Here is a 72,089-nt window from a genome sequence, read left to right as displayed (position 1 = left end):
ACCTAAATTAAGCCAGCGAGATATGGACTTAAATATCTCCTAGTCTTTGTAGATACATTTTCAGGATGGATTGAAGCCTTTCCCACAAAAAAAAAAAAAAAAAAAAAAAAAAAAAAAAAAAAAAAAAAAAAAAAAACCCGGCACAAATCGTGGTCAAGAAGATCCTGAAAGATATTTTTCAAAGACAGGGCCTGCCTAATGTAATGTGGTCTGATAATTGAACGGCGTTCATGGGCCAGGTAAAACAGGGGTTAGCCAGGACCCTGGGGATTAATTGGAAGTTACATTGTGCTTATAGACCCCAAAGCTCAGGACACATGAAAAAATATATAGAAACATTAGAAAGACCTTAAATAAATTAAGCTTAGAGACCGTCATAAAAGGGTAGACTATGCTCCTGCCTTATGCACTGTTTCATGAAAGAAATACTCCCTTTGTTTCTTTGTGTAACATCACCCCCTATGAAATTCTCTATGGGGCCCCTCCTCTGGTAAGGGACCTAACCCCAACTCTAAGAACTAAGTATCCCTTCCACACACCCTTGCTTGACAGACTTAAATCTCTTGAAAGAACTCAGCTATACCTGTGGAAACAGCTGGCCATTGCCTTCCAACCTGGGGACGAGGGGACTCCACATCGATATCAAGTAAGAGAATTCCTCTACATAAGAGGACATCAGGTGTCATCCCTGGAACCCCGCTGGAAAGGACCATACCAGGTGCTACTTATAACACCTACAGCGGTAAAAGTAGACGGAATCACTTCCTGGATCCATGCCTCTCATCTCAAGCCTGCAACCTGTCCAGACTCTGGCTGGAAACTGGAAAAGACTGGTAACCCGTTCAAATTGTGTATTTGCCACGTAGATAAGGCTATAGACTTTCCCCTTGGCCACCAGTAGACCTAACACTCATTAGCCCGTTCAGCAGCAATGGCTGATCACAAATCCTACAAGACAAGAAGTATGGTCTATCTTGCATACAGCCCCCTTTGGAACCTGGTGGCCATCTCTCCACCAAGACATTTGTCAGCTGGATATAGGTCTTTCCTATTAGGATATCCTTGATGAAGAGGATCCCACTAAAATTCCATTAAATCATTTCCGTACCATAGATAATGGAAACAAACATTATGCTTGTATAGACAGGCAAGCCAGATGCAGGTTGGCTAGCCTATATTAGTATGTTTGCCCCGCAGACTATCAAAGCCACAAACCGCCATGGCTAAGTGTGGGAAAAGATGACTTCCTCTGTAAGTCATGGGGATTTGAGCATACAGGGGCTGCCTGGTGGAATGTAAAATCCTCATCAAATTCAGTACACAGCATTGGCCATATTACTACTTAGACATCTAAAACAGATGGCGCCAAGAGGAGTCTCTAGATCCTCAAATTCTGTGTGACCTTTTTACCTTCTGCAAGTGCTCAAAAGGGTGAAAGGAAATTCCCCTATGTGGAGGCCTTTTCCCTGTTTCCCTCACATCCTGAACTATGCTTCTCCAATAGTTCCTCACCCTCAGCTTTCTGCTCCAGACTCTCTGCTGTCAGTCCTACCTCAGCAACCTTATTTCTCCCCTCCAATTACTAGATCCAAAACCCAAACCTCCGCTGGTTCTCAGAGCATTGCCCCCTTGCTGAGTTAGCAGGTACTGAGGTACCCATCCACCCACTCACTCCTCTCTTCCTCTGTCAGTACCCGCACCGGGTCGCACCAGGTCCTCTTACCAGCTAACCTAAAGCTCAAACCAGCTTAGGAGATCCCTCAGACCCCTATTGAAGATGTAATGAAAATGACCTTTAAAGTTGCTTTGTGATCACTGAAAACAGGTTACTAAGAATTTAAAGTGCCTCACAGGCTTTTCGGGATAGTCACTTCCGTCTTCCCCTCTGCTCTACCGGTTATACTGCTCAAGTTTTTGTTTCTAGGAAAATCCCAAACCCCTTTCCCATTATTCTTTTATATCTCTCCTTCCTAATTCTCAGATCCACGGAGCAGCTCTCACCCTCCGCCTTCCCTGTCTTCCCCCTCTGTACCAGGCCCACAGAAAAATCTTAACTGAACTTCTCCAGAAGTCTTCACCATGACTTTAGGATTTTCAGCAAAAGAGTCCCTATAAAAGAGTTCAGTGTAGATAAACTTCCTGTTTTTCTGTTGCCCTGCTCTACTTGGCTACTGGCTGCAAAAATCAGCACTCCTAAGCTTGACACCCCTTTAATAGTTTTTCACACAATATGTGAACAAGGCCTCTGGCCTTGAGCTGGGGCTTCATAGAGATGGCTATATTTTTAAGATATAAAATTACCAACTGGGCTCCATGGTAACAGCTGCAGGGGGATAAAAGAAAAGGAAGAAAAAGCTCTCCCCCTCCCAGGTGTCCTTGAAAGTTTAACTTGCCCACCAAAGAGGAAAAAACAGAAAAAAAAACTTCTTTTTGGTGAAGTTCTGCAGACTGTGAACTTCTTAGTCCCTTCCCTTTCATGTTGGGTACAAAATTCTGAAACTACCTAAACTTGGGGTTCAGGGAATTAATTGATTACAACAGAAGCAATGCCCGCTGAATCCGGTTGCAACCAAATAGGACTGTTTCCCTGTCTTCTGTGCTATCTTAGGTGCCTTGCCTTGACTGCAACTACAACAGTATAATTCTATATACTTAAACATTGTTTATGTTTTAATGAAATGGTCAACAGATGTGATTAATTGTGAAATGGTGAAGATGTTTCCCAGATTGCTCTATAATGACCCAGGTTCATTTGAAGTTCAAACAGGGGGGCATACAACCCAGTTCCACTGGGAACATATATCTCTTACTTTACCTATCATATTAGGAAGTGGAGTTGCTGCAGGGGTAGTCACAGGAACCACTGCCCTGGTCCATGGTACACAACAAATGACCCAAATAGAAGCAGCAATAGACCAAAACTTAAAGATATTAGAAACCTCCATCACAGTTTTCAGGAATCTTTAACCTCTCTCTCTGAAGTTGTTTTACACAACAGTCGAGGGTTTGACCTCCTCTTCATGAGAGAAGGGGGCCTTTGTGCTGCATTGATGTAAGAATGCTGTTTTTATGCCGACCATAATGAAGTTGTAAAAAAACCTATGAGTAAAATAAAAGGATGCCTTGAAGAGTGTCAATGAGAGACAGACGCCCCAAAAGGGTGGTTTGAGTCTTGGTTATCACAGTCCCCCTGTTTATCTACGCTTTTATCACCCCTGGCCTGTCCAATAATAATCTCCATATTATAGCTAACTATAAAACCCTGTTTGCTCAACCGTGTAATTTCTTTTTTCCAAGCTCAAATTGGACAAGTTAAACTTATGGTAATACCCCACTAGCAGACATAGAATGTGACACCCCCCAATAATCACTATTATGATTAAAATTAGCCAGAAGAAGAAGTGGGGAATGAAAGGTTAATAAAAAAGGAACTTGGAACTTCCTGTTTTTTTGTATGCTTAACAAAACACTGTTGAAATATTGAGAACTGTTTGCTAACCTTGTTCCCAGATTGTGCTGTCCCCAACTTCGAAATTGCAGAATGTATTCCCTCATCTGGTTACACGCAAACCGCCCACTCGCTCTGACCCATCAATAAATTTCCGTCCCTACCCTTTTCAAGGAAAGTATATAAGCTCTGCTTAAGCTGTTCTCAGGGCTCTCTGCTCTATTCTTGTGAGCTCTGAGCCACAGCATGCTGGACCCCCAATAAACATCTTGCTGTGGCATGAGACACTCTCCTGGTGGTCTCTTCCTCCGATGCTTGCACGAACATTACTTGGATGATTGAATGTAGAAGAGAAAATCCAGTCAAAAAGGGATAGTCGGTAGGATTAAGAAGATAGTCGGTAGGTTTAGGAAGAAGAGTGAGTATAGGATTTGGAACAAAATCTCTTTAGCAATAGGGGTTCGGTTAGAGAGTGAATGTAAATGTCAGCACATGTGAACAGTCACAATAATGAAATGGGAAAAGAACGTAGGAAAGCAGATATCAATAAAGACATTACGAAATCAGGCAAACTATAAAGTGTGTGATACGATTAGACATTTTCAACAGGGTTGAGTTAGAATATATAATCTTAGGAAGAAACAAATATGTAGTCACCAATAGGATTGACATTTGAGAGCATTAGGCAACCTTGACATGGATGTTTTTTGTAATCCATGCTCACTTTCCATTTAGGTTTTGGTACAATCATAAGTGTGACGTTTGCATTTGTGTCCAGAATATTACTGTGATAATATGTATATGTAGATCTGGTGACATGAGTGTTTATTCCACCATTTCTGGGAGCAATTTTTTGAAGACATATAAATGGTTATAGGGGGTACAAAGAGGTATACACTGTGTCAATGAATATAGAGATAATGCATGAATAGACCATAAGTGAATAAATAATATAACTGGTTCCACATTAAATAACGGATTGAATTGATATCTGAAAATATATAAGAAATCTTATATTGATATACAATCATTCATTCCAACCATTTATACATCTAATATCAATATTAGGGTTATGGTTTATGATGAAGATATGTTATTTTTGCTACAAAAGTGATTATGGAAATCGAAAATAATGTGTTTGGAAAGAGTCAGTCACAATGCTGGCAATATGTGAACAAGGCCTCTGGCCTTGAGCTGGGGCTTGACAGAGATGGCTACAGTTCTAAGTTAAAGAAGTTACCAACTGGGATCCATGGTAAAAGCTGGCAGGGAGAAAAAAAAGAGAAGAAAAAAGCTCTGCCCCTCCCAGGTGTCCTTGAAATGTTAACTTGCACAGAACAGAAAAAAAAAAAAAAACAGAATCAAAAACTGCTTTTAATGAACTTCTGCAGACTGTGAACTTCTGAGTGCCTCCCTTACATGTTGGGTACAAAATTCTGAAACAATCTAAACTTGGAGTTCAGGGGATTAAATGATTACAATAGAAGCAATGCCCTCTAAATCCGGTTGCAACCAAATAGGACTGTTTCGGTGTGTTCGGTGCTATGTTAGTTGCCTTACCTTGCATTGTCCATCCCTTTTCTCATGAAAAGACCAGTCAAGAAACATGGAGGAATGCATGTGCTCTGAAGAAGGAAGTGATTGATAGTGAATCAAATGCCTATAAATTTCCTAACTTGTGGATGAAATACATATCCTATGATGTGCATAAATTAAAGAAATAGTAATCTACCAGTGTTGAATAAAAATGAACGTCAAAATACACATCATGTCCAATTGGAATCTACTTGCATTGATGTTAAACTGGGTCAGGTACTGTAGAAATATTAGGATTTATGTGCACCATTCACTGAAGTTCCTTTTCGGTACTAGGAAAGAAATATGTTTTTCAGGTAAATGAATATTTCTAAGAATAATCTTGTGAAAAGTTGATTATAAATTCACATATATGAATATGAATGAATTTGGTGAGTGTAAAATAAAACACATATTTCATATTTTGAAAAATCTGGAGAGTCTATCTATCTATCTATCTATCTATCTATATATGTGTGTGTGTGTGTGTGTGTGTGTACACACACACACACACAGACATTAAAAATAGCAATATATATGCCAATCAAAATTCAAAATGAAATATGTATCATTGACAGATCCAAAAATATTTATTTAACTGAACATGGATTTATGAATAATATTGATCAAGTAGGAAGCTCACCCATAATTTGAATTTTCAGTTCCAACATCATTTAGGAGGAGTGATTCCTTACAATTTGTATCTGTCAAGTCAGCCACCTCACATGAATGGACGTGTGGTCCCAGGTAGGATTCTATGTTTGCATATAAAAATACAGGTGGTGAATAGGCTACAGAGAGGGGAGACAGGAATTCACATATTGGTTAACTTTAAAAAAAAACATGGAGAACGACTTCAACAAAAAGTTGACTAGATTTATAACTCCCACAATATATAATGCAAAAGGCAAGTCCAACTAAAAACCATGCCTCCTCTGAAATGCTTGTATTTTTATTCTGTTTGAGTTATTTTTCTCCATCTTATTAGTATTAGTAGTCAGAGTGTAGTAGGGTAGGGGTTAGTGTCGGGGATTCAGTATTTCGAAAAAAAAATTGGAAAATGAATCCAATGTGTATGTAAATGTGTGCTCCACAAATATCCTCCCACTCTCATACAGAAAAATGCCTTGACAGTACCTTCGCTCCAACTAAAACACCATTAGAGGAGAAGAATTAGAAAATCAGTGAATACATATCTGGAATGGAATATGCTCACAGTTTTGAAAAATTGGAGGTGGTAGATGATTTTCGAAAAGAAAGGGACAGGATAAACACTCCACAAACATGGAGTTCTGCTGGCCTAAAGACTTCTTGAGAAACTGCCTCTGAGGTTGGGCCCTTGAACTATATGTGGTTGTCAGGAGCTTTAGCTTCCTTTGTACTGAGACCATCAATGCTGGGTCTGCATCTATGTGACATGGAGGAAATTGTTTCTTATTTTCCAATGAAAATGAGGCAGCAGTGCTGAATTCTCTCTTTGTAGGTAACCTGTGGCCACTGGGGGCTAAGTGTATCCCCGTGTGGACTGTGAAGCCATTTGGACATCCTCCAATTTTTGTGGTGTTTCTCGCTGCTGCACTGGGAGTTTGGTATTTGCTTCACAAAATACATGGAGTTCAACTGGGACACAGTGCTGGAGGGATTTCTGTCGGGAGTGGTGGGTCAGGGTCTGCAGGATAATGCACCAACCAGGCTTCTATCCCACATTGCTTTCCCCCTTGACATAGCAACCTGATTCTGAACATTGCCCTGAAACCTCTCAATATAACAAGATGCCTTTACAAAGAAGGGTCTGCTGGCTGCACCATGTCAGTAACAACCATTTGGAAGCCAAGGGCAGATCCACATTGCCCCACTACATGTTTTATCACAAACCTTCCCACCACTGTTCTAGGCCCACTAATCAGCAGGCTCCAAATTACTGGCATCTCTGTTCTACACCACTTTCATGAAACCCAGTCAATCAAGGCACTGTCTGGCACACTCAAGATCAGCAACAGCACATCCAAATGTTCTCCAGTGCCACCAGTTCATGGGAATTTTAAAAATTTCACGGTATTTTTCTAGCCATTTTTCTAGGATGATGTTGCAAGCACTATGGGTTTCAATATATTCAGGAACCGTTAAATGGTGAAGAAGCACATTTCAATGAAAGCTCTGGAGAACTCTCAAAGGCAAGGCTTCCAAAATAGTGGCCAAAAGGTCACTTGAATCTAGTCCTATTGAGGTCTACAATATGAGGTCCATGTGTTTTTTGACACTGAACTATGGCTGCCATGTCTTTCAGAATACAATCAAGTGATATCCTGGCTGAGATTCCCAGTGCTTTGTGGAAAGCCACCCTGGGCCTAGATCTCAGTTTCCAAGGGAGACTTTCATTGCGTGGCTTCCTAAAATCCCAAAACAATTCATGGCAATACTTCTCTGAGGTAAGTTCTAGAACTCAGTCTCTAAGGGGAATCACACCAGAGTTCAAGCACAGGTAGACACAGTCATTTCTTCCAACCACCACACAAATGACCACAATTAAAACCAAAACACTCCACACGGCCCTAATCTTCTTCCATATAGACACTCATCATATCCTTTGGCTGGAGTTTTCCATAAGGGGTGCAGCCCAAGACAGTGTCCAAAATAAGCTCCCTTAACCCTCATTTGCCTAAAGTCAGGGTGGCCTGGACACCCTTACCGTAAACCAGGAGTGATCAAATAGGTCTGCCATTAATACTTTTCCACTTCTTCAATTTTAGGCCTTTTAACTGTGGCATTTAGATTATTTATGTGAACTGTAGTCAAGAGAAAACCGAAGCACCTATGGGCTAGCCTCTCCATGACTTTGAAGAATTCATTTGACCCAAAGGATCCTTATTCTCACTTGATGGAGGTCAGAAACCTTACAGAGAAAGGCGAGAGACTTCATCTACAATGACTGTAATTTTTGCCATTTTGATTTTGTATGCACACATGGGATTTTTCTTTACATCCATCAGGTGTAGGGAATCTAAGCCATAGACTCACACAGGGCCAAGAGACTGATTCAGACAAATCCCTTTCCAAAGCAGTTAAGTAAAGAGCCACAGGTAATGCCCATTTATATCCATTTGAAAACTGGTTACTTCAGGTTTCACAAAGGGGTGGCCTGAGGCAAAGTCCTTCCTGACATTCAGGGCAAAAGAACAATAGGCAAGCAAAAGCCCCAAAGCAGAGTTTCTCCACTGAGACTTTACTGGTCACACTGATATCTGAGTTTTCTGAGATGCTCGCCATTCCCTTCAGCTATCCAGTACATGCCCATATCACAGAGCTTGGAGGTGGTAAATATCTTGGACAGAAAACCATGAGCCTATTCTGGAGTGTAGCCAGAATTCAGGAAGGTAACAAGAACTTAGGAAGTTTGAAGGTGTTGCCCTTCGATAAGGCAAGCCACAGTCCATTTATATATTGGGCAAGATTGATGCTGGGAAGCTTTCTACTAGACAGGACACATCCATTGATGCATTCTCTTTTCTAATGTCTACAACCACAGACACACTGGGTAACACAGACATAGAAACACTTGCCTTGTCAAACGCCTTACTAGAAACAGTTCACTCCAAACCAAACAAACCGCCTTTCCTACATTTTCTCAGAACATGAGACAAAACCACAAACACACAACTAAAACCACAAATGCATCTCCTTTCCCCAAGTAGGTCTGTGACTATTCAGAGTCTACTCTCACTGGTGAGCCTTACTATGTTCCTCTGAAATGGCATGTCCTGTCTCAGATATGGTCTCCTTGGCCAACTCTGAAAATGTCAGGAGCCCACAGTGAGCCACTACTTGCTTTCTCTGGAAAGGCCAGTCTTCAAAGCTTTCCTGGCATTTGGCCATCCTCACATCAGTATATACCAAAAAAGACTGTCTCTGTCATTGGAATATCCAAACAAGTGAGCCCACTGGGACTGGGACTGGGACTGGCTCTGAGTGCCTGGCTTCCTATATCGCAAGTTCAGAGAGTTCCATCACCAAGGAATAGAGATGAGGTCACTTCCTTCAGGAACTGAATAAGTTCACTGCCTTTGCAACCACTTTGTCCTAACAGTTGCTTCCAATGGTCCCATGAGATGGATGCTGCCCCTATTTCCCGTGACACTTTCACAAGTTAGAATGGTATATCACCCATAGGCACCCGTGAACAGCTCTCCACACAGGGCTGGATTTGTCCATCTTCTGTACATTAGGAACAGAGAGGCTGATTCAGACACAACCCCTCATTCAGACAAGGCTGTTTTCCATGGAAGAAGACTTTTGCACTCTCTGGTCCTTCATAGCTGCCTACATCTTCTCCAGGGATTATTTCTGCATGGAACTTTGAGGTTTTCAGCAGGTGTTATATCCCCTACATTCCTTATTGTAAGACAAACACTGTCCCTGCTCTTCTATAAAGTTAGAATGTGGGAACAGTATATGGTTTTGGTTAATAACATGTTCGATTTGGGTTAGGAATCATTTTGCTGGATGAATAATTGTATTGAAAACCTGCGATATTTATAAGAATATAGAGGTCAAATATATGTATGAAAACAGAAATCTAAGTAAGATTTGAAGCCCAGAAAGGGATTGGGCCCTTGATTGGGAGACTTAGCTTTGAATTATGTCCTGCACCGTTGTCTCAGATGAATCAATACACAATGGCATCGGACCTTGTACCTTGGATGATTGAATGTTGAAGAGAACATCCATTCTAAAAAGGATATTCAGTAGGATTTGGGAGATAGTCGGTAGATTCAGAAAGAAGAGAGAGTATAGTATTTGGACCAAAAGTTGTTTAGCAATTGGGTTTCAGGTAGAGAGTGAATGTAAATGTCAGCACAAATGCACAGTCAAAATGATGAACTGGGAAATTATGAAGGAAAAGAGATATCAATAGAGACATTAGGATATCAGGCAAAGTTTAAAGTGAGTGATAGGATTAGACATTTTCAACAGGGTTGAGTTTGAATATATAATCTTAGAAAGAAACAAATATGTAGTCAACAATTACATTGACATTTGAGAGCATTAGGCAACTTGGTCATGGATGTTTTCAGAAATCCATGCTCACTTTAAATTTAGGCTTTGGTACAATTATAAGTGTGACCTTTGCTTTATTTTCCAGAATATTACTGTGATAAAATGTATATGTAGGTCAGGTGACATGAGTATTTCTTCCACCATTTCTGGGAGCAATATTTTGGAAACATATAAATGAGTATTGGGAGTACAAAGAGGTGTACCATCTCTCTATGAATATAGAGATAATGCAAGAATAGACCATACTGAGAGTAAATAATATAATTGGTAAACGTTAAATAACGGATTGAATTGATATCTGAAAATATACAGGAAATCTTATATTGATATACAATCATTCATTCCAACCAGTTATACTTCTAATGGTAATATTTGGGTTATATATTATCATGACGAGTGTGTGAGTTTTGCTTCAAAAGTGATTATGGAAATCAAAAATAATGTGTTTAGAAAGAAGTCTCATGAAAAGTCTTATCAAGTAACATGGAGGAATACATGTGTTCTGAAGAAGGAAGTTATTGAAAGTGAAACAAATGCCTATAAATTTGGTAACTTGTGTATGAAATATATATCTTATAATGGGCATAAACTGAAGAAATAGTAATGTACCAGTGTTGACTAAAAATGAACATCAAAATACATATCATGTTCCATAATAATCTACTTGCATTGATGTGACATTGGGTCAGTTACTGTAGAAATATTAGGATTCGTTTGCACCATTCACTGAAGTTAGTTTTCAGTTCTAGGAAACAAATATGTATTTCAGGTGGATGAATATTTCTGAGAATAATCTTTTGAAAATTTGATTATAAATCCACATACATGAATACGAATGAATTTAGGGAGTGTACAATAAGACACATATATTTCATATTTTGAAAAATTTGGAGAGTATATATATATATATATATATATATATATATATATACACACACACACACACACACACATACACACACATTAAAAAGTAGCAACATATATGCCAATCGAAATTCTTCATGAAATGTATATCATCCACTGGTCCAAAAATATTCATTACACTGAATATGATTTTATTTATCATGTTGTTCATCTAAGAAGCTCACCCATAGGTTGAATTTTCAGTTCTAACTGTGTTTAGGAGGAGTGATCTCTTCTCCCAATTTGTATCTGCCAAGTCAGCCACCTCACAAGAATGTACATGTGATAACAGGTAGGATTCTATATGTGCATATGAAATTACATGTGCTGAATTGGCTACAGAGAAAGGCAGAGAGGAATTCACCTATTTGTTACCTTTAAAAACACATGGATCTTCTTCTATTTCTCTCTTATGGTTCTGTAGTTTTCATTGTATAAGTCTTTCACCTCTTTTGTTAGGTTGATTCCCAAGTATTTTATTTTTTTTTGAAAATATTGTGAATGGAGTGTTTTTCCTCATTTCCGATTCAGAAGTTTTGTTACTGATATACAAAAATGCCTTTGATTTGTGCGTGTTGATCTTTTATCCTTCCACTTTGCTGAATTCATTTATTAGTTCTAGTAGTTTTTTTGTAGACCCTTTTGGGTCTTCTAGGTATAGAATCATGTCATCCGCAAACAGTGATAATTTAAGTTCTTCTTTTCCTATTTTTATGCCTTTAATTTCTTTCATCTTTCTAATTGCTCTGGCCAGTGTTTTGAGAACTATATTGAATAGAAGTGGTGATAGAGGGCATCCCTGTCTTGTTACTGATTTTAGAGGGAATGCCTTCAATTTTTCTCCACTCAGAATGATGCTAGCCTGAGGCTTAGCATAGATAGCTTTCACAATTTCGAGGAAAGTTCCTGTTATCCCTAGTTTTTCTAATGTTTTGAATATAAAGGAATGCTGTACTTTGTCGAATGCTTTTTCTGCATCTATTGAGATGATCATATGGTTCCTATTTTAAGTCTATTTATGTGGTGAATAACATTTATTGATTTCCGTATATTGAACCATCCTTGCATCCCAGGGATTAATCCTACTTGATCATGGTGCACAATTTTTTTGATGTGCCTTTTTGTCCGATTCGCCAGAATTTTATTGAGGATTTTTGCATGTAGTTTTATCAGAGATATTGGTCTGTAGTTTTCTTTCTTTGAGGTGTCATTGTCTGGTTTCGGAATCAGGGTGATGTTGGCCTCATAGAATGACTTTGGCAAAGCTCCCTCTTTTTCCACTTCCTGAAATAAATTGAAAAGTATTGGTATTAATTCTTCTTTAAAGGTTTTGTAAAACTCCGCTGTATACCCATCTGGTCCTGGGCTTTTCTTGGTTGGTAGTCTTTTGATTGCTTCTTCAATCTGATCCATTGATACTGGTCTGTTCAAATTGTGTGTATCCTCCAGACTCAGTCTGGGCAAATCATAGGATTTAAAAAATTTATCGATGTCTTCACTCTCTTCTATTTTATTGGAATATAGGTTTTCAAAATAATTTTAAAAATGTGGCATTTATACACCATGGAGTATTACGCAGCACTAAAAAATGACAAAATCATGGGATTTGCAGGGAAATGGATGGTATTAGAGTAGATTATGCTTAGTGAAGCTAGACAATCCCTAAAAAAACAAATTCCAAATGTCTTCTTTGATATAATGAGAGCAACTAAGAACAGAGCAGGAAGGAATAGCAGGAAGAAAAGGTCAACATTAATAAGAGACATGAGGTGGGAGGGAAAGGGAGAGAAAAGGGAAATTGCATGGAAATGGAGGGAGACCCTCAATGTTTTACAAAATTATATATAAGAAGTTGTGAGTGGAAGGGGAAAATAAACAAGTAGGAAAATGAATTACAGAAGATGGAGTAGAGAGAGAATATGGGAGGGGAGGGGAGGGGAGGGGGGATAGTAGAGGCTAGGAAAGGTAGCAGAATACAACAGATACTAATAGGGCATTATGTAAAAATGTGGATGTGTAACCGATGTGATTCTGCAATCTGTATTTGGAGTAAAAATGTGAGTTCATAATCCACTTGAATCTAATATATGTAATACAAGATGTCAAGAGTTTTTTAATATTTTGAATAACCAATAAAAAAAAAACACATGGAGAACTATTTCAACAAAAAATTGACTAGATTTATAACTCCTACCCTGTATAATGCAAAAGGCAAGTCCAACTATACACTATGCCTTGTCTGAACTGCTTGTATTTCTATTCTTTTTGGGTTATTTTTCTCCATCATATTAGAATTATTAGTCAGAGTCTAGTACGGTATGGGTTAGTTTCAGGGATTCAGTATTTTGAATGGAAAATAGGAAAATAAATCCAATGTGTATGTAAATATGTGCTACACAAAAATCTTCCCACTCTCATCCAGACTAATGCCTTGACATTACCTTCGCCCCAAGTAAAACACAATTAGAGGAGAAGAGTTAGAAAAACTGTGAATACATACCTGGAATGAAATATGCTCAAGAGTTCACAACCTTGAAGGTGGTAGAGGAGTTTCCAAAAGTTAGGAACAGGTAAATATTCGACAAAATTGGAGCTCTGCTGGACTAAAGACTTCTTGAGAAACTGCCTCTGAGTTTGGGCACTTGAAATATTTGTTGTTGTCAGGAGCTTTAGCTTCCTTTGTAGAGAGACCATCAAAGCTGGGTATGTATCTAAGTGACCTGGAGGACATGGTTTCTTATTTTCTAATGAATATGAGGCAGCAGTGCTGAATTCTCTCTTTGTAGGTAAACTGTGGGGACTGGGGGCTAACTCTTTCTGTGTGGACTCTAAAGCCATTCGGTCATCCTCCACTTGTCGTGGTGTTTCTTGCTGCTGCAATGCGAGCTTGGTATTTGCTTCACACAGTACAAGGAATTCAACTGGGACACAGTGCTAAAGGGAGTTCTGTCACGTGCGGTGTTTCAGGGTCTGCAGGATAATGTACCACCCAGGCTTCAATCCCACATAGCTTGCATCCTTGACCATAGCAATTTGATTCTGAACATTGCCCTGAAAACTCTGCATATTAAAAGATGCCTTTACATAGAAGGGTATGCTGGCTGCACCATGTCAGTTACAAGCCATTTGGAAGCCAATGGCAGATCCACATGGCCCCACCACAGATATTTTCTCACACACCTGCACACAACTTCTCTAGGCCCACTTCTCATCAAGCCCCAACTTACTGGCATCTCTGTTCTTACACCATTTTCATGGTCATGGGAATTTCAAAAATTTCATGGTATTTATCTAGCCATTTTTCAAGATTGATGTTGGAGGCATTGTGGTTTAAATTCATTCAGGAATCATTCAATGGTGAGGAAGCTCATTTGAATGAAAGCTCTGGTGAAATCTCTGAGGCAAGGCTTCCCAAAGAGTGGCCAAAAGGTCACATGAACCCAGGCCTATTGCTGTCTACAATGTGAGGTCCATGTGTGTTTTGACTCTCATCTATGGCTGCCATGTCTTTCAGAATAAAACCATGTGATATCCTGGCTGAGATTCCCAGTGCTCTGTGGAAAGCAAACCTGGGCCTAGATCTTTTTCCAAGGGTGACTCTCATGCGTGGCCAACTAAAATCCCAACACATTTCATGATAATACTTCTCTAAGGTCAGTTCCAGAACCCAGTCTCTAAGGGGAATCACACCAGATTTCAGCCCAGGTGTACCCAGTCATATCTTCCAACTACCACACAAATGATGACAATTAAAATCAAAACACTCCCACATGGCCCTCATCTTCTTCCATATATTCACTCTCATTCTAAGCTCTGTCTGGAGGTTTCCATGAGCGGCGAAGTCCAAGAGAGTGTCCAAAATAAGCTCCCTTGCCCCTCATTGCCTAAAGTCATGGTGGCCTGGACACCCTTCCTGTGAACCAGGTGTGATCAAATAGGCCTGCCCTTAATACGCCTAGGCTTCTCCAATTTGAGGCCTACTGACTGTCAGGTATAGATATTTTTATGTGAACTGGAGTCATGAGAAAACCCAAGAACCTATGTGCTAGACTCTCCAGGGCTTTGAAGAACTCATTTGACACAAAAAATCCTATTCTCACTTGATGGAGGTCAGGAGCCTTACAGAGGAAGGTGAGAGACTTCATGCAAAGGGACTGCTCTTTTGGCCATTTTGGTTATGGATTCACACACGGAATGATCCATCAGGTGATGAGAATGTAAGCCACAGCCTCACACAGATCAAAGAGGCTGAATCAGACACATCCCTTTCCAAAGCAATTTAGCAAATACCCACTGGTGATGCCCATTCATTTCCATTTGAAAACTGTGTGCTTTAGGCTTCACAAAGGTGTGCCGTGAGACAAAGACCTTCCTGACATTCTGGGCAAATTAACAATAGGTAAGCAAATGGGCCAAAGTAGAGTATCTCTAATGAGACTTTACAAGACACACTGATGTCTGATTTTTCTAAAATGCTCCAATTCCCATATATTAAATTATGTAGAGACATTAATGAACAAGAGCAAGTCATGGCAGCTGCAGTAAAACAGGCTTTAGAACAAGGGCAAGTCGTGGCAGCTGCAGTAAAATAGGCTTTAGATGCCAGGACAAGAACATGCTACAATTGTGAACAAACAGGACATTTTAAAAGGAATTGCCCCATAAGAGGAGGGTTTAACAAAACTAGGTATCAAAGGAGTAGAATACAGGGTATTTGCCCAGGATGCCATAGAGGGAGACATTGGACTAATGAATGCCATTCTCAAACCACCATAGAGGGTAGTATATTATCAAAAAACAAACAGGGACCAGGTGTTTATCCATGATATCATGGAGAAAGGCATCAGGTTACGTTGCCAGAAAATGGACAGGGGGACCCAATGCTCTGGGGCCCCAAACCACAAATATACGGAGCACTGGAGGAACCCAGCAACCCCATCAGGGTAGTGCCAAAGACACATTGTCCATCAGAGCCCTCAACAGACAAACCAGAGGGAGTGCAGGGTTGGACATCTGCACCTCTGTCAGAGCAGTACTAACTCCAGAGATGGGAGTTCAAATCATTCTCTCAGGGGTAAAAAACCTCTTCTCCAAAGAGCAGTAGGCTTATTATTGGGACGCAGCTCTTCTACTCTAAAAGAACTTATGATAAGTCCTGGGGTAATTGACCCTAATTATGAAGGTGAAATAAAAATTATAGCCAGTTCTCCAAAGGGTATATCAGTAATTTCACCAAGAGACAGAATAGCACAGTTACTAATAATACCACGCTTACATGATAAATTTTCCAGTCATGTTGTAGAAAGAGGTTCCAAGGGATTAGGCTGCACAGATGTAGATTTGGCTATGTTTTCTCTAAAGTTAGATTCTTGCCCCATACTAAAACTAAATATTCAAGGACAAGAATTAAATGGGCTACTGGATACAGATGCAGAACTTAGCATCATCTCTCGTCCAGAATGGCCAAAATATTGGCCATTACAACCATCCACTCAAACACTTCAAGGCCTAGAATTGGCGACTAATCCCCATCGAAGAGCAATGGTATTAGATTGGAAGGATCCTGAAGGATGTGAAGGAACTATATAGCCATATGTATGGATCATCTTCCCGTAAATTTATGAGGATGAGATGTCCTAGATGAATTAGGTTTGAAATTAACAAAAAACATCAATTAAAATATACCCACAATTATGGTTAGACAAGGTTTTAGGATAGGAAAAAGATTAGAAAAACAATATCAAGGTATAGCAGCTCCAATACTAATAGATCAAGGAACAGACATAAATGGGTTGGATTTTAAGAAAGGGACACTAAGACAATAAAAATTACTTGGAAATAAGAAAGACCAGTATGGGTTCCTCAGTGGACCCTGACTAAAGAAAAGGTACCAGCAGCCCATGATCTGGTCAAACAACAATTAGCAGAAGACATATAAAACCATCTGTATCTCCCCATAATACTCCCAGTTTTGTCATCAAAAAGTAATCTGTTAAATGGAGATTATTGCAAGATTTAAGAGGCATTAATAATGAGATGGTTATTATGGGACATGCTCAATCAGGGATTCCACAATTATCTGCTTTGCCAAAACTTGGTATGATTTATGTATAGATATTAAAGATTTTTTTTTTCATTTCCAATTCAACCTTAGGATAGTCCATGTTTTGCATTTACTAACCCTGCACTGAATCATGAAGGTCCTGATCAGAGATACAAATGGAAAGTACTCCCTCAAAGGATGGCTAATAGCCCAACTATGTGTCAAATTTATGTTAACAAAGTAATCCAGCCACTTAGAAATCACAATCCTGAACTACAAATATTTCACTATATGGATGATATATTATTAGCACACAAAGCTAAAAACACATTGCTAGAATGTTATGCCACACTTAAAAACATATTAAAAAATATAAACTAGAGATAACAATAGATAAAGTAGAATTAAATTTTCCAATTAATTATTTAGGAGTTCTATTATCCTCAACCATGATCTGTCCACCAAAAATTCAAGTACGAATAGATCAACTCAAATCACTTAATGACTTTCAAATGTTATTAGAAGACATAAATTGGATAAGGCCTTATCTAGGTATACGCACAATAGAGTTGGAACCTTTTTTGATATCCTAAAAGGTCCATCAGATCCAAATTCACCCCGCATGTTAACGCTGAAACAAGAAAGGCATTAAAAATTATTGAAACATATATGGAAAATATGCATTTGGATAGAATTGATTTAAGTTTGTCTTTATTATTTATTGTACTACCAACAAAAAATATTACTACAGGAGTATTTTGGCAAGAAGGTCCATTATTATGGATGCATTTATCTTATTCCCCTAACAATATTCTTACTCGGTATACTGAGGCTGTAGGACAATTAATACTGAAAAGAACAAAAGCAGCAAAGGAAGTGTTTGGAATTTCTCCCAAAAAAATAATTACTCCATATACTCTGAATCAAATTGATGAGTTAGCTAATGAGTTAAATACTTGGGCAATAATCATGTGCAAATCTAATATTTCATTTGATAATCACTTACCATCTAATCCTTTATTGTCTTTTTGATCATTTCATCCTGTAATTTTTCCAAAAATGACAAGAAAAACACCTATCATGAATGCTCCAAATATATTCACTGATGGGTCAAATAATGGTACAGCAGCAATAGTTACACCTGATCAAACTTTTACATTTCTAGTACCCAAACAATCATCTCAAAAGGTAGAGCTTAATGCAGTATTACAAGCTTTTGTGATGTTTAAAGATTCTGTAATTAATTTATTTTCCGATAGTCAGAATATAGTTAATGCTATAGTATCCCTTGAAGATGCTGGTAGGATTTCCCCTTCCTCTACTGTTTTCTCTTTGCTTTCCACTATACAAAGTCTAATCTTGGACAGAAAAGATCTGTTCTTTATAGGAAATATCAGAACACATACAGGATTGCCTGGAGCCCTTAGTTTGGACAATGATTTAGCAGATAAAACTACACATGACATACATATTTTCTCTATAGTAGAAGAAGCTACAAATTTTCATAAAATGTTCCATGTCAATCCTAATAGTTTACAAAAGTGCTTTAAAATAACTAAGGAAAAATCTAGACAAATAATAAAACAATGTCAAAATTGTGTGACCTTTTTACCACACGTTAATCTTCGAGTCAATCCTAGAGGATTGATACCTAACCATATTTGGCAGATGAACGTCACAAACTTGCCAGAATTTGGAAAATTAAAATATTTGCATGTTACAGTTGATACTTCTTCTGGATTTTTGATGGGCTCCCTTCTTGTCGGAGAAAAAAACTAAAGATGTTATAGCTCATTGCTTACAAAATTTTGCCACTGTGGGTGTTCCAAAACAGTTAAAAACAGATAATGCCCCTGGTTATACTTCTACCTCTTTTAAACAATTTTGCTCATCATTTGGCATCACTCATATAACAGGAGTCCCATACAATCAGCAGGGACAAGGTATAGTTGAAAGAGCACATCAAACTATTAAAACGTACTTACTAAAGCAAAAAGAAGGAATTGGGAAGGGGTATATATTCCCCAAAGATAAACTTAAAATAACCTTTTTTACTCTAAACTTTTTAAATTTGGATTCAACAGGGCTTAGTGCTGCAGAAAGGCATATATGTCCAAAAAATGTACATAAGCCCAAGGTACTTTGGAAGGATATTCTAACAGGACAATGGAAAGGTCCTGACCCAGTAATTGTCTGGAGTCGGGGGCCTGTTTGTGTGTTTTCACAGGGAGAACAGGAGCCGATTTGGATTCCAGTGAGATTAACTAAAGAGATTTCTACAGACCCAAAAGAAGATGATTTGGCTCAAATCAATTATAGCTGATATCCAGAACTCCAGTTTGGCTATTCTTACATCTGTGACAGAACCAGGATGTTTTTTTCAATATCTATTTTATTATTGCCCTTTCCCATATCATGAAGTTCTTTTTTGTTTTTTGAGCTCATACAGACCTAGGTTAATGTTTTGCTGATCAGTTTTATTTTTGGACTATAGAGTTTTTAGACTTTGCAATGGAGATTTCACATGTAAAAAGTTATAAAGCCTTTACTATTATGTTATGTGTTGTATGTATTATATTATGTGTGCACACTTGTGTTTTGTGTTATATGTTTGAATGTACATAACCATATATCATATGTGATGAGCGCTCATGAAAAAATGGATCCAAATATATTTTTTTATTCACGTGATGTAAATATTTTAATTTAAATTGGGTAAACACCCGTTGAGGATTGTTTTAAAATGTGAACAAAAAGGGAGGTTAACAGATCTGTTTGCTTTCTTTCACCTTTCCTTTTCATTATATTTAATAAATCTCTTCAAGACAATGTAAATTGTTAAGAAAATTGTTTTCTTTTAGTGCCTTCTGGAATGTTACATAATTTTTTCTTTAGGCATTGTTGCCAGAATTCCTATCTTCATCCCAGTGCCTGTGAAGACAAAGAAAAAACCAATCTACAGCTTCTGCAAAAGCCATCACTGAACTGCTTGCAGAACTTGCCTGGACTATGTATCACTTGTATGCATTGTGAACTCACCTGCATGCATTGTGATCAATATGTTGGTGCATGGACTTGTGGTAGTGTTGGGGTATTTTTGCTGATGATGTCATCGGTGGTACAATTTTTCCAAAAGGAGCCCTCAATTGGCTTGGTGTATCTTCCTCCCTTCTGCTTGTCATGGTTGTTCAGCTAAAATTTGGGGTCCAACAGAGATGAGACAAAGAACCTTACCCCCCCACTGGTACAAAGTCCTCTCCATAGGTGTGGCTGTATACTGGACCTGTAGTTAGTGACGGGTAAGATCCAGTTGCAATGGTACCAACCTAAGACTGGAGGCTGACACCTTGAGGTCAGCTCATTCGATAATGGGTAAGGACCATATGTACTATTGGACAACCTAAGGCAGGCATGGTCCCTAAGCCACATGCTTGTTGTTTAAACAGAGAGGGGGAGATGTTGAGAGCCACAGCCCGAGGGGCCAAATAAAACTTTCAGACTGCCAGCTGATGCTTTGCTCACAGCGGCCCCAGCAACATCTAGCTGATTGGCTACTCTGCGGTGATGCCCATTGGGCTGTTTCCCCACCCTTTCAAACTACCAAGCTGCTCATTGGGGGACATTTTTGGCTCTGCCATAATGACCCAGCCAATCGAACTCAAGAGCAGGAGGAGTGGAGAGGTTGAGAGCTTGTGGGAAGCTGGTGGTGGCAGTTGTGCTCTGAGGGTATTTCCCGAGGAGCTATTTTTTTGGCGTGTGTAGTTCTAAAAATAAAGTTAGTTTATTTGACAAGTGGCTCCTGAATTGTGCCCAGCCAGACTGTGGCAATCATAAATTGATGGAGAAAAACATCCAAAACAGAATAGAAATACAAGCAGTTCGGAGGAGGCATGGTGTATAGCTGGATTTACCTTTTGTATGATAAAGGGTAGGTGTTATTAATCTAGTCAATATTAAATTGAAATAATTCTCCGTGTGTTTTAAAGTTAACAAATATGTGAATACCTGTCTCCCTGTATCTGTAGCCTATTCAGCACATGTATTTTTGTATGCACATATAGAATCCTACCTGGTATCACATGTACATTTTTGTGAGGTGGCTGACTTGGCAGATACGAATTGTGAAAAGAGATCACTACTCCTAAACGTTTTTGGAATTGAAAATTAGAACTATGCGTGAGCTTCCAAGTTGAACAAGATAATACATAAATCCATGTTCAGTAAAATGAATATTTTTGGATCTGTGGATGATATATATTTCATGATGAATTTCGATTGGCATATATATTGCTACCATTTAATGTCTGTGCATTTGCGTGTGTGTGTGTGTGTGTGTGTGTATATATATATATATATATATATATATATATATATATATATATATATACTCTCCAGATTTTTCAGCATATAAAATATATGTGTCTTATTATACAATCCCTAAATGCATTCATATTCATGCATGTGGATTTATAATCAAATGTTCACAAAATTATTCTCAGTAATATTCATCCACCTCAAATATATATTGTTTCCTAGTGGTGAAATCTAAATTCAGTGAATGGTGCATGGAAGTCATAATTTTTCTACAGTAACTGACCCACTTTAACATCAATGCAAGTAGATTACTATGGTACATGATGTGTATTTTGACGTTCATTTTTATTGAACACTGTTACATGACTATTTCTTCAGTTTATGCACATCATAGGATATATATTTCATTCACAAGTTTGCAAATTTATAGGCATTTGTTTCACTTTCTATCACTTCCTGCTTCAGTACACATGTATTCCTACATGTTTTTGACTGTTTTTTTCATGAGACTTCTTTTTATTTTAGGTTTCAATAATCACTTTTGAAGCAAAACTCACACACTCTTCATGACAAACCATAACCCTAATATTACCATTAGATGTATAAATGGTTGTAATAAATGTATGTATATAAATATAAGATTTCCTGTATATTTTCAGATATCAATTCAATCCATTATTTAATGTTGGAACCAGTTATATTATTTATTCACAGTATGGTCTATTCATTCATTTTATCTATTTTCGTAGACACAGGGTATACCTATTTGTACACCCAATACTAATTTATACAACTTCAAAATATTGCCCACAGAATTAGTGGAAGAAATACTCATGTCACCTGAACTACATATACACTTTATCACACTAATATTCTGGACACAAAATGCAAAGTTCACACTTATGATTGTACCAAAGCCTAAATGGAAAGTGAGCATGGATTACTAAAAACAACCAAGTCCAGATTGCCTAATGCTCTCAAATGTCAATCGTATTGGTGCTAAATATTTGTTTCTCCCTAAGATTGTGTATTCAACCTCTACCCTGTTGAAAATGTCTAATCCTATCACTCAATTTATACATTGCCTGATTTCTTAATGTCTCTATTCATATCTGCTTCCCTATATATTTTCCCCAGTTCATCATTGTGACTGACTCTTCACATGTGCTGACATTTACGTTCATTCTCTACCGGAAACCCTATTGTTAAAAAACTTTTGGTCCAAATCCTATTCTCACTCTTCTTCCTAAACCTACTGACTATCTTTCTAATCCTACCGACTACCCTTTTTGAGTGGATGGTTTCTTCTACATTTAATCATCCAATTTACAAGGTCCTATGCCATTGTTTATCAATTTATCTGAGACATTTGTGCAGAAGGTATTTCAAAGCTAAGTATCCCAATCAAGGGCCCAATGCTCTTCTGGGTTTCAAATCTTACCCAGACTTCTGTGTTTATACTTATATTTCACCTATATATTCTTGTAAATATCACAGGTTCCCAATACCATTATTCATCACACAGAATGATTCCTAACCCAAATTTAACCTGTTATTACCCTAACCGTACACTGTTCCCTCAATCTAACTTTACAGAAAAGCAGGGACAGAGTTGGTCTTACAATACAGGAGTGTAGGGGATATTCCACCTTCTGAGAACCTCAAAGGTCCATGCAGAAATGATCCCTGGAGAAGTTGTAAGCAGCTATGAAGGACCTGAGGGAGGAAAAGAAAACTTCCATGGTAAACAACCTGGTCAGGATGAAAGGATGTGTCTGAATCAGCCTCTTTCATCTTAATGTAGAGAAGATGGACCAAACCAGGCTTGTGTGGAGAGCTGTTCCCGGGTGCCTATGGTGAAATACCATTCTAACTTGTGAAAATGTCACAGGAAGTAGGGGTACCCTGCACCTCTTGGGACCCTTGGAAGTAACTGTTAGGACAAAGTGGTTGCCAAGGCAGTGACTTCATTAACTTCCTGAAGGAAGTTACCTCACATGACTTCCTTGGTGATGGAACTCTCTAAATTTGGGATTCAGGAAGTCAGGCAACCACAGCCAGTCCCAGTCAAAGTCCCAGTGGTCTCACTTGTTTGGGTTAACCAAGGACAGAGTCAGTCTTTCTTGGTACCTAGTGATGTGAGGATGGCCAAATGCCAGGAAAGCTAAGAAGAGGGGCCTTTCCTGAGAAAGAAGGTAGTGGCTCACCACTGGCTTCTGACAACTTCACAGATTTGGCCAAGGAGACCAGAACAGAGGCAGCACAGTCCACTTCGGGGAAATATAGTATGGCCCACCCGTCAGAGGACACTCCGGATAGTCACAGACCTACTTTGGGGAAGGAGGTGCCTTTTTGAGTGTGGGTGTGAGTTTGTGGTTTTCTCTCATGTTCTGAGAATAGGTAGCAAAGGCAATTTGTTTGGTTTGGAGAAGACTGTTTCTAGTATGTTCTCTGACAAGGTGAGTGTTTCTATTACTGTGTATCCCACTCTGTCCGTGGTTGTAGTATTAGAAAAAGAATGCATCAATGGGTGTGTTCTGTCTAGTAGAAAGCTTCCCTGCATTCATACTGCCAATTTATGAATGGACTGCGGCTAGCCTTATCAATGGGCAAAACCTACTATCTTCCTAAATTCCTGTTTTCTTCCTGAATTCTGGACACTCTCCAGATTAGGCTCATGGTTTTGTGTCCAAGATATGTACCACCTCCAAGCTCTGTCACATGGCCATGTACTGGATAGCTGAAGGGAATGGTGAGCATCTCAGAAAACTCAGATATCCGGGTGACCAGGAAAGTCTCAGTGGGGAAACCCTGCTTTGGGCCTTTTGCTTACCTATTGTTCTGTTGACCTGAATGTCAGGAGGTCTTTGCCTCAGTCCACCCATTTGGGAAGACTGATGAAAACTGTTTTTAAATGGAAATGCATGTTTTACTCTGGTGTGATTCCCCTTAGAAATGGAGTTTTGGAAATGACCTTAGAGATGTATTGCCATGAATTGTGTTGGGATTTTAGGAGGAGAAGCATGAGATTCGACCACGCATGACAGTAGGCCTCAAATTGGGAACGCAGAACATTTTGTCCAAATCCTTTATTCACTCTTCTTTTTAATCCTATCGTCTAACTTCCTAATTCTAGATAAATACCACGGTATATTTGAAATTCCAATGACCAGGTGGCACTGGAGAATATTTGGATGTCCTGTTGCTGATCATGAGTGTACCAGACAGTGCCTTGATTGACTGGGTTTCATGAAAATGGTGTAGAACAGAGATGCCAGTAAGTTGGAGTCTGCTGAGTAGTTGACCTAGAGCAGTGGTGTGCAGGTGTGTAATAAAACATCTGTGGTGGGGTCATGTGGATCTTCCATTGACTTCCAAATGGCTTGTGGCTGACATAGTGTAGCCAACAGACCCTTATATGTAAAGGCATCTTGTTATATCGAGAGGTTTAAGGGAAATTTTAGGAATAAGGTTGCTATGGTCAAGGGCACAAGCTACGTGAAATAGAAGACATTTTGGTGCATTTTCCTGCAGACCCTGACCCACCACACCTGACAGAACTCCCTCTAGCACTTTGTCCCAGTTGAACTCATTGTATTTGGTGAAGTAAATACCATACTCCCAGTGAAGCAGCAAGAAACACCACAGAAAGTGGAGGATGACCAAATGGCTTCACAGTCCACACGGGGAGACACTTAGCCCCCAGTGGTCACAGTTTACCTACAAAGAGAGAATTCAGCAACTGCTCCCTCATGTTCATTATAAAATAAGAAACCATGTCCTCCAGGTCACATAGATGCAGACCCAGCTTTGATGGTCTCACTACAAAGAGAGAAGAACATATATTTCAAGGGCCAAATCTCAGAGGCAGTCTCTCAAGAAGTCTTTAGACAAGAAGAGCTCCATGTTTGTGGAGTGTTTACCCTGATCCTTACTTAGGAAACTCCTCTACCAACTCCAAGGTTGTGAACTCCTGAGCATCTTCCATTCCAGATATGTATTCATAGATTTTCTAACTCTCCTTCTATAACTGTGTCTTATTGGGGCGAAGGTAATGTCATGGCATTGTTCTGGATGAGAGTTGGAATATTATTCTGTGGCACATATTTGCATACACATTGAATTCATTTTCCTATTTTCTAATCAAAATACCAAAATCATGACACTAACCTGTACCCTACTAGACTCTCACTACTAATCCTAATATGATGGAGAAAAAAAAAACCCAAATACAAGCATTTTAGTGGACGCATGGTATATATTTGGACTTGCCTTTTGCATGATAAAGGGTAGGTGTTATAAATCTAGTAAATTTTTGTTTAAAACAATTTTTCATGTGATTTTAAATTAACAAATATGTGAATTCCTGTCTCCCTTTCTGTATATACTGTTTAGCACATGTATTTTTTCATGCACATATAAAATCCTACCTGGTATCACAGGTTAATTTTTGTGTGTTGTCTGACTTGGCAGATTCAAATTTTGAGAAGAGATCACTCCTCCTACCCTACTAGAATCTGACTACTAATCCTAATATGATGGAGAAAAATAACCGAAACAGAATGGAAATACAAGCAGTTCAGTGGAGGCATGGTGGATATTTGGACTTGCCTTTTGCATGATAAAGGGTTGGTGTTATAAATCTAGTCAATTTTTGCTTAAAATAGTTGTCCATGTGTTTTTAAAATTATCAAATATGTGAATTACTGTCTCCCTTTCGCTATAGACTACTCAGCACATGTGTATTTATATGCACATATAGAATCCTACCTGGTATCACAGGTTAATTTTTGTGTGTTGTCTGACTTGGCAGATACAACTTGTGAGAAGAGATCACTCCTACTAACCACTGTTGAAACTGAAAATTCAACTTATGGGTGAGCTTCCTAGTTGAAAACATTATACATAAATGCATGTTCAGTAAAATAAATATTTTTGCATATTTGAATGATATATATTTCATGATGAATATCGATTAGCATATGTATTGCTACTTTTTAATGTCTGTGTGTGTGTTTTGTATATATATATATATATATATATATATATATATATATATATATATTCACTCTCCAGATTTTTCGAAATATGAAATATATGTGTCTTATATACACTCCATAAATTCATCCATGTTCATGTATTTAGATTTATAATCAATTTTTCACAAGATTATTCTCAGAAATATTTATACACCTGAAATATATATTTGTTTCCAAGTACTGAAAACTAACTTCAGTGAAAGGTACATACGAATCCTAATATTTCTAGAGTAACTGACCCAGTTTAACATCAATGCAAGTAGACTCCTATGGGACATGATGTGTATTTTGACGTTCATTTTTTTCAACACTGGTACATTACTATTTCTTCAGTTTATGCACATCATAGAATATATATATATCATCCACAAGTTCACAAATTTGTAGGCATTTGTTTCACTGTCAATCACTTCCTGCTTCAGAACACATGTATTCTTCCATGTTTCTTGACTGGTCTTTTCATGAGACTTCTTTCCAAAAATAATATTTTTTAGTTCCATTGTAAGATTAAAGCAAAACTCACACACCCTTCAGGATAAACCATAACCCTAGTATTAACATTAGATGTATGACTGGTTGGAATGAATGTATGTATATCAATATAAGATTTCCTGAATATTTTCAGATATCAACTCAATACATTACTTAAAGTTGGAAGAAGTCGCATTATTTATTCACAGTATGGCCTATTCATGCATTATCTCTATATTTATAGACACAGGGTACATCTATTTTTGCCCACAATACTAATTTATACATATTCAAAATATTGCTCCAAGAAATGGTGGAAGAAATACTCATGTAAGCTGATCTACATATACATTTTATCACAGTAATATTCTGGTCAGAAAATGCAAATATCACACTTATGATTGTACCAAAGCCTAAATGGAAAATGAACATGGCTTACTAAAAACATCCATGTGCAGGTTGCCTAATGCTCCCACTTGTCAATCTTGTTGGGGACTACATATTTGTTTCTTTCTAAGATTATATATTCAAACTCAATCCTATTGAAAATGTCTTATCCTATCTCTCACTTTACACTTTGCCTGATTTCCTAATGTCTCTATCGATATTAGCTTTCTAACATATTTTCCCCTGTTCATAATTGTGACTGACTCTTCACACGTGCTGACATTTACCTTCACTGTCTACCCGAAAACCTATTGCTAAAGAAATTTTGGTCCAAATCTTATACTCACTCTTCTTTCTAAACTTACCAACTATCTTTCTAATACTACCGACAATTCCTTTTTGCCTGGATGTTCTCTTCGACATTCAATCATCCAAGGTACAAGGTCCTATAACATTGTATATCGATTAATCTGAGACATCTGTGAAGAACATAATTCAAAGCTAAGTATCCCAAATGAAGGGCCTAATGCCCTTCTGGGCTTCAAATCTAAATAGATTTCTGTTTTCATACTTATATTTTACCTATATATTTTTGTAAATATTGTAGGTTCCCAATGCCATTATTAATCCAGCAGAATGACTCCTCACCCAAATTGAACCTGTTATTAACCCTAACCATACACTGTTCCCTCAATCTACATTTACAGAAGACCAGGGACAGAGTTGGTTTTACAATACAGGAATGTAGAGCATCTTTAACCTGCTGAGAACCTCAATGGTCCAAGCAGTAATGATCCCTGGAGAACTTGTAGGCAGCTTTTTAGGACCTGAGAGAGCAAAAGTCATCTTCCATTGCAGACAACCTGGTCAGGATGAAGGAATGTGTCTGAATAAGCCTCTCTCTTTTTAATGTAGAGAATATGGACCAAACCTGGACTCTGGGGAGAGCTGTTCCTGGTTTCCTATGGTTGATATTCCATTCTAACTTATGAAAGTGTCACAGAAAGTAGGGGCATCCTCTATCTCATGGGACCCTTGGAAGCAACTGTTAGGACAAAGTGGTTGCCAAGGTAGTGACTTCATTCAATTCTTGAAGGAAGTGACCTACCTCACTTCCTTGGTGATGGAACTCTCTGAATTTGGGATCCAGGAAGCCAGGCACACAGAACCAGTCTCAGTCTCAATTCCAGTGGACTCACATGTTTGGATTTAACAATGACAGAGTCAGTCTCTCTTGGTACCTACTGATGTGAGGATGGCCAAATGCCAGGAGAGCTCTCAAGAGGGGACGTTCCTGAGAAAGCAGTTAGTGACTCACCACTGGCTCCTGACAACTTCACAGATTTGAACAAAGAGATCAGATCTGAGACAGGACAGGCCATTTCATGGGTACATAGAATGTCCAACAAGTCAGAGGACACTCCGGATTGTCACAGACCTACTTGGGGGAAGGATGTGCCTTTGTGGATGTGGGTGAAAGTTTGTGGTTTTGTCTCATGTTCTGAGAATAGGTAGGGAAGGCAGTTTGTTTGGTATTCAGTGGAGAGTTTCTAGTAAGTCGTTTGACATGGCGAGTGTTTCTATGTCTGTGTATACCACTGTGTCCGTGGTTGTAGACATTAGAAAAGAGAATGCATTAATGGATGTGTCCTGTCTAGTGGAAAGCTTCTCAGGATTAATCTTTCCCAATTTATGAATGGACTGCGGCTTGACTTGTGGATGGGCAACACCTACAATCTTTCTAAGTTCCTGATTTCTTCCTGAATTCTGGCCACTCTCCAGAATAGGCTCATGGTTTTGTGTCCAAGATATGTACCACCTCCAAGCTCTGTGACATGTCCATGTACTGGTGAGCTGAAGAGAATGGGGAGCATCTCAGAAAACTCAGATATCAGTGTGACCAGGAAAGTCTCAGTGGAGAAACCCTGCTTTGGGCCTTTTGCTTCCCTATTGTTCTGTAGCACTGAATGTCAGAAAGGTCTTTGCCTCAGGGCACCCCTTTGTGAAACCTGAAGAAAACAGTTTTCAAATGGACATTAATGTGCATCACCTGTGGCTCTTTGCTTAATGCTTTGGAAAGGGGTGTGTCTGAATTAGCCTCTTGGCCTTGTGTGTGGCTGTGACTTAGATTCTCAGCGCCTGATGGATCTAAAGAAAAATCCCATGTGTGCATACAAAACCAAAATGGCAAAAAAGATCAGTCATTGTGGATAAAGACTCTTTCCTTCCTCTGTTAGGTTCCTGACCTCTTCCAAGTGAGAATAGGGATTCTTTAGGGGCAAATGAGTTCTTCAAAGCCCTGCAGATGTGCTTGGGTTTTCTCATGAATCCAAATCACATAAAAAGTCTATACCTGACAGTCAGTAGTCCTCAAATTGGAGAAACAGAGCAGTATAAAAAGCAGGCTCATTTAATAACTCCTGGTTCACAGGAAGGGTGTTTAGGCCACCCTGATTTTAGGCAAATGAGGGGCCAAGGAGCTTATTGTGGATGCTTTTTTTGGCTGTGTCCCTTATGGAAACCTCCAGCCAGAGGTTTTGATAAGTGTCTATATGGAAGAAGATGAGGGCCATGTGAGAGTGTTTTGGTTTTAATTGTAGTCATTTGTGTTGTGGTTGGAAGAGATGACTGGGTTCACCTGGGCTTGAACTCTGGTGTGATTCCCCTTAGACAGTGAGTTCTGGAACTGACCTCAGAGAAGTATTGCCATAAATTGTGTTGGAATTTTAGGAGGCCACGCATGAGTGTCGCCTTTGGATACTGAGATATAGTCCCAGGGTGGCTAAGTTGATATCAAAACACTCATGGACCTCAATTGTAGACCTCAATGGGCCGGGTTTCATTTGACCTTTTGGACTCTCTTTGGGAAGCCTTGCCTATGAGAGTTCTGCAGAGTTTTTATTGAAATGAGCTTCCTCACCATTTAGTGGTTCCTGAATGAATAGAAACCCACAGTGCATCCAACTTCATTATTGAAAAATGGCTAGAAAAATACCATTAAATTTTTGAAATTCACATGACCAGGTGGCTTGCAGATCTTTTGGATGTCCTATTGCTGATCATGAGTGTACCAGACAGTGCCTTGATTCATTGGGTTTCATGAAAATGGTGTAGAACAGAGATGCCAGTAAGATGGAGCCCGCTGAGTAGCGGGCCTAGAGCAGTGGTGGGCAGGTGTGTGATAAAACATCTTTGGTGGGGCCATGTGGATCTGCCATTGGATTTCAAATGTCTTGAGATGGACATAGTGCAGGCAGGAGACCATTATAAGTAAAGGCATCTTGTTATATGGAGAGGTTTCAGGGTAATATACAGAATCAGGTTGCTATGGTCAAGGGGGCAAGCTATGCGGTATATAGGCCAGTTTGGTGCATGCTCATGCATACCCTGACACACCACAAGTGACAGAACTCCCTCCAGCACTGTGTCCCAGTTGAACTCGTTGTATTTTGTGAAGCAAATATCAAATTCTCAGTGCAGGAGCAAGGAACACCAGGAAAAGTGGAGGATGACCAAATGGTTTCACAGTCTACACAGGGAGACACTAGGCCCCCAGTGGCCACAGTTTAAAATACTGAATCCCTGACACTAAAACCTACCCTATTAGACTCTGACTACTAATCCTAATAAGATGGAGAAAAATTACCCAAAAAAGTATAGAAATACTAGCAGTTCAGAGGAGGCATGTTGTATAGTTGGACGGGCCTTTTGCATTATATAGGGTAGGAGTTATAAATCAAGTCAATTTTTTGTTGAAATAGTTCTCCATGTAAATTTAAAGTTAACAAATATGTGAATTCCTGTCTCCCTTTCTATGTAGCCTATTCAGCACATTTATTTTTATATGCACATATAGAATCCTACGTGGTCCCACACGTACATTCTTGGGAGGTGGCTGAATTTTCAGACACAAATTGTGAGAAGAGATCACTCCTCCTAAATGCTGTTGGAAATGAAAATTCAACATATGTGTGAGCTTCCTTTTTAAACTAAATTATGTGTAACTTTTTGTAATGAATGTATGAATGTATATATCAATATTAGATATTCTATATTTTTTCAGATATCAATTCAATCCACTATTTAAAGTTGGAACTAGTTATATTATTTATTCACTGAATGGTCTATTCATACAATATCTCTATATTCATAGACACAGGGTACACCTATTTGTGCCCCCAATACTAATTTATATATGTTCAAAATATTGCTCCCAGAAATGGTGGAAGAAATACTCATGCCACATGATATACATATACATTTTATCACAGTAATATTCTGGACACAAAAAGCAAATATCACACTTATGATTGTACCAATGTAAAGGTCATTTGAGCGTCGGAGGAAGAGACCACCAAAAGATTGTCTCATGCAACAGCAAAGGGTTTATTGGGGGTCCAGCATGCTGGGGCTCAGAGCTCAGTTGTATAGAGAAGAGAGCCCTGAGAACAGCTTAAGCAGAGCTTATTTACTTTCCTTGGAGAGGTCAGGGAGGGAAGTTTATTGATGGTTCAGGGCGAGTGGCCGGTTTGCGTGCAACCAGGTGAGGGAGAACAATCTGCAGTTTAGCAGTTGGGGACTGCACATTCTGGGAATAAGATTAGCAAATAGCTCTCAAGATTTCAACAGTGTTTTGTTAAGCATACAGAAAAACAGGAAGTGACAAATACCTTTTTTATTAACCTTTCATTCCCCACTTCTTCTCTTTACTTTTAATCATAAATGTGATCATTGGACGGTGTCATATTTTATGCCTGCTAGTGGCGTATATTTTTGTCTGATTACCAAAAGTTTAACTTGTCCAATTTGAGCTTGAAGAAATGAAACTACATGGTGGAGCAAGCAAGTTCCTACAGTTAGCAATTATTGAGGATTATTAATGGACCAGCCAGGGCTGATAAAAGCGTAGTTAACCCGGGGGACTATGTTAACGAAGACTCAAACCACCCTTTTTGGGCCTCTCTCTTTCGTTGACGCTCTTCAAGGCGTCTTCTTAATTTACTCATATATTCTTTTACAACCAGTATGGTCGGCATAAAAACAACATTGTTCCCTCAATGTAGCATAAATGCCCCCTTTTCTCATGAAAAGGAGTTCCAACCCTCGCCTGTTCTGTTAAACAACTTTAGAGAGAGAGGTTCAAGATTCCTGTAAAGCTGTGATGGAGGTTTTTTCTATCTTTAAGATTTTGTATACTGCTGCTTCTAATTGGGTCATTTCTTGTGTCCCATGAACTAGAGCAGTGGTTCCTGTGCCCATCCCTGCAGCAATTCCTATTCCCAAAAGGATGGCTAAAGTGAGGAAAACAGGTTCCTGGCAGAACCGGGTTGTATGCCCCACTATTTGAACTTTAAATGATACTGTGTCATGATAGAGCACTCTGGGAAACATCTGCATCATTACATTATTAATCATATCTGTTGACCATTTTATGAAAACATAAACAATGTTTAAGTATATAGAATTATACTGTTTTAGGTATGGAAAAGGCAAGGTACCTAAGATAGAATGGAAGACAGGGAAACAGTTATATTTAGTTGCAACCTGATTTAGAAGGCATTGCTTCTGTTGTAATCAATGAATCCCCTGAACCTCAAGTTTAGTTAGTTTCATAATTTTGTACCCAACATGTAAGGGAAGGGGCTCAGAAGTTCACAGTCTGCAGAATTTCACAAAAAGAAGATTTGTTTTTTTTTTTCCCTCTGTTCTGGGCAAGTAACATTTTTAAGGACACCTAAGCTTTTTTCTTCTCTCTTTTTTTTCTACCTGCCAGCTGTTACCATGGAGCCCAGTTGGTAACTTCTTTATCTTAGAAATGTAGCCATCTCTTTGAAGCCCCAGCTCAAGGACAGGGGCCTTGTTCACATATTTTGTTAAAAACTAGTATGGGGGTGTCTAGCTTAGGAGTGTTGATTTTTCAAGCTAGTGCCCAAGTAGAACAGGCAACATGAAAACAGGAAGTTTATCTACATTGAACTCTTTTATAGGGTCTCTTTTGCTGAAAGTCCTAAAGTTAGCCATGGTGAAAACTTCTGGAGAATTCAGTTCAGACATTTCTGTGGGCCTGGTACAGAGGGGGAAGATGGGAAAGGCAGGGGGTAAGACCCGGTTGGTGGATCTGAGTATGAGGAAGGAGAGATATAAAAGAATAATAGGAAAGGGGTTTGTGATTTTCCTAGCAACAACAACTTGAGGAGTAGAACAGATAGTGCCAAGGGGAAGACCGAAGTGAGTATCCCAAAAAGCCTGTGAGGGCTTTTCAATTCTTAGTAAACTGTTTTCAGTGATGACAAAGCAACTTTAAAGGCCATTTTCATTACATCTTGGATAGGGGTCTGAGGGTTCTCCTCAGCTGGTTTGAGCTTTGGGTTAGCTGGTAAGAGGACCTGGTGGGACGGGGTGCAGGCACTGACAGGAGAAGAGAGGAGGGAGTGGGTGGAGGGGTGCCTCAGTGCCTGCTACCTCAGCAAGGGGGCAATGGTCTGAGAACCGGCAGAGGTTTGGGTTTTGGATCTAGTAATTGGAGGGGAGAAATCAGGTTGCTGAGGTGGGAGTGACAGCAGAAAGTCTGTAGCAGAAGGCTGAGGGTAAGAATCTATTGGAGAAGAATAGTTCAGGATGTGAGCAAAGGAGGGAAAAGGCTTCCACATAGGGGAATCTCCTTTCACTCTTTTGAGCACTTGCAGAAGTTAAAACGGTCACACAGAATTTGAGGACCTAGAGGCCCCTCTGTGGGCCATCAGTTTTCTTTCTCTATTTGTTAATATGGTCAATGCTGTGTACTTAATTTGATGAGCAGTTGTTTTCCACCAGGCACCCCCTGTATGCTCACATCCCCATGACTTACAGAAGAAGTCAGCTTTTCCCCCACACAGCTATGGCTGTTTGTGGCTTTGATACTCTGCCTGGCAAACATAGTAATCTAGGCTAGCCAACCTGCATCTGGCTAGCGTGTCCCTATATCCATAATATTTGTTTCCATTATCTATGGTACAGAAGGTATTTAATGGAATTTTAGTGGGATCCTCTTCATCAGGAATATCTCAATAGGAAAGACCTATAGCCAGCTGACAAATGTCTGGATGGAGAGAAGGCCACCAGGTACCTAAGTGGGCTGTATGCAAGATAGACCATACTTTTTGTCTAGTAGAATTTTTGATCAGCAATCGCTGCTGAACAGGCTGATGAGAGTTAGGACTACTGGTGGCCAAGGGGAGAGTCTATAGCCATATCCGTATGGCGAATACAAAATTTGAAAGGGTTACCAGTCTTTTCCAGTTTCCAGCCAGAGTCTGGACAGGGCACAGGCTTGAGACTTGAGGCATGGATCCAGGAAGTGATTCCGTCTACTTTTACCGCTGTAGGTGTTATAAGTAGCACCTGGTATGGTTCTTTCCAGCGGGGTTCCAGGGATGACACCTGATGTCATCTTATGTAGATGAAGTCTCTTGATATTGATGTGGAGTCCCCTCGTCTGCAGGTTGGTAGGCAGTGGCCAGGTGTTTCAACAGGTATCGCTGAGTTCTTTCGAGAACTTTTAGTCTGTCAAGCAAGGGGGTGTGGAAGGGATCGTTCGGTCTTAGAGTTGGGGTTAGGTCCCTTACTGGAGGAGGGACACCATTGAGAATTTCATAGGGGGTGAGGTTACACAAAGAAACAGAGGGAGAATTTCTTGCATGAAACAGTGCATAAGGCTGGAGCATAGTCCAATCTTTTATGCTGGTCTCTAAGCTTAATTTCTTTAAGGTCTCTTTAATGGTTCTATTTATTTTTTACCTGTACTGCGCTCTGGGGTCTACAAGCACAATGTAACTTCCAATTAATTTCTAGGGTCCTGGCTAACCCCTGACTTACCTGGGCCATGAACGCCGGTCCATTATCAGAACCTATTACTTTAGGCCAGCCGTATCTTGGAAAATATCTTTCAGGATATTCTTGACCATCATTTGCGCCGTTAATTTTTATTTTGTGGGAAAGGCTTAAATCCATCCTGAAAATGTATCTACAAAGACTAAGAGATATTTAAGTCCATACCATGCTGGCTTAATTTCAGTAAAGTCCACTTCTCAGAATTGTCCTGGTCTGGTTCCTCATAGGTACTTTCCTGCAGGAAGCTTGGAATGGTAAGCATTAACCAATTGACATATCCGACAGGCTTTTGTTACCCGTTCAGATATTTCCTTTCGCTGTGAGTTGGTTAATCGAAAACTCTGTTCTTGATCCTTCAGGAATGCCTGCAGTTTCTTTTAACCAAGGTGAGTGAGTTGATGTACATTTTTAAAGTAGTGTAGGGCTTTCTGTAATTGAAGGCTAGGCTCAGTGAAGTTGAGGAATTCAATGTCAGTGTCCTTAGATGTTATCAAAAGCTTGCTGGTGCTCAAAGGGTCCATTGGAATTGGGCATCCTCATTTAACAGCGGGTATAAAGGAGAAGCTAAGAACACAAACCCAGGTATCCATACCTGCAAAAGCCAGCAGTCCCAAGAAACTCTCTTGAGTTGTCTCTTGTTAGATGGGGGTGGTATCTGCACAATGGTTTTTTTCTCGGCAGAGAGCCCTGAGAACAGCTTAATCAGACCTTATATACTTTTCTTGGAGTGGGCAGGGAGGGAAACTTATCGATGGGTCAGAGCAAGTGGGAGGTTTGGTACAAGCGGGTGAGGGAGTACAATCCTCAGTTTGGCAGTTGGGGACAGCACATTCTGGGAACAAAATTAGCAAACAGTTCTCCAGATTTCAACAGTGTTTTGTTAAGCATACAGAAAAACAGGAAGTGACAAGTGCCTATTTTATTAACCTTTCACCAAAGCGAAATAGAACGTGAGCTTGGATTACAAAAACAACCATGACCAGGTTGCCTAATGCTCTCAAATGTCAATCCTATTGGTGACTACATATTTGTTTCTTCCAAAGATTATATATTCAACATCAACCATGTTGAAAATGTCTAATCCTATCACTCACTTTATACATTGCCTGATTTCATGTCTCTATTGATATCTGCATTCTTGCATGTTTTCCCCCATTCATCATTGTGACTGACTCTTCACATGTGCTGATATTTTGTTCACTCTCTACCCAAAGTTGATTGCTAAAGAACTTTTGGTCTAAATCCTATACTCACTCTTTTTCCTGAACCTACCGACTATCTTCCTAATCCTACCGACTATCCCTTTTAGACAGGAAGTTCTCTTCTACCTTCAATCATCCATTGTATATTGATTTATCTCGGACATCTGTGCAGAACCTAATTCAATGCTAAGTATCCCAATCAAGGGCCCTTCTGGACTTCAAATCTTACCATGATTTCTGTTTTCATAATTATTTTGAAAATTTAATAAAATAGTGTTTGCCAAGGAACTGACTTCATTCAGTTCCTGAAGGAATTGACCTACCTCACTTCTTTGGTGATGGAACTCTCTTAACTTGGGTTCCAGGAAGACAGGAACACACAGCCAGTCCCAGTCCCAGTACCAGTGGGCTAACTTGTTTGGATTTACCAAGGACAGAGTGTGTCTTTTTTGGTACCTACTGATGTGAGGATGGTCAGATGCGAGGAGAGCCTTCCCTGAGAAAGCATGTAGTGGTCAGCGCAGGCTCCTGACAACTTCACAGAGTTTGACAAAAAGACCAAATCTGAGACAGAACAGGCCACCTTGGGGGAACATAGTATGGCCCACCAGTCAGAGGAGACTCTGGATAGTCACAGACTTACTTGGGGGAAGGAGGTGCCTTTTTGAGTGTGGGTGTGAGTTTGTGGTTTTGTCTCATGTTCTGAGAATAGATAGAAAAGGCGGTTTGCTTGGTTTGGAGTGGACTGTTTTTAGAAAGTCCTTTGACAAGGCGAGTGTTTCTGTGTCTGTGTATCCCACTGTGTCCGTGGTTGTAGACATTAGAAAAGAGAATGCATCAATGGATGTTTCCTGTCTAGTAGAAAGCTTCCCAGCATTCATCCTACTCATTATAGGAATGGACTGCCTTTTGTCTTATCGATGGGCAACACCTACTATCTTCCTAAGTTCCTGTTTTCTTCCTGAATTCTGGCCACTCGCCAGAATAGGCTCATGGTTTTGTTTCCAAAATATGTACCACTTCTAAATTCTGCGACATGGCCATGTAATGGATAGCTGAAGGGAATGGCAAGCATCTCAGAAAACTCAGATATCAGTGTGACCAGAAAAGTCTCAGTGGAGAAACCCTGCTTTGGGCCTTTTGCTTACATATTGTTCTGTTGCCCTGAATGTCAGGAAGGTCTTTGCCTCAGGCCACCACTTTGTGAAGCCTGAAAAAAACAGTTTTCAAATGGAAATGAATGGGCCTCACCAGTGGCCACGTGGCCACCCAGATCAATAACTTTGCTTAATTTCTTTGGAAAGGGATGTGTCTGAATCAGCCTCCTGGCCCTGTGTGAGGCAGTGGCTTAGATTCTCAGCACCTGATGAATCTAAAGAAAGATCCAATGTGTGCATCCAAAACCAAAATGGCAAAAAGATTAGTCATTGTGGATGAAGTCTCTTGCCTTCCTCTATTAGATTCCTTACCTCCATCAAGGGAGTATAGGGATTTTTTGGGTCAAATGAGTTCTTCCAATCCCTGCAGAGGTGTTTGTGTTTAATCATGACTCCAAATCAAATAAGGAATCAATACCTGACAGTCAGTAGGCCTCAAATTGTAGAAGAAGAGCAGTATTAATGGCAGAACTATGTGATCAATCCTGGTTCACTTCAAGGGTGTCCAGGCCACCCTGAGTTTAGGCAAATGAAGGGCAAGGGAGCTTATTTTGGATACTCTCTTGGGCTGTGCCATTTAAGGAAACCTCCAGGCAGAGGTTATGATGAGTGACTACATGGAAGAAGATGAGGACCATGTGGGATTGTTTGGTTCTAATTGTGGTCACTTGTGTGGCTGTTGGAAGAGATGACTGGGTTCATCTGCGCTAGAACACTGGTTTGATTCTCCTCAGAGACTGAGCTCTGTAACTGACCTCAGAGTAGTAATTGCTTTGGAAATGAATATGACTTAATCAGCCTCTTGGCCCTGTTTGAGGCTGTGGCTTAGATTATCAGCACCAGATGGATCTAAAAAAAGATCCCATGTGTGCATCCAAAACGAAAATGGCCAAAATAGCAGTCATTGTGGATGAAGTCTCTCGCCTTTCTCTGTAAGGTTCTGAAAGAATAAAAGAAATTGAAATTGAAATGTAAAGAACCAGGTTTCCTAAAGTTTCCAAGCTGCACTCAGCACCTGAAATTCCGGTGGCAGTTAAGACAATTTCCAGATCTGCACATTAGGTGTGTGTTGAAATCTTCCCTGACCACCTAGGTACTTAACAACCCCTTCCCAGAAACCGTGCAGCTCACCACGTATACATCTCAGGGCTTCAACCAATCAGTTTAAATGTATACCCCTTCTTAGGGCTGATCAATCACCCCCTGCCCGACCTGTTCCCGCCAATGAATGTTCTAATCATGTTTTAGAGTTGTTATTTGATTTTCTCTTGGTATATGATGATTTGCTAAAGGAGGCTATGATGTATGTAAAGTCCCTGCCCTCTCTAAAGAATGTATATAAACTGTGCTCAAGTTGTTCTCGGGGCTCTTTGTTCTTTGCTCCTCTGAAGTGAGTCCTGAGCTCCAGCATGCTGGACCCCCAATAAACCCTTTAGAGTTGCATGAGAAAGCCTGTTGACGGTCTTTTCCTCCGATGTTCACCCCACCTTTTCATCTGGAGGCCCCAGGTGAGATATTTGGCGTGGCGGATGAAAGACCCCAAGAGACTTCTCTCAGGGTAAGTAAGGCGCCTCTTTCTGGTTTCGGGTTTCAGGTTAAGGCTTGGCAAAGTGGCTGTCGGTGAAGAGCATTATCTCTCTCTGATAGTGGCTGACAGACGTGTCACAGAGCTGCAGGCCACGTCCCTGTGGGACACTCCAGGGGACGAGGGAAATCAAGGAATAGTAGTTTCCTCAACTCGGTTATATTTTGCTTCAGAATTCGGTTTGCCAGCCCATCAGGTTTTGCCGGCTACTCAATTTTGTTCATTGTCCTGAACTCATGTTGAGTTTATTGTCTCTCTTTATTGTCTAACACATCAGGTTTTGCCAGTTACTCAGTTCTAATCTTTGTCTTGGACACACGTTAAACGTTTACTGTTTGTCTTTGTCTGTGTTGCAATTGTGTCTTCACTGTCTCTCTTTGAGTAACTCCCATTATGGGACAAATCACTTCCATGCTTCTGTCCCTGACCGTTGATCATTGGACTGATGTCCGCTTAAGGGCCCAGAATCTTTATTTTTCAGTAAAATGCCTGACCTGGCAGACTCTCTGTGCTTCAGAATGGCCCATTCTCAAAGTCGGGTGGCCCCCAGAAGGATCCTTCCGCTTCCCTCTAATCCGAAAATCAGAGATATTGTCTTTCAGCCGGGACCACGTGGCCACCCAGATCAATAGCCATATACCCCTTCCCCAGGATCCTCTCATTCAAACCTTCCGCTCCCCCTGCTTCCCTCCATTCTCCCTGAGTCACAAGATTGGACACTCCTCCCCCTCCTTATCCTCTACCCTGGCTCCCCAACACCGAACACGTTCCAGATGATCCTCCTGCCGCTGACACAGCCTCTCTGCCACTAGAGGCAATTGGGCCAGTCCCAAGTCCTCCAGGGGACTTCGCAGCCCCTCCTCCTCTGGTGGAAGCTGGGCCATCTAAAGGAACCCGCCAGTGACAGATAATAAAAAACTCAGAAACCCCTGTGATGCTCCCTCTCCATCCCTATGGGCCGATGAACCGACCAAACTGGGACCCCAACACCATTGAAGTTAGGTAGCATCTGTCCACTTATCACCGGCCTCTAATAGCGGGTCTCTTAGTGGCCGCCAGAAGGCCGACTAATTTGGCCATGGTAAGAGAGATTATCCAAAGGCCTAATGAGTCTCCCTCTATGATTTTGGAGAGAATAATGGAAGCATTTAGAAAATATACTCCTTTTGATTCTCAGACAGAGTACGAAAAGACATCTGTTGCAATGGCCTTTATTCTTCAGGCTGCCCTAGATATTAAGAGAAAGTTGCAACGTCTAGATGGATTACAAGATATGACCTTAAGAGATTTAGTCAGAGAAGCTGAGAAAATATATTATAAGAAAGAAACTGAGGAGGAATGGGAACAGAGGAGACAGAAGGAAAGGGAACAAAAGGAGGATGAAAGGAGCAAAAGGCAGACTAAAGCACTGGCTAAGGTTCTGGTCAGAGCAGTAAATAGGCCAGAAGTTAAAAAGCACGGAGATAGGAAGGGATACATGGGCCCATGCCAAAGGCTGTCCCTGGCCTCAGGTCAATGTGCCTACTGTAAAGAAAAAGGACACTGGGCCAAAGAGTGCCCCCCAAAAAAGCAGAGATGCCAGACCGCCGTGCTGACTCTAGAACAGGAATAGGGAAGTCGGGACTCGGATCTCCTCCGCAAGCTCAGGGTAACATTTTAAGTGGAGGAAACCCCATTGAACTTTGAAGTGAAAACAGGACCAGTATACTCAACCTTTAAGACCCCACTGGGCCCCCTATCAAATAAATGGTCGCTTGTTCAAGGGGCTAATGACAGTAGATAATGAGCTTGGACAACTAAGAGGACAATGGACCTAGGAAATGGAAAAGTCCACCACTCTTTTCTAGTAATCCCAGAATGCCAGGCCCCGTTGATGGGCAGGGATCTGCTTACAAAACTCAGGGCTAGAATAACCTTTAACACTGATGGTCCCCAAGTGGTGTTTCTAAACGCTTCAGTAAAAACTCCCATAGTCACGGCTTTGACTATGTCCTTAGAAGATGAACATCAACTCTTCGCGCGCCCTAGAACTGATCAAACAGGAAAACTATCCCAGAAATTGATAAAAGATTATCCTAATGCCTGGGCAGAAACTGCTGGGTTAGGTCTAGCCATAAAAAACCTCCAATAGTAGTAGAATTAAAAGCCTCTACCTCTCCAATCAGTGTTAAACAATATCCTCTAATCAAAGAAGCTAAGGATGGGATAAGGCCCAATATTCAGAAATACCTGGCTCTTGGGGTCCTAAGGCCCTGTCAATCGGCCTAGAATACCCCCCTGCTACCAGTAAGAAAGCGAGTAACTGGGGACTACCGTCCTGTTCAAGACCTAATAGAGATCAAAAACAGACTGCAGGACATTCACCCCACGGTACCCAATCCACATAATTTGCTTAGCACTCTGAATCCGGAGAGGTAATGGTACACTATGCTGGACTTAAAAGATGCTTACTTCTGCTTGCCACTACATAAGGACAGTCAGTTGCTGTTTGCTTTCGAGTGGATAGACACAGAAACAGGAACATCTGGCCAACAAACCTGGATTAGACTCCCACAGGGGTTCAAAAACTTCCCCACTTGAACTCTGGTGTGATTTCCCTTAGAAAATGAGTTCTGGTAATGAACTCAGAGAAGTATTGCCATAAATTTTGTTGGGATTTTAGGAGGCCATGCATGAGAGTCGCCCTTGGAAACTGAGATCTAGGCCCAGTGTGGCTTTCCACAGAGCACTGGGTATCTCAGCCAGAATATCACATGATTTTATTCTGAAAGACTTGGCAGCCATAGTTGAGATTCAAAACACACATAGACTTCACATTGTAGACCTCAATGGACCTAACTTCATGTGACCTTTTGGGCACTCTTTGGGACGCCTTGCCTGTGAGAGTTATCCACAGCTTTCATTGAAATGAGCTTCCTCAAAATTTAATGGTGTGGTGGGTCAGGGTCTGCAGGAGAATACATCAACCAGGCTTCTATCTCACATAGCTTGCCCCCTTGACCATTGCAACCTGATTCTGAACATTGCCCTGAAACCTCTCCATATAACAAGATGCTTTTATATGAAGAGATCAAACATATAAGGGATTACGGGCTGCAGCACGTCAGTCACAAGCCATTTGGAAGCAATGGCAGATCCACATGGCCCCACCACAAATGTTTTATCACAAACCTGCACACCACAGCTCGTGCCCTCAATTGAGCAGTCTACAACATACTGGCATCTCTGTTTTACACCATTTTCATGAAACCCAGTAAATCAAGGCATTATCTGGTACACTCATGATCAGCAACAGGTCATACAAAGGTTCTCCAGTGCCACCTGGTCATTAGAATTACAAAAATTCCATGGTATTTATCTATCCATTTTTCAAGGTTGAAGTTGGAAGCACTGTATGTTTCAATTTATTCAGGAACCATTAAATGGTGAGGAACCTCATTTCAGTGAAATCTCTGGAGGACACTCACATGAATGTCTTCCCAAAGAGTAGCCAAAAGGTCACATGAAGCCAGGCCCATTGAGGTCTACAATGTGAGGTCTATGTGTCTTTTGACTCTCAACTATGGCTGCCAAGTCTTTCAGAATAAAATCATGTGATATCCTAGCTGAGATACCTAGTGCTCTGTGGAAAGCCACCCTGGGCCTAGATCTCAGTTTCCAAGGGCGACTCTCATGCGTGGCCTCCTTAAAATCATAACACAGTTCATGGCAATACTTCTCTGAGGTCAGTTCCAGAACTCAGTCTCTAAGGGGAAACACACGAGAGTTCCAGCCCAGGTTTACCTACACCTCTCTTCCAACCCTCACACAAATGACCACAATTAAAACCAAAACACTCCCACATCACCCTCATCTTATTCCATATAGACACTCATCTTAACTTCAAGCTGTAGGTTTCCATGAGGGATGCAGCCCAAAACAGTGTCCACAATAAGCTCCCTTGCCCTTCATTGGCCTAAGTCAGGGTGGCCTGGACACCCTTCATGTGAACCAGGAGTGATCAAATAGGTGTGCCGTTAATACTGCTCTGCTTCTCCAATTTGATGCCTTCTGACTGTGAGGTTTAGATTCTTAATGTGAATTGGAGCCCAGAGAAAACACAAGCACCTCTAGGCTAGCCTCTGCAGGGCATTGAAGAACTCATTTGACCCAAAGGATACGGATTCTCACTTGATGGAGGTAAGCAACCTTACAGTGGAAGGTGAGAGAGTTCATCCACAATAACTGCTATTTTGGCCATTTTGGTTTTGGATGCACACATGGGATCTTTCTTTACATCCATCAGGTGCTGACAATGTAAGCCACAGCCTCACATAGGGCCAAGAGGCTGATTCAGACACACCTCTTTCCAAAGCAATTAAGCAGAGAGCCACATGTGAGGCCTATTCATTTCCATTTGAAAAATATTTTCTTCAGGCTTCACAGAGGTGTGGCCTGAGGCATCAACCTTCCTGACTTACTGGAGAACAGAACAAAAGGTAAGCAAAAGGCCTAAAGCACGGTTTCTCCACTGAGACTTTACTGGTCACACTGATATCTGAGTTTTATAAGATGCTCGCCATTTCCTTCAGCTATCCAGTACATGTCCATGTCACAGAGCTTGGAGGTGGTACATATCTTGGACACCAAACCATGAGCCTATTCTTGAGAGTGGCCAGAATTTAGGAAGAAAACCGGAAGTATGGTCTATCTTGCATACATCCCCCTTAAGGACCTGATGACCATCTCTCCACCCAGACATTTCTCAGCTGGCTATAAGTCTTATCTATTGGGATATCCCTGATGAAGAGGATTACAGTAAAATTCCATTAAATCCCTTCCATACATAGATAATGGAAACAAACATTATGTTTGTAGGGACACGTGAGCCACATGCAGGTTGGCTAGCCTAGATTACTATGTTTGCCTGGCGGACTGTGAAAGCCATAAACAGTCACAGCTGTGTGGGGGAAAGCCGACTTCTTCTGTAAGTCATGGGGATGTCAGCATACAGGGACTTCCAGATGGAACCCAAACTCCTCATCAAATTTTGTACACAATATTGGCATTATTACCAATTAGATAACCAAACCTGATGGCCCACAGAGGGGTCTCTAGATCCTCAAATTATGTGTGACCTTTTTAACTTCTACAAGTGCTCAAAAGGGTGAAAGGAGATTCCCCTATGTGGAGGCTTTTTCCCTCCTTTGCTCACATCCTGAACTATGCTTCTCCAATAGATGCTCACCCTCAGCCTTCTACTCCAGACTCTCTGCTGTCACTCCCACATCAGCAACTTGATTTCTCCCCTACAATTAATAGATCAAAAATCCAAACCTCCGCTGGATCTCAGACCACTGCCCCCTTCCTGAGGTAGCAGCTACTGAGGTACCCCTCCACTCACTCACTCCTCTCTTTTCTTGTCAGTGGCCGCACTGGGTCCCAACAGGTCCTCTTACCAGCTAAACAAAATCTCAAACCAGCTGAGGAGAACCCACATACCAGTATCCAAGATGTAATGAAAATGGCCTTTAATGTTGCTTTGTCATCACTGAAAACGGTTACTAAAAATTTAAAGTCCCTCACAGGCTTTTTGGTATACTCACTCCCGTTTCCCCCTCTGTTCTACATGTTCTACTGCTCATGTTTTTGTTGCTAGGAAAATCCCAAAACCCTTGCCCATTATTCTTTTACATCTCTCCTTCCTCATTCTCAGATCCAAGGAGCTGCTCTCAGCCCTGCTTCCCTGTCTTCCTCCTCTGTACCAGGCCCATGGAAAAGTCGAGCAGTATTAACGGCAGGCCTATTTGATCACTCTTGGTTCACAGGAATGGTGTCCAGGCCACACTGACTTTAGGCGAATGAGGGGAAAGGGAGCTTATTTTGGACACCAACTTGGGCTGCACCCTTCATGGTAACCTCCAGTCAGAGGTTATGATATGGAAGAAGATTTGGGCCATGTGGCAGTATTTTGGTTTTAATTTTGGTCATTTGTGTGGTGGTTGGAAGAGATGACTGGGTCCACCTGGGCTTGTTCTCTGGTGTGATTCCCCTTAGAGACTGAGTTCTGGAACTGACCTCAGAGAAGTATTGCCATGAATTGTGTTGGGATTTTAAGAGGCCACACATGAGAGTCGCCTTGGAAACTGAGATCTACGCCCAGGGTGGATTTGCACAGAGCACTGGGAATCTCAGCCAGTATATCATATGATTTTATTCTTAAGGACTTGGCAGCCATGGGTGAGAGTCAATACACACATGGAGCTCACATTGTAGACCTCAATGGGCCTGGATTCATGTGACCATTTGGGCACTCTTTGGGAAGCCTTGCCTGTGATAGTTCTGCAGAATTTTCATTGAAACGAGCTTCCTCACCATTTAATGGTTCCTGAATAAATTGAAACCCACAGAGCCTCCAACTGTATTATTGAAAAATGGCTAGATAAATACCAGGGAATTTTTGAATTTCCCATGACCAGGTGGCACTGGAGAACCTGTGGATGTCCTGTTGCTAATCAAGAGTATACCAGACAGTGCCTTGACTGACTGGGTTTCATGAAAATGGTGTAGAACAGAGACTCCAGTAACTTGGAACCTGCTGAGTAGTGGGCCTAGAGCAGTGGTGTGCAGGTGTGTAATAAAACATCTGTGGCGGGGCCATGTGGATCTTCCATTGGCTTCTGAATGGCTTGTGACTGACAGGGTGCAGCCAGGAGTCCCTTATATGTAAAGACATCTTGTTATATGGAGAAGTTTCAGGGCAATGTCCAGAATCAGGTGGCTATGGTCAAGGGGGCAATGTCTGTGGGATAGAAGCCTGTTGGTGCATTCTCCTGCAGACCCTGACCCACCACACGTGACAGAACTCCCTCCAGCACCGTGTCCCAGTTGAACTCCTTGTATTTTGTTAAACAAATAACAAACTCCCTATGCAGCAGCAAGAAAGACAATGAAAATTGGAGGATGACCAAAGGGCTTCACAGTCCACACGGGGAGACACTTTTCCCCAATGGCCATAGTTTAACTACAAAAATAGAACTCATCACTGATGCACCATGTTCATTGGAAAATAAGAAAACATGTCCTCCAGGTCACATAGATGCAGATCCAGCTCTGATGGTCTCACTACAAAGGAAGCTAAAGCTCCTGACAACAACATATATTTCAAGGACCCATCCTCAGAGGCAGTTACTCAAAAAGTCTTTAGGCCAGCAGAGCTCCATGTTTGTGGAGAGTTTACCCTGTCCCTTACTTTTTGAAACTCATCTACCACCTCCAAGTTTGTGAATTCCTGAGCATTTTCCATTCGAGATATGTATTCACAGATTTTCTAACACTTCCCCTCTCATTGTGTCTTACTTGGGCCCAAGGTAATGTTAAGGATTTGTTCTGGATGAAAGTGAGAAGATGTTTGTGTAGCACATATTTGCATACTCATAGATTCATTTTCCTATTTTCCATTGAAATACAGAATCCCTGACATGAACATATACCCTACTAGACTCTGACTAATAATCCTAAAATGATGTAGAAAAATAACCCAAGCAGAATAGAAATACAAGCAGTTCAGAGGATGCATGCTGTATAGTTCGACTTGCCTTTTGCATGATAAACCGTAGGTGTTAAATATGTAGACAATTTTTAATTGAAATAGTTCTCCATGTGTTTTTAAAGTAAACAAATATGTGAATTCCTGTCTCCCTTGCTTTGTAGCCAATTCAACACATGTATTTTTATATGCACATTTAGATTCCTACATGGTATCACATGCACAATTTGTGAGGTGGCTGATGGAAGATACAACTTATGAGAAGAGATCACTCCTCCTAAACGCAGTTGGAACTGAAAATACAACCTATGGGTGAGCTTCCTAGTATTACAATATTATACATAAATCCATGTTCAGTAAAATGAATATTTTTGCATCTGTGGATGATATATATTTCATAATGAATTTCGATTTGCATATATTTCTACCTTTTAATATCTGTGGGGTTCTTTTGTATATGTGTGTGTGTGTGTGTGTGTGTGTGTATATATATATTTTCCAGATTTTTCAAAATATGAAATATATATGTCTTATTTTACACTCCCTAAATTCACTCATATTCATGTATGTGGATTTATAATCAACTTTTCACAAGATTATTCTCAGAATTATTCATCCACCTGAAATACATATTTATTTTCTAGTACTGAAAACTAACTTCAGTGAATGGTGCATACAAATCCTAATTATTCTACAGTAACTGACCCTGTTTAACATCAATCCAAGTAGATTACTATGGGACATGATGTATGTTTTGACGTTCATTTTCATTCAAACCTGGTACATTACTATTTCTTCAGGTTATGCATATCATCGGATATGTATTTCATTCACAAGTTATCAAAATTATTTGCATTTGTTTCACTTTCAATCACTTCCTATTCAGAACACATGAATTCCTCTATGTTTGTTGACTGGTATTTTTATGAGACTTCTTTCCAAACACAATATTTTCCAAATCCATAATCAGTTTTGAAGCAAAACTCACACACCCTTCATGAGAAAACATAACTCTAATATTACCATTAGATGTATAACTCGTTGGAATGAATGATTGTATATCAATATAAGATTTCTTATATATTTTAAGATATCAATTCAATCCATTATTTAAAGTGGAACTAGTTATATTATTTATTCACTGTATGGTGTATTCATACATTATTTCTATATTCATAGACAATGTGTACACCTCTCTGTACCCCCAATACTAATTTATTCATCTTCAAAATATGGCCCTCAGAAAAGGTGGAAGAAATACTCATGTCACCTGATCTACATATACATTTTATCAGAGTAATATTCTGGACACAAAATACAAAGGTCACACTTATGATTGTACCAAAGCCTAAATGGAAAGTGAGAAAGGATTACTACAATCATCCATGTGATGTTGCCTAATGCTCTCAAATGTCAGTCCTATTGGTGAGTACATATTTGTTTCTTCCTAAGATTGTGTATTCAAACTCAACCCTGTTGAAAATGTCTAATCCTCTCACTGACTTTATACTTAGCCTGATTTCATAATGTCTCTATTGATATCTGCTTTCCTACATATTTTCCCCTGTTCATCATTGTGACTGACTCTTAACTTGTGTTGACATTTACATTCACTGTCTAACCAAAACCGTATTGCTAAAGAACTTTTTTTTCCAAATCCTATATTCACTCTTCTTCCTAATCCTTCCGACTATCAGTTTTTGAATGGATGTTCTCTTCTATATTCAATCATCCAAGTAAAGGTCGTGCGAGCATCGGAGGAAGAGACTACCAAGAGAATACATCATGCAACAGCAAAGGGTTTATTTGGGGTCCAACATGCTGGGGCTCAGAGCTCACTTAATTAGAGCAGAGAGCCCTGAGAAGAGCTTATGGAGAGTTTATATACTTTCCTTGGAGAGGGCAGAAAGGGAAGTTTATTGATGGTTCAGGGTGAGTGGGTGGTTTGCATTCAACCGGGTGAGGGAGTACATTCTGCAGTTTGGGCGTTGGGGACAGCACATTCTGGGACAAGATTAGGAAACATTTCTCAACATTTCAAAAGTGTTTTGTTAAGTGTACAGAAAAACAGGAAGTGACAAGTATATATTTTATTGACCTTTCATTCCCCACTTCTTCTGGCAACTTTTAATCATAAAAATGATCATTGGGGGATGTCACATTCTATGTTTGCTAGTGGGGTATTACCATAAGTTTAACTTGTCCAATTTGAGCTTGGAGAAAATAAATTACATGGTTGAGGAAACAGGGTTTTATAGTTAGCAATAATATGAGGATTATTATTGGATGGGCCAGAGTTGATAAAAACGTAGTTAACCAGGGGGACTGTGTAAACCAAGACTCAAACCACCATTTTTGGTCCTCTCTCTCTCCTTGACTCTCTTCAAGGCATCTTTTTAATTTACTCATAGATTATTTTACAACTCCATTATGGTCGACATTAAAAAAACATTCTTCCCTCAATGCAGCACAAAGGCCCCCTTCTCTAGTGAAAAAGAGATCCAACCCTCTACTGTTCTGTAAAACAACTTCAGAGAGAAAGGTTAAAGATTCCTGCAAAGCTGTGATAGAAGTTACTAATATTTTTAAGTTTTTATATATTCCTGCTCCTAATTGGGTCATTCGTTGTGTCCCATGGACCACGGCAGTGGTTCCTCTGCCCAACCCTGAAGCAACTCCTATTTGCAATGGAATGGCTAAGGTGAGGGATATATGTTTTCAGAGGAACCGGATTGTATGCCCCCCTATTTGAACTTCAAATGAATCTGTGTCATGATAGAGCACTCTGGGAAACATCCGCACCATTACACATTTAATCACATCTGTTGACAATTTCAATAAAACACAAACAATGTTTAAGTATATAGAATTAAACTGTTGTAGGGACGGACAAGGCAAGGCACCAAAGATAGCACCAAAGACAGGGAAACAGTCTTATTTGGTTGCAACCAGATTCAGAGGGCATTGCTTCTGTTGTAATCAATTAATCCCATGAAACCTAAGTTTATGTAGTTTCAGAATTTTGTACCCAACATGAAAGGGAAGGGGCTCAGAAGTTCATAGTCTTCAGAAGTTCACAAAAGGCAGTTTTTGTTTCTGTTTTTTCCTTAGGTCTGGGCAAGTTAAATTTTCAAGAACACCTGGGAGGGGGAGAGCTTTTTCTTCCCTTTCTTTTTCCCCCTGCCAGCTTTTTCCATGGAGCCCAGTTTGTAACTTCTTTATCTTAGAAATGTAGCAATGTCTGTGAAGCCCCAGCTCAAGGCCAGGAGCCTTGTTCACATATTTTGTGAAAAACTAGTGAGGGTGTGTCTAGCTCAGGAGTGCTGATTTTTTAGCCAGTTGCCAAGTAGACCAGGTCAACACAAAAAGAGAAAGTTTATGTACACTGAAGTCTCTTATAGCGACTCTTTTCCTGAAAGTCCCATAGGCAGCCATGGTGAAGACTTCTGGAGAAGGTCAGACTGTGAGGTGGAGATTCTTTATGTGAATTGGAGTCATGAGAATACCCAAGCATAAATGGGCTAGCCTCTTCCGGGATTTGAAGAACCCATTTGACCCAAAGGGTCCCTATTCTCACTTGATGGAGGTCAGGAACCTTTCTGAAGAAGGCTAAGACTTCATCCACAATGACAGCAATTTTGGCCATTTTGGTTTTGGATGCACACTTTGGATCTTTCTTCAGATCCATCAAGTGCTGAGAATCTAAGCCACAGCCTCACACAGGGCCAAGAGGCTGATTCAGACACATCCCTTTCCAAAGCAATTAAGCATAGAGACAAAGGTGATGCCCACTCATTTCCATTTGAAAAGTGTTTCTTCATGGTTCACAAAGGGTGTGCCTGAGGCAAGAGACTTTCCTGACATTCAGGTCAACATATCAGTAGGTAAGCAAAAGGCCCAAAGCAGGGTTTCTCCCTGAGACTTGTGTGGTCACACTGATATCTGAGTTTTCTGACATGCTGGCCATTCCCTTCAGCTATCCAGTACATGGCCATGTCACAGAGCTTGGAGGTGGTACACATCTTGGACACAATACCATGAGCCTATTTTGGAGAGTGGCTAGAATTTATGAAGAAAACCAGAACATAGAAAGATAGCAGGTGTTGCCCAAAGATAAGGCAAGCTGCAGTCCATTGATAAATTACGCAGGATGAATGCTGGGAAGTGTTCTACAAGACAGGACACATTCATTGAAGCATTTCCTTTTCTAATATCTACAACCACAGACACAGTGGGATATTCAGACATAGAAAGACTCGCCTTGCCAAAGGACTTACTAGAAACAGTTGACTCTAAACCAAACAAACCGCCTTTCCTATCCTCAGAACATGAGACAAAACCACAAAACCACATCCACACCCACAAAGGCACCTCCTTTCCCCAAGTAGGTCTGTGACTAGGCGCAGTGTCCTCAGACTGGTGGGCCATATTATGTTCCCCTGAAATGGACTGTCCTGTCTCAGTTCTGGTCTCCTTGGCCAACTGTGTGAAGTTGTCAGGAGCCAGTATTGAGCCACTAACTGCTTTCTCAGGAAATCCCCTCTTCTGAGCTATCCTGGCATTTGGCCATTCTCACAATGCTAGGTGCCAAGAAAGACTGACTCTGTTCTTGGTAAATTCAAACAAGTGAGAACACTGGTACTGGGACTGGGACTGTATCTGTGTTCCTGGCTTCCTGGATTCCACGTTCAGAGATTTCTATCACCAAGGGAGTGAGGTGAAGTCACTTCCTTCAGAAACTGAATGAGGACACACTGCCTTGGCAACCAATTTGTCCTAACAGTTGCTTCCAGAGTCCCATGGAGGCTGCCCATATTTCCTGTGAAACTTTCACAAGTTAGAATGATATATTAACCATAGGCACCCAAATAGAGCTCTCCACACAGGCCTGATTTGGCCCATCTTCTTTACATTAAGAAGAGAGAGGCAGATTCAGACACAACTCTTCATCCTGACCAAGTTGTTTGCCATGGAAGAAGACTTTTGCTCACTCAGGTCCTTCATCGCTGACTATATCTCGTGCAGAGATCATTTCTGCATGGACTTTTGAGGTTCTCAGCAAGTCAAAGATCCCATACATTCCTGTATTGTAAGACCAACCCTGTTCATGCTCTTCTGTAAAGTTAGGTTGAGGGAACAGTGTATGGTTTGGATTAATAACATTTTCAATTTGGGTTAGGAATCATTCTACTGGATGAAAAATGGTATTGGGAACTGCGATATGTATAAGACTATAGAGGTGAAATATATGTATGAAAACATAAATCCAAGTATTATTTGATGCCCAGAGGGCATTGGGCCCTTGATTGGGATACTTAGCTTTGAATTATGTTCTGCACAGATGTCTCAGATAAATCCATATACAATGGCATAGGACCATGTACCATGGTCCTATATACAAATAGGTCCATATATACACTCATCATAAACTCTGGCTGGAGTTTTCGATGAGGGGCGCAGCCCTAGACAGTGTACAAAATAAGCTACCTTGCCCCTCATTTGCCTGATGTCAGGGTGGAATGGGCACCCTTCCTGTGAACCAGGAGTGATCAAATAGGCCTACCGTTAATAATACTCTGCTTCTTCAATTTGAGGCCTTTCGGATTGTGGTGTTTAGATTCTTTATGTGAATTGGAGTGATGATAAAAGCCAAGCACCTATGGGCTAGCCTCTGCAGGGCTTTGAAAAACTCATTTGACCCAATGTATCCCTATTCTCTCTTGATGGAAGTCAGGAACCTTACTGAAGAAGGCTAGAGACTTCATCCACAATGACAGCAATTTTGGCCATTTTGGTTTTGGATGCACACATGGGATCTTTCTTTAGATCCATCAGGTGCTGAGAATCTAACCCACTGCCTCACACAGGACCAAGAGGCTGATTCAGACACATCCCTTTCCAAAGCAATTAAGCAAAGAGCCACAGGTGATGCCCATTTATTTCCATTTGAAAACTGTTTTCTTTAGGCTTCAAAAAAGTTTGGCCTGAAGAAAAGACCTTCCTGACATTCAGGGAAATGGAACTATATGTAAGCAAAAGGCCCAAAGCAGGGTTTCTCAACTGAGTCATTTCTGGTCACACTGATATCTGAGTTTTCTGACATGCTGGCCATTCCCTTCAGCTATCCAGAACATGGCCATGTCACTGAGCTTGGAGGTGGTACAAAACCATGAGCCTATTCTGGAGATTGGCCAGAATTCAGGAAGAAAACAGGAACTTAGGAACATATTAGGTGTTGCTCATCCCTAAGGCAAGCCACAGTCCATTCATAAATTGGGCAGGATGAATGCTGGGAAGCATTCTACTAAACAGGGCACATCCATTGATGCATTCTCTTTTCTACTGTCTACATCAATGTGCACAATGGGATAGACAGACATGGAAAAACTCACCTTTTCAAATGACTTACTAGATCAGCCCACTCCAAAACAAACAAACCTCCTTTTCTAATTATTCTCAGAACATGAGAAAAAACTACAAACTCACACCCACACCCACAAAGGCATCTCCTTCCCCAAAGTAGGTCTGTGACTGTCCGGAATGTCCTCTGACTGGTGAGCCATACAATGTTACCCCAAAATGGCCTGTCCTGTCTCAGATCTGATCTCGTTGGCCAACTCTGTCAGGATCCAGCAGTGAGCCACATCCTGCTTTCTCAGGAAAGATCCCTTTTCAGAGCTCTCCTGGCTTTTAGCCATCCTCACATCAGTAGGTACCAAGAAAGACTGACTCTGTGGTTGGTAAATCCAAATAAGTGAGCCCACGTGGACTGGGACTGGGACTTGCTCTGTTTGCTTGGCTTCCAGGATCCCATGTTCAGAGAGTTCCATCACCAAGGAAGTTAGGTAGGTTACTTCCATCAGGAACTGTATTAGGTCACTGCCTTGGCAACCACTTTGCCCTAACAGTTGCTTCCAAGGTTCGCATGAAATGGAGGCTGCCCCTACTTTATGTGACACTTTCACAAGTTAGAATGGTATATCAACCATTGTCCCCCAGGAACAGCTCTCTACACAGACCTGGTTTAGTCCATCTTCTCTATAATAAAAAGATAGATGTTGATTCAGACATATCCCTTCATCCTGACCAGGTTGTTTGCCTTGAAAGATGACTTTTTCTCTCTCGGGTCCTTCCCAGCAGCCTACATCTTCTACAGGGATAAATTCTGAATGGAACTTTGAGGTTCTCAGTAGATGGAATATGCCCTCCATTCCTGTATTATAAGACCAACTCTGTACCTCCTCTTCTGTAAAGTTAGATTGAGGAAAGAGTGTATGGTTAGGGTTAATAACATGTACAATTTGGGTAAGGAATCATTCTTCGGGATGAATAATGTTATTCTGACCTGTGATATTTATTAGAATATATAGGTGAAATATAAGTAGGTAAAAAGGAATCTAGGTAAGCTTTGGAGACCAGAAGGGCATGGGGCCCTTGATTGGGATACTTAGCTTTGAATTATGTTCTGCAAAAATGTCTCCAATAAATCGATATACAATGGCATAGGTCCTTGTACCTTGGATGATTGAATGTAGAAGAGAACATCCAGTAAAAAAGAGATAGTCAATATGATTAGGAAGATACTCAATAGGTTTAGAAAGAAGAATGAGTATAGGATTTGTACCAAAAGTTCTTTAGCAATAGGGTTTCAGGTAGAGAGTGAATGTAAATGTTAGCACATGTGAAGAATCTGTCACAATGTTGAACTGGGGAAAATATGTAGGAAAGCAGATATCAATAGTGATTTTAGGATATCAGGCCAATTATAAAGTGAGTGATAGGATTAGACATTTTCAACAGCCTTGAGGTTGAATATATAATCTTAGGAAGAAAGAAATATGTAGTCACCAATAGGATTGACATTTGAGAGCAATAGATGTTTTTCATAATCCATGCTCACTTTCCATTTAGGCTTTGGTAAAAACATAAGTTTGATCTTTGTAGTTTTGTCCAGAATATTACTGTGATAAAATGTATATGTAGATCAGGTGACATGAGTATTTCTTCCACCATTTCTGGGTGCAATATTTTGAAGACATATAAATTAGTATTGGGGATACAAAGAGGTGTACGTTTGTCTGTCAATATAGAGATAATGCATGAATAGACCATACTGTGAATAAATAATATAAGTACTTCCAACTTTAAATAAAGGATTGAATTGATATCTGAAAATATACAGGAAATCTTATATTGATATACAATCATTCATTCCAACCCATTATACATCTAATGGTAATATTAGGGTAATGGTTTATCATGAAGAGTGTGTGAGTTTTGTTTCAAAATGATTAGAGAAATTGAAAATAATGTCTTTGGAAAGAAGTCTCATGAAAAGTCCAGCCAGGAAACCTGGAGGAATACATGTGTTCTGAAGCAGGAAGTGATTGATAGAGAGACAAATGCCTATAAATTTGTGAACTTGTGGATAAATATATATCCTATTATGTGCATAAACTGAAGAAATAGTAATGTACCAGTGTTGAATAAAAATGAACGTCAAAATAAACATTTTGTATCATTGGAATCTACTTACATTGATGTTAAACTGGGTAAGTTACTGTAGAAATATTAGGATTTGTATGCACCATTCACCGAAGTTAGTTTTCAGTACTAGAAAAAAAATATGTATTTCAGGTGGATGCATATTTCTGATAATAATCATGTAAAAGTTGATTGTAAATCCAAATACATGAACATGAATGAATTTAGGGAGTGTATAATAAGACACATATATTTCATATTTTGAAATATCTGGAGATTATATATATATATATTTATATATATATACAAAACACCCACACAGACATTAAAAAGTAGCAATATATATGCCAATTGAAATTCATCATTAAATATATATCATCCACAGACCCAAGCTATTTATTTTACTAAACATAGATTTATATATAATTTTGTTAAACTAGGAACCTCACCCATAGATTGAATTTTCAGTTCCAACTGTGTTTAGGAGGAGTGATCTCTTCTCACAATTTGTATCTGGCAAGTCAGCTACCTCACAAGAATGTACGTGTGATAATAGGTAGGATTCTGTATGTGCATGCAAAAATACATGTGCTGAATAGGCTACAGAGAAAGCAAGACAGGAATTCACATATTTGTTAACTTTAAAAACACATGGTGAACTATTTAAATTAAAAATTGACTAGATTTATAACACCAACCCTTTATCATGCAAAATGAAAGTCCAATTATACACCATGCCTCCTCTGAACTGCTTGTATTTCTATTCTGTTTGGGTTATGTTTCTCCATCATATTAGGATTAGTAGTCAGAGTCTAGTAGGGTATGGGTTAGTGTCAGGGTTTCAGTATTTTGAATGGAAAATTAGATAAGGAATCCAATGTGTATGCAAATATGTGCTATACAAAAATCTTCCCACTCTCATCCAGAACGATGACTTGACATTGCCTTCCCCCCAAGTAAGACACAATTAGAGGAGAAGAGTTAGAAAATCTGTGAATACATATCTGGAAAATCCTCAGGAGTTTACAAACTTGGAGGTGGAAGAGGAGTTTCCAAAAGTAAGGGACAGGGTTGATAGACCCAACCTGATCTTTTATTAAAATTGGGAGCCATCTTGCCACAAAGCGATGAAAAGCTAATTTTGGGTTTACTATAAATTACTGCAATTTCTGAACCCATTTGGAATGTCTGCCCGTGCCTTTAACTCACCCATGCCTATCTCTCTGACCTGATAGCAGCCCTCTCTGAAAGTTTAGTGACACATCATAATTTTTGGCCTTCCCTGGCCAGACAACGACCCTCTCTGAGGTCTAATGGTCATCATTATTTCTGATGTTGGGGCCAGCAAAAAAAAAAAAAAAGAAAAGTAAACTACATTTAGTGTGATGCTTGTCAAAGTTCTGTTATCTGTAATCCCCCTTTTGTGTAACTTTCTGCGCTATATAGCTGGGCTGTAGGAAAGGTGGGGTTGCTGTCTTGTTCCCGCCGTTTTGTGAGGGAGAGGCAGGCCGCTGGCCGGTTGAAATAATAAATTTGCCTTAATTTGATTTTAATTGGAGTCAGTGGTCTTTACTTTTATTCTGGTCTAACATTTTGCAGTTCCGCAGCAAGATGACCCTGCCAGTACAGATCACAAGACCAGACTGTTGGAAATTCTGAAGCTGGCCTTCCCTCCAGGGCCCCCGGCTACAGAGCCACTCTAGGGGATGCGCAAATTGAGATGTTTCAACGACTTGGAGTGAGACTTTGGTCCAGGGAGCACTGCAATGAACCACTGGACTATAACTATTAGCAAGCACCTGGTGGAGGAGGCCTCCATAGGTAAGTGGCACCTTTATAACATCTGATATCTGGTTAAGGGAGATCTCTTCTGATGACAGAGAGGAGGCCTGGGGAGGCTCACATATACTCCTGTCCGGGACTGTAACGAGAATCATGCTGTCCTTTGTTCTGTTATGTAGGGAATTCTTCTGGATGGGTAGAGAGGTGTGGATGGGCATGCACGCGGTCCTACCCAGGAGCTTTAGCAAGACATTGCAATGCTCCTCTGCTTTTTTTTTTTTTTTTTTTTTTTGGTGCCTGGTTTCTGTTTTTTTTTTTTTTTCTGTTTTGTTCTGTGTTCTATATGTTTTTTGTTTGTTTGTTTTTGTGCGTTTTGTTGTGTGATTTCTGTGGTAAAAACTTAAAGATATTGGACGTGAAAATGGGTAATAAAGCAAGTAAGCGTGACACCTTTTTGGACTGTGTTTTAAGGAACTGCGATGAACTTTACCTCCCTTTGTTAAGCAGGATAAGAGAAGTCCCTAGCTGGCTGCCTGGAGCACACCCACTGCACAAGGCAATGCCTGCTGCAGAGCTAAAAACTGAGTATCTCACAGGTTAAGAAGTGAAACTCCTTTAAAACCACTTGTACCTCCAGATCAAAAGAGTCACAACCTTTGGGCAGAGTCCCCTGTGTTTCTCCTTTGTTAGCAAAGCAATAAACCTCCCTTTTTCTTTTTCTCAAAAACCCTGTCCTCATTATTAAATTGTCATTAATTGGCTTCAAGGTCAGGAACTGAACTTTAAGTTTCAAATTTTGATAAACCACACCACCCCCGCCCCGGAACTTTTTGAGAGCTGACTACTGATATGTTAGGAGATGGAGCATGGTTGGGGTGGAACCGAACCAGAGGAGCTAATCCTGTAAGTTAAAGGAGGGACCGAGGGACTTCCAGCAGCTGCCGAAGCCCTGTTACTTCAGGGAATTCCCTCCTTCCTTCCCTGCACTGTAAGCATTATGTAACGTCTGTCTTCTTAAAAAAGAGAAAAAGAAAAAGGGGATACTAAATTCAGTAAAGTCACCATGGAGACCCTTGATTTTACATTTCAGGTTGCCCCTCTGTAAAAACATGTGGTCCCCTTGTGGGGACTTCTATGGTGCCACTGGTGTAGGAGATTTTTCTCTTATCTGCTCTGTTTTAAAGGCTTCTGTCTGTCGGCCATAGTCTGGAGCTCCCTTCTGTCTGTCTTGTGTCTTTGTTTCTGGCCCTTTAAGACATGTGCAATAATGTGTTGATATTTTAAATTGTTTTTTGGGAATGATCTTAGCTGAATGTGTGTCTAAATGATGATGTTTTATTGTAACAATCTGGTATCTGAATGGGTTTTTGAAGCATTGCACAATCTTGCAGGTAAAAGTCGGGTTTAGGTAATTGTTTATTTTATGATTTCAGATAATTTATGCCAGAGAACTTAAATACTTAGGATGGAAAACTAAAGAACTCTCCTACCAAGTTGGCAAGTAACTTCCCAATCATTCAGTCTTTTATTTCACCTATTTTGAATTGGGTAGCCTGGGAAAATGTCACTGTGCGTACCAGTGCATTAATTTGGACAAAGATAGTAAATCATTTTATGGTATCTGTTGACAAAACAAGATGTAAAGATATAAAATTTTGTGAATTGTATCTTAAACTTGTTTCATAATTTTCAACATCCTAACCTGAAAATTATGGTTAAAATGCCTTAGGCCTGTTGTGTCTGCTCTGAATAGCAGTTTTATCCTGCTCCTTCCTGACCTCAGCCAGGACTTATTTTGAAATGCAAATAAAAGAATCCTGCAAGCTCAGTAGGAGACTGATCTGAGGCCTAAGCAAAAAAAAAGGCAAATTGTATGGTTTTTACTAATTACTGTCCAGTCGTTTTTTCTAGGACTATTATTTTTTTCCTTAGATACTTTATTTAGTTTTTTTAGCTCATGATTTTGATCCTACAGACCTAAGTTAATGTTTTTCTGATCAGTTCTATCTTTGACCAACTGTGGAGTTTTTGAAACATTGCAATGCAGATTTCATCTGCGAAAAGCTATAAGGCCTTTACTATTTTTATGTGTGCACACTTCTGTTATGTGTTGTATGTCTATATATACATATATCCATATATCAAACATATGATACAAAAATTTACATATATAAAGAACGCTCATAAAAAAACGCTCATAAAAACAAATTTTAAAAAGTGGATCCAAGGATCCTTAATTCACGTTATTTAAATGGTTCAGTTTAAATTGGCTAAACAGATAAAAATAAATGTCTTTAAATTTAAACTTACAAGTTTTTCTAGGTGTTCAGATATCTAATAAAATATTAATGTCTACAAAATATCTAATATGACTTGGTTGTAGGACTTTTCCTTCAACAAAAAAATGGTTTACAATCTTCAATACATTTGTCTAATATTTTGATAAATAAGTAAATTAAATTTCATATGAGATTACTCATTCATGAGTACTTTTGTTAGATATCTGATTGATTAACTAAGGTCTGTACAAGTTTGTACTAAATTCTGTATAAGATTGTAAAAATCAGTCATGTGTTAAAGAGACAAAAATTTCTTAAAACATGTTTACCCATAACATTGTGTTTATTAAGTTTTATTTTTTCTAGAGCTAGCAACCATAAAAATTAAACAACTGATTAAATAAGAACTCTTATTTTAGAGAACTGTACTGCCATTACTTTAAAAGCTAAACTTGGTTAATGTGGAAACATCAATGTAATTATGATGCTATTAATGTGCTCATATCTTACATGTACAAGTCTGTAAGGTAGAAACTTAAAAGAGCATTATATCATGCTGGCGTTCTTAAGTTGTATGGTAAAAATATATATTGGGAATTTATTTATCTGTTATCATAAAGATAAGTAAAGTTTTATGTTACTTTTTACATTTGGGAACAATTTAAATGTATTTTTAAGTTAATGAGAGCCTAATCTATGTAAAGGTTAAAAACTTTCAGCCTTTCTTTAATTCATGTTTTAAATGTGATATCATACGGTGTTAGCTAACGTTCATGTGACCTAAAAAAATTTATGTAAACTTTGTAAAATGATATTTAAAAAAAAAGATCAGCTTTAGAACTAAAACCCTTAAGATTTATAAAGAGACCTGCCTTACCTGAGATAAGGCTCTGTGTCCCATCTTACTACATGTGAGAATGACTATGAAAACAGTAGGTTAGATTATGTTTCATTTAAAGTTTTGTTCAAAAGTTGTTTTTTTTTCTGTCAAGATTACTAGGATCTGTAACAGGGGATATAATTTATAACTAAGCAAAAAATTCAGGGTAGCTATTATGCAAACTAAGTATATTTACTCTTGTTAAAAAATTTTATTTTATAATTTCCTTATAAGTGATCTAAAGATTCTCTGTTAGTGTTTTACAGAATTGTTGCTTTAAGAACACAACATGGGTTAATTTAAGATAATAAGTCATCACCTACAAGACAAACAGAATAACACAGATCCCAATTAATAAAAAGATAAATAATTATAAAGTTATAGACATTAAAGCCCAGTACTCTTAACATAAGGCAGTTAAAATTTATTTGCTGGATATTAAAGATTAGGATTTAAAATTAAAGTTAAATGAAAAGGGACAAGAAAACTAATATTTGTCTCTTGCCCTCTGAGTCAGTCTGAATCCAGGGAACAGGGGACTTCTCTAAAGAGCTTTTCAACTCTGGGCCATATAACCTCCCCATCAGGGGGATTAATGAGACCACTGGAGAACAGAAAGCCAATCAGTGCATTTGCTAAGAAGAGGAGAGTCATCAGAGAAGGGAGACATCCCTGATGCTGCCGAGGGAAGCCACATGGTCAAGGAAGACCTGGACCCACCTAGCCCAAAAGGCACTAGCAGAACTGAGAAGCTGCTCTCAAGTCTCCCCAGGAATGGCAACCATAAAAGCTCAGCTGACTGTTACCAATAGATAGAAACAAAAGTCAGTTTGACTGCTTCATCTTAAACACTTAGCAAAGACAGTTGAAAGCAGAATACAGCCATTCCTGGACATTTTAAATAATAATAATAATAATAATAATAATAATAATAATAATAATAATAATAATATTTTAATGTATACACTTTATATTAGCCTCCCAAAATAAGTAAGACTGGAGGTTACAAAGAAGGATTCTCAGACAGGAATGCCTGATAACTATAAAAAGACACTATCAAGAGGAGCTGCCAGAGGCAGAAGTTTTTAGTTTAAGGCCTCAGATATTTCTAACCTACACGGTTAGGCTTGGTGTTGGCTAGTATGATTATCCAGCACTGAGTAACAGAATTAAAGGTTTTTCTATTAGACACAGAGGTCATTCTAGTAAACTGATTTTGCAAGATCAGATGACATTAAATTATTAAACTGTATCTTATTGGGAGGGACAACTGTAACACTAAATGTTAAGTATTAAGTTGACAGTCCTGATAACTGGGGATATTAAAGACTGGTGAGGGAACTTCTGTACAGTGACATGTTCTAGCTGCTGCAACATTTATTCAGTACTCATGTTTTTCGTTTCTCCCATAGAAGAACCCATCCCCAGATGACTTTACAACCTGTTCTTCCCCAATGAGACTTCAAACCGAACTGACCTCTAAAAGGCAACTCATGTCCCTCATGCTGTTCCCCCTCACGTCACCCTCTCTCAGCTCAGAAGAAGCCAAAATGAGTAATGCCTCTCTTCTTACAACAGTGGAGCCAAAAGTAAATAGACTATCAATATACATAATTAATTAAGTCAGGTAAAATCACGGAGACCGGTTTTGGTTGATTTGAAAAAATAGGGAGACTGTTGCATCAGAGAATAAAATTCCCTCAGTGCTCTTCACCTACCGTATGAAAGATATGAAAGGGACACATTAGAAAAGGGGGGAATGATAGACCCAACCTGATCTTTTATTAAAGTTTGGAGCCATCTTGCCACAAAGCCAAGAAAGGATAATTTTTCTTAACTATTAATTACAGCAAATTTCGAACCTGTTTGGAATGCCTGCCCGTGCCTTGAACTCACCCATGGCTGGCTCTCTGACCAGATAACAGCCCTCTCTGAAACTTTGTTGACACCTCATAAATATTGGCCTTCCCTGGTCAGATGACACTCTCTGAGGCTCTAATGGTCCCCATAAATTCTGATGTTTGTGTCAGCAAAAAAAAAAAAAAAAACTAAACTACCATTAGTGTGATGCTTGTCAGAGTTATGTTATCCGTAACCCCCCTTTTGTGTAACTTTCTGGGCTATAAAGCTGGGCTGTAAGAAAGGTGGGGTTTCTCTCTTGTTTCCGCCATTTTGGGAAGGAGAGGCACCAGGGTGGTGGAAATAATAAGCTTGTTTTAATTTGATTTTAATTGGAGTCAGTGGTGATTTCTTGCATCCTGGTCTAAAAGGTAAACACTCCACAAACATGGAGCTCTGCTGGCCTAAAGACTTTTTGAGAAACTGCCTCTGAGGATGGGCACTTGACATATATGTTGTTGTCAGGAGCTTTTGCTTCCATTCTAATGAAACCATCAAAGCTGGGTCTGCATCTATGTGACCTAGAGGACATTGTTTCTTATTTTCCAAAGAACATGAGGCAGAAGTGCTGACTTCTCTCTTTTTAAGTAAACTGTGGCCACTGAAAGCTAATTGTCTCTGCATGTGGATTGTGAAGCCATTAGGTCATCCTCCACTTTTCATGGACTTTCTTGCTGCTGCACTGGGAGTTTGGTATTTGCTTCACGAAATGCAAGGAATTCAACTGGGACACAGTGCTGGAGGGAGTTCTCTCACGTGTGGTGTGTAAGGGTCTGCAGGACAATGCACCAACTAAGCTTCTATCCCACATAGATTGCCCCATTGACCATAGCAACTTGATACTGAAAATTGCCCTGAAACATCTCCATATAACAAGATGCGATTTATGGAGAGGTTTCAGACATATAAGTGATTCCTGTCTCCACCATGTCAGCCACCAGCCATTTGGAAGTCAATGGCAGATCCACATGGCCCGACCACAGATATTTTACCACACACCTGCACACCACAGCTCTGGGCCCACTACTCAGCAGGCTCCAACATACTGGCATCTCTGTTCTACACCATTTTCATGAAACCCAGTCAATCAAGGCACTCTCTGGTATACTCATGATCAACAACAGGACATCCAAAGATTCTCCAGTGCCACCTGGTCATGGGAATTTTAAAAATTTCATGGTATTTATCTAGCCATTTTTCAAGGATGAAGTTGGAGAAACTGTGGGTTTCAATTCATTCAGGAACCATTAAATTTTGAGGTAGCACATTTCAAGAAATGCTCTGGAGAACTCGCAGAGGCAAAGCTTCCCAAAGAGTGGCCAAAATGACACATGAAGCCAGGCCCATGAGGTCTACAATGTTAGGTCCATGTGTGATTTGACTCTCAACTATGGCTGCCAAGTCTATAAGAATAAAATCATGTGATATCCTGGCTGAAATTCCCAATGCTCTTACGAAACCACCATTGGCTTAGATCTCAGTTTCCAAGGGCGACTCTCATGCATGGCCTCCTAAAATCCCAACAAAATTCATGGCAATACTTCTCTGAAGTGAGTTATATAACTCAGTCTCTAAGGGGAATGACACTAGAGTTCATGTTCAGGTGGACCCAGGCATCTCTTCTAACTACCACACAAATGACTGCTGGGAGCCATCAGCCAAGTAGGTATGACAATTTCCTTGCCAGCATACCCCCATGTTTCCTTAGTGGAAGGACTCATGGAAATAGGACATTTTGCAGGACATTGCATGTAAGGTGACCTTGCTGAAGGACGAGGGCGGATCCATGTTTAGGGTGTTCCTGGTTTGGCATAATAGGAGATTAGGGTGTTCCCCCTTTAGAATAGGGCGGTTTAGCATAATAGGAGATTAGGGTGTTCCCCTTTAGAATAGGGTGTATCCTGCTGCTGAGTTCCTCTTGATTCTTAGGATCAGACAGTATATTTGGGAGACAGAATCCCAGGAGTAGTGGATTTGGGCAGAGAGTGGATTTGGGCAGAGAACGTGGATTTCCCCAGAACGTGTTTGTAGACGGCGGGTGTGAGTTCGGGAATAAAGAATTGCTGTTTGAATCTACAAGCTGTGTGGAGACTCGTGATTTGTGCCCAGCCAGAGACTGCGGCATTTGATGGCTCGTACGCGGAACGCCTGAAGCTTGGGGGTAAGTGAAATTGCTCGCCCCTGAGGGAAGGCGAGAGAATGGGTGACCATTTCAAAAAACAATGTGTTCTTCTTTTGATTTATTTTGTTTTTCTTTCAAGCTGCCTATCTCTAGAAATTTCTCAGGCAAACTGGTTGACTGAAGGTTTGATGTTTGTCGGCCCTGAGGAAGAGAAAATTGATACAACGATTTTTTATTCCGTTTTTTTTTCATTCAGATTCGGTTTTGTTTTGCGTTATCTTATTGGGTTGCGTTATCTTTATAGTAGATTAAAACAAACTGAAAATATATTAAGCAAATTGTTAGAGGTTCAGAACATGGAGAAAGACATTTTAGATCAAGCAAAAGAGAAGGTCTCTCGAGCTAGTCAGACAGAGGAAGAAAATTTAAAGGATAAGGGGTTGTTAGGAAAAAGGCCACAACAGGAGGCTGTTACTAACTCCGTTTTATCACAAGAGGGTTTAATTCAACCAACAGGCCCACCGATAGAGACAGCTGAGTGGCCCTCAAACCCCGTAGTTGATAATTGGGATTCTGAGACAGGACCTCAAAGATTAGCATGCCCTGTACTTGAGCAGGCAGGAGGGCAGTGAATTCACCATGCTTTAGATTTTAAAACAGTGAAGCAGTTAAAGGAGGCTGTAACAACCTATGGTGCCCAAGCTCCCTTCATGGTAAGCATGGTCGAGTCCATTACTAACTTGGACATGACGCCAGCAGATTGGGCTAGCATGTGTAAATCTGTGCTAAATGGAGGACAATATTTGTTATGGAAGGTTGCCAAATAGGAATTATGCGCAGAGACAGCTAGGCAAAATGCAGCAGCCGGTTACCCTCAAAGAAATCTAGAAATGTTGCTAGAGAAAGGACCTTATGAGGGTCAGCGGCAACAAATTGAATATGATCCTGCTATATATGCACAAATTGCTGCAGATGCAGTTAGGGCATGGAAGACTTTACAAGGACATGGAGATTTACAAGGCCAGCTATCTAAGGTAATACAGAGTGGTAATGAACCTTACGCTGACTTTGTAGACAGGCTAATTCAAATGGCTGCCAAAATTTTGGGGGATACAGAACAAGCAATGCCATTAATAAAACAACTGGCTTATGACCAAGCAAATCGTTGCTGCAGAGAGGTTATTAGACCATGGAGACATGAAGATTTAAACACATATATTAAATTATGTAGAGATATTAATGAACAAGAGCAAGTCTTGGCAGCTGCAGTACAACAGGCTTTTGATGCCAGGCCAAAAACATGCTATGATTGTGAAAAAAACAGTACATTTTAAAAGGAGTTGCCTCATAGGAGGAGGATTTAACAAAACTAGTTATCAAAGAAATAGAATACCGGGTATTTGCCCATGATGCCGTAGAGGGAGACATTGGGCTAATGAATGCCGTTCTCAAACTACCATAGAGGGTACTCCCTTAACAAAAAACGGACAAGGACCAGGTATTTACTCATGATATCGTGGAGAAAGGCATCAGACTCTATTGCCAAAAAACGGACCAAGGGGCCCAATGCTCCGGGACCCACAACCACAAATATACGGGGCAGTGGAGGAACCCAGCAACACCATTAGAGTAGTGCCCAGGACACATTGTCCATTAAATCCCTCATCAGACAAACCCGAGGGAGCGCAGGGTTGGACATCTGCGCCTCTGCCAGAGCAGTACTAACTCCAGAGATGGGAGTTCAAATCATTCCTTCAGGAATAAAAGGACCTCTTCCCCAAGGGACAGTAGGCTTATTATTGGGACGTAGTTCACCTACATTAAAAGGACTTAAGATAAGTCCTGGGGTAATTGATCTCGATTATGTAGGTGAAATAAAAATTATAGCTAGTTCTCCAAGAGGTATATCAGTAATTTCACCTGGAGATAGAATAGCACAGTTGTTAATAATACCCATCCTACATAATAAATTTCCTGGTCATAGTGTAAAAATAGGTTCCAGGGGATTAGGCTCCACAGGTGTAGATTGGGCTATGTTGTCTTTAAATTTAGATTCTCGCCCAATGTTAAAACTAAATATTCAAGGACACGACTTTAATGGGCTACGGGACACAGGTGCAGACCTTAGCATCATATCTAGTCAGGAATGGCCAAAACATTGGCCATTACAACAAGCCACTCAAACGCTTCGAGGCCTAGGAGTGGCTACTAATCCCCATAGAAGAACAATGTTATTATATTGGAAGGATCCTGAAGGTTGTGAGGGAACTATACAGCCATATGTATTGGATCATCTTCCTATAAATTTATGGGGACGAGATGACCTAGATCAATTAGGTTTGACGTTAACAAATAACATCAATCCTAATGCGCCCACTACTAGGGCTAGACAAGGTTTTAGGAAAGAAAAAAGATTAGGAAAACAAGGACAAGATATAGCAGATCAAGGAACCGAAAGACATGGGTTGGATTTTCAGAAAGGGCCACTGAGACAATAAAAATTACTTGGAAATCAAAAAGACCAGTGTGGGTTCCTCAGTGGCCCCTGACTAAAGAAAAGATACAAGTAGCCCATGATCTGGTCAAACAACAATTAGTGGAAGGGCATATACAACCTTCCATATCTCCCCATAATACTCCCATTTTTGTCATTAAAAAAATCTGGTAAATGGAGATTATTGCAAGATTTAAGAGCCATTAATAATGAGATGGTTATTATGGGACATGCTCAATCAGGGATTCCTCAATTGTCTGCTTTGCCAAAAACCTGGCATGTTTTAGCCATAGATATTAAAGATTTTTTTTTCAATTCCAATTCATCCCGAGGATAGTCCACGCTTTGCATTTACTATCCCTGCATTAAATCATGAAGGTCCTGATCAGAGATATGAATGGAAAGTACTCCCTCAAGGGATGGCTAACAGTCCAACTATGTGTCAAATATATGTTAATAAAGCAATCCAGCCACTTAGAAATCAAAATCCTGAACTACAAATATTTCACTATATGGATGATGTATTATTGGCACATAAAGGTAAAAACATATTGCTGGAATGTTATGCAACACTTACAAACTTATTAAAAATTATAATCTAGAGATAGCAATAGATAAAGTACAATTAAATTTTCCAATTAATTATTTAGGAGTTCTATTATCCTCAACCATGGTCCGTCCACCAAAAATTCAAATACAAGTAGATCAACTCAAGTCACTTAACGACTTTCAAAAGTTATTGGGAGACATAAATTGGATAAGGCCTTATCTAGGCATACCAACAGGAGAGTTGGGACCTTTATTTGATATTCCAAAAGGTCCATCAGATCCAAACTCACCTCGCATGTTAACTCCTAAAGCAAGAAAGGCATTGAAAATTCTTGAAACATATATGGAAAATATACTTTTGGATAGAATTGATATAGGTTTGCCTTTATTATTTATTGTACTACCAACAAAAAATATTCCTACAGGAGTATTTTGGCAAGAAGGTCCATTATTGTGGATACATTTATCTTATTCACTTAACACTATTCTTACTAGGTATCCTGAGGCTGTAGGACAATTAATACTCAAAGGAATAAAAGCAGCGAAGGGAGTGTTTGGAATTTTTCCCAATAAAATTATTACTCCATATACTATGGATCAAATTGATGAGTTAGCTAATGAGTTAAATACTTGGGCAATAATCATGTGTAAATCTAATGTTTGATTTGATAATCACTTACCATCTAATCCTTTGTTGTCTTTTTGGTCTAAGCATCCTGTAGTTTTTCCAAAAATGACAAGAAAAACCCCTATTATGAATGCTCCAAATATATTCACTGATGGGCCAAATAATGGTACAGCAGCAGTAGTTACCCCTGATCAAACTTTTACATTTTTAGTACCAAAACAATCAGCTCAAAAGGTAGAGCTTAATGCAGTTTTACAAGCCTTTTTAATGTTTAAAGATTCTGTATTTAATTTATTTTCTGATATTCAGTATGTAGTTAATGCTATAGTATCTCTTGAAGATGCTGGTAGGATTTCCCCTTCTTCTACTGTTTTCCCTTTGTTTTCCACTATACAAAGTCTAATCTGGGACAGAAAAGATCCATTCTTTATAGGACATATTAGAGCACATACAGGATTGCCTGGAGCCCTTAGTTTGGGCAATGATTTAGCAGATAAAACTACACATGACATACATATTTTCTCTACACTAGAAGAAGCTACGAATTTTCATAAAAAATTCCATGTTAATGCTAATACTTTACAAAAGCGTTTTAAAATAACTAAGGAACAATCCAGACATATAATAAAACAATGTCAAAATTGTGTGACCTTTTTACCACAAGTTAATCTTGGAGTCAATCCTAGAGGACTGATACCTAACCATATTTGGCAGATGGACGTCACACACTTGCAAGAATTTGGAAAATTAAAATATTTACATGTTACAGTTGATAGTTCTTCCGGATTTTTGATGGACTCCCTTCATGCCGGAGAAAAATCTAAAGATGTTATAGCTCATTGCTTACAAAATTTTGCCACTGTGGGCGTTCCTAAACAGTTAAAAACTGATAACAGTCCTGGCTATACCTCTACCTCTTTTAAACAATTTTGCTCATCATTTGGTATTACTCATATAACAGGAATTCCATACAATCCACAGGGACAAGGCATAGTTGAAAGAGATCATCAAACTATTAAAACGTACTTATTAAAGCAAAAAGAGGGAATTGGAAAGGGGTATATATCCCCCAAAGATAAAATTAAAATAGCGCTTTTTACTCTAAACTTTTTAAATTTGGATTCATCAGGACTTAGTGCTGCAGAAAGACATATGTATCCAAAAAATGTGCATAAGCCTAAAGTTCTTTGGAAAGATATTCTAACAGGACAATGGAAAGGTTCTGACCCAGTGATTGTCTGGAGTCGGGGCTCTGTCTGTGTGTTTCCACAGGGAGAACAGCAACCTATTTGGATTCCTGAAAGACTGACTAAAACGATTTCTACAGATCGAAAAGAAGATGATTTGACTCAAATCCATAACAGCTGATATCCAGAACTCCAGCTTGGCCATTCTTACATCTGCAACAGTGATTAACCAGGATTCTTTTTTCAATACCTATTTTATTATTGCATTTTTCCACATCATAAGGCTCTATTTTTATTTTTTGAGCTCATACAAACCTAGGTTAATGTTTTTCTGATCAGTTTCATTTTTTGACTGTGGAGTTTTTAAACATTGCAATGGAGATTTCACCTAGGTAAAGCTACAAGGCCTTTATTATTATCTTATGTGTTGTACATTTGTTTGCACATTTGTGTTTTTTGTTGTATGTCTGTGTGTGCGTATGTCCATATTTCATATATGAGGAGCACTCATTAGAATATGGATCCGAATTATTTTTGTTATTCACGTGATTTAAATGGATTAATTTAAATTAGGTAAACAGCTGTTAAGGATTGTTTTTAAAGGTGGTTAACAGATGTGTTTGTTTACTTTCACCTTTCCTTTTCATTATATTTAATAATTCTTTTCAGGATAATGTCTGTTTAGCATCATTGCCAGAATTCCTATCTTCATCCCAATGAATATAACTCAACAAGTATGCTCAATCAAGGAGTCAACTTACTTTAGGAGGAAACGGACTTTGGGAGGAGACGGACAGATTGATAGATTCCTCCACTTTGAACTGCTTACAGAACTTGCCTAGACTATGTAACGATCGTTTGGTACAGCGAATTGTGGTAATGCTGGCATATCTTTGCTGATGGTGTCACCAGTGATTTTTGCTGATGGTGTCACCAATGATGCAATTTTTCCTCCGTCATGAAGGCATCTTAACCACCTTCAAATTAACCTTTTAAAGCCTTTTAATTATCATCTATACTGTACTTTTAAATGAACTTTTTCACCACCTACAGCTTCACTATTTTAAATGAGGCTTAGATTCTGTTTAAATTGCTTAATGTTAGTTTACTTGGCTGCCCTTCAACCAAAGGCCTTTTTTACTCCATTAAGAAGCATTGTCTTAATCTGCCATGTACAAATACCTTTTTTCTTCCTTCTTCCTTTCTCAAGATTTTAAAGTAAGTCTAGTTTCCTCAAAATCTATTTAAATGGCATTTTACAACTTTTTACATTACCACACAGAGATTATCTCATCTAGAAACACTTCTTTTTCCATTAACATCTTATATTAAAATATATTTCCACATCTTGAATCTTTTTCTATCTCTTTTTTAACCATTAACCCTTTTTATAAATTCAAATTTTGAAACAACTCTTATAAAATTTCTGATTTAGACAAATTACTCCACTTTAATAGGATGAAATACTTTCATGTTTTTTTTTATGGTACCATAATACAATAATTGAAACCCAACTGAAACTTATTATACTCTTTGTATATAAATTACACCTGATAGAATCTTGACACTTAGTAACATTGTTTTGGCAAAGACACAGACCAAAGCAATATTAAACCTTTTTTCAATTTACCAATTTATGAAAACACACATAATTTTTAAATATATTACCTTATGGAACTTAATAAGTAAAGAGTACTTGATTTTATATTTAGTGGTTGATATTTTAACACTTTAGCTTTCTAAATTAATTAGAACTTTGTAGAAACCAAGATCTTAGACAAATGTAGTAAACAGAATTAGCCATCTATTTCTTGAAGAAAAATCCTTCTACAGGATACCATGATGGTCCCATTGATATACTTAATAACTCGTCTTTAAAAAGCCATGGACATTCTCTCGCCTTCCCTCAGGGGGGAGCAATTTCACTTACCCCCAAGCTTCAGGCGTTCCACGTAGGAGCCACCAGATGCCGCAGTCTCTGGCTGGGCACAAATCACGAGTCTCCACACAGCTTGTAGATTCAAACAGTAATTCTTTATTCCCGAACTCACACCGGCCATCTACAAACACATTCTGGGGAAATCGACGACGTTCTCTGCCCAAATCCACTCTCTGCCCAAATCCACTCTCTGCCCAAATCCACTACTCCTGGGCTTCTGTCTCCCAAATATACTGTCTTACCCTAAGTACTCAAGAGGAACTCAGCAGCAGGATATGCCCTATTCTAAAGGGGAACACCCTAATCTCCTATTATGCTAAACCACCCTATTCTAAAGGGTGAACACCCAAATCTCCTATTATACTAAACCAGGAACACCCTAAACATGGATCCGCCCTGGTCCCTCAGCAAGGTCACCTTATATGCAATGTCCTGCAAAATGTCCTATTTCCATGAGTCCTTCCACTAAAGAAAATTGGGGGTACGCTGACAAGGAAATTGTCTTCTTCTAGTGTAGAGAAAATATGTATGTCGTGTTTAGTTTTATCTGCTAAATCATTGCCCAAACTAAGGGCTCCAGGCAATCCTGTATGTGCTCTAATATGTCCTATAAAGAATGGATCTTTTCTGTCCCAAATTAGACTTTGTATAGTGGAAAACAAAGAGAAAACAGTAGAAGAAGGATTCCTCCACTTTGAACTGCTTACAGAACTTGCCTAGACTATGTAACTATCGTTTGGTACAGCGAATTGTGGTAATGCTGGCATATCTTTGCTGATGGTGTCACCAGTGATTTTTGCTGATGGTGTCACCAATGATGCAACTTTTCCAAAGGAACTGTCAATTGGCTTGGTGTCGTGGCATTTCTGTATCCTCCTCCCTTCTGCTAGTGATGGTCTAAATTTGGGGGCCAATGGCTATATGCTGGACCGGTAGTCAGTGACGGGTATGATCCAATTGCAGTGGTATCAACCTAAGACAGGAGGCTGACGACTAAAGGTCAGTTGCCTAAAGGTCAGTTTTCCGATGATGGTTAAGAACCATATGTTGAATTGGAAAACCTACCAGGCACGGTCCTTAAGCCACATTAACCTCACTCCCCCACTGGCACCAAGGCCAAATTTGGGGGCCAACAGAGGTGAGGCAAAGAACCTCACCCCCCCACTGGTGCATAGACCTATCCACAAGTATGGCTGTATGCTGGACCACTAGTCAGTGACGGGTATGATCCAGTTGCAGTGGTATCAACCTAAGACAGGAGGCTGACGCC

The sequence above is a fragment of the Callospermophilus lateralis genome, unplaced genomic scaffold, assembly GCF_048772815.1.
Source record: "Callospermophilus lateralis isolate mCalLat2 unplaced genomic scaffold, mCalLat2.hap1 Scaffold_72, whole genome shotgun sequence".
In the NCBI taxonomy this organism is placed as follows: Eukaryota; Metazoa; Chordata; class Mammalia; order Rodentia; family Sciuridae; genus Callospermophilus; species Callospermophilus lateralis.
Note: the sequence above shows the minus strand (reverse complement) of the source record.